The sequence below is a fragment of the Bidens hawaiensis genome, unplaced genomic scaffold, assembly GCF_021521415.1.
Source record: "Bidens hawaiensis isolate Kalapana, Puna unplaced genomic scaffold, B.hawaiensis_p1.1 tig00032736_1, whole genome shotgun sequence".
NCBI classification, from domain to species: domain Eukaryota; kingdom Viridiplantae; phylum Streptophyta; class Magnoliopsida; order Asterales; family Asteraceae; genus Bidens; species Bidens hawaiensis.
The window spans coordinates 148,179-220,267 of NW_027495581.1; the positions used below are offsets into that span (position 1 = coordinate 148,179).

The following is a 72,089-nucleotide window of genomic DNA, read 5'->3' on the forward strand; positions in this document are numbered from 1 at the left end:
GTCACCACCACCGTTCCCCGTCACCATCACCACCGAGCCCGTCAACATCTTTTCCCCCGTCACCGTCACCGGTAACCCTTGCCAGCGATTTCCGGCCACCACCCGTCACCACCTCCGAGCTGTCACCAACACTTAGCCGCACCACCACCACCATGAGTCTGTTAATGCATTTACTTATGATTATTAATAAATACGTGATATAGGTAGTTAGACACCGATGTGTTTGGAAAACGGTTTTTGTTGCGGGGAAAATTATGAAGATATGAGGTTACATGGTGTTTGTTAATTCAAGCCAGAAAACGGTCTGATAATGGGTGTTCATTATCAGATTAGAAAATGAAGTCATTTAGTTTTTGTAAAACCGATTTAATTAACAATATTTTATAAAAATAGATGTCAACTTATATGTGTGCATATAGTCAAATAGATGTCGGCTTTTCATTAGGCGCGGACAAAAATGCCTTTACTTATAACGTTTGCATAGTAAACGGTGTTAGGTTTATGGTACTTGGCCGTGACGCAGAACGAACAACACAAAACTCTGGGGTTCTTGCTGAGGGAGAGAATGGTGAAAAATTCTATGGCCAGGTAGAAGAGATTATTGAGTTGTGTTATCCAAATGGGTATTCAAAAGTCCTATTTCAATGCAAATTGTTTGATACTCGAAGGGGTGTTACATTTAATAATAATATTACCAGTATCAACACAGAACGTGAATGGGACAAAGAAGATAAACTTATATTTGCTTCACAAGTCAAACAAGTGTTCTACATCCAAGAACCTTCTAGAGGAAACCAAAACAAAACCATCGTTGGGTTGTTGAGAATGTTAATCATCAAAAAATTTGGGATATACATGCGGTAAACGACAATGGCGGAGTCGAGAATGTTTAGAAATGTTGACAATGACTTAGTCGAACATCTTGACGTTGTTCACAACAATTCTTCATCTAACTGTGTACTTTTCATTGACTTTAAACAATACTTTCAAAACACATCTTCTCATGTTACTTAGGGCGAGACACCAATTGAAGTTGAACCGCCAACGAGCAGGACCGTGAGCAGGACCGTTAATGACTATTATGACGAGGACGATCCTGATTTTGACACGATGGAGTATGATACAGACACTGACACATCCGATGAAGAGTCTGATTTAAAGAATACTTTGTTTTAATTTATGTTTTGTATCTATTATAACAAACTTTGTCTGTAATTTCGTGTTGTAATAGAAAACTTGATTCATCATATTATATATTTGTATTGCATATCTTATAAATTCTTAGGAAATAGTTTTATTATTGATGTTGTAGTTGTTTGTGATGGCGGACATCATGCCACGAGGTCATGGGGGAGATGGTGCCGAGGATCCGCCACCTATTGGAGGTTTTGGGCGAGGTTGTCATGAGGAGGACGGTAAGTCTTATATAGTTTATTTATTTATTTATTATATATTGCGACTAATAATTTTTATTAATTTTTGTAGCTGTTCCGGCTAGAAAAGTAAGGGGTACAGCGAAAAATATAAAAATGATGCAGGCATTTGCAAAAAAACGGCAGGAGGCCTTTAAGGCTTACTTTTGATAGATTTGCCACATTTACCCCATTGGTGGTTGGAGATATGTTTATTCGGGAGGTTGGGAGTTACATATGGAGAACCATCGCGTTTAATAAAGACTCATGGCATCTGTTTCCGAGGGAGAAAAGAATGCTCTCAACGAAAATATGCGTGTATGTGATTTATAAATTTAATATGTTCGTTAGTTCATTATTATTTTTTTACTAGACTAACTTATTTTAATTAATTCCTAGCAATATTTTGATTTTGATGAGATTTAGCGGGATCCTCAATGCGAATTGTTAAAAGATGGCATTGAAGCGGCAATCATTTAACGATATAGAAACCGGAAATTGAGTGCAAAAACACATTTTAACAAGGTGGGAGCATCTAAGGATATAGAGGAAACAAAGACAAAGAGGCCCGAAGATATGTCGAGTGAAAATTGGAAGAAAGTAGTTGACTTTTTTTGTTCCAAGTCACATAAAAATCGGTCAACGGTTAACATAGACAATCGAAAACATCAAAAACATCCAAACCACGGGGGAGGGGGGGGGGGTGGACATACAGTAGCTATGGTTTAAAAAATGAAAGGTTCTTTTTTATATAATGTTTTTATTGTATAATCTAATTTTTAATGTTATATACAGAATATGAACCAGCTACAAACGTTTAAGAAAGCGCATACTCGTCGTGATGGGACTTTTGACAGCGAGCTAGCCGAGCAACAATATGTAAGTATTTATTTAAAGTGTATTTTTCATACACATGGGAAGCAGCCTCTCTATCCTTATGGGGTAGAGGTAAGGCTGTCTACATCTTACCCTTGTAACATCCCGAAATTTACTCAGGTTATCAGGAAATAAATAAAAGAGTAGGAGTTGGTATGGGTCGGGCTAGTGTCGGGTAATGGACGTTGGTTATGGATTTGGATTAATTGAGATGGGTTAAATGAGAATGGGATTCAGGGATATAAATACCCCCAAAATCCCAAAATATCTTCATTTTCACCAAACTCCCTAACACACACACACACCACACACATACCGCCGCCGGACCGAAGGCAGATCCGGGCAGATCCGGCTGACCCGAGTGAGAGAGAGAGCGATTAGTGGTGATAAGCAGGTAAACGAGATCCAAACAAGCCCAAAAAGGTATGATTCTTGATCTTTGAGGTTTAAAGATCCAAGCTTTTTAGTGTATAAGCGACCAAAAATGGTCGGGAAGCGTAGTGGGTGATATTGAACCATAGCAAGGGTGTTAAAATCGCTCAAAATTCTGAAAAGAAACCGAACAGCGGCTGTCTGGGTAACTTCGCCTTCATCCGGGCAACTTCGCCTTCAACGCGATGAACTTCGCCTGCAAGCTAAGTTCGCCTGATGAACTTCGCCTGCAAGCTAAGTTCGCCTGATGGCAACTTCGCTGTAAAGTTAAGTTCGCCTAACTGGTAACTTCGCCTGAGGCCAAGTTCGCCTGATGACAACTTCGCCTGAAGCCAAATTCGCCTGATGGCAACTTCGCTGTAAAGCTAAGTTCGCCTAGCTGGTAACTTCGCCTACAGCTAAGTTCGCCTAAGGTTAACTTCGCCTAGAGCTAAGTTTGATTAGAAAATAAATTAAAAAGCGATAAGTTAAAGTAAGCTAATACTAGGCCACCAGATTAGATCAGACGAGTATTGATACGTGTAACTTGTACAGTCAGCCAAGCTCAGATAGAGAAGGGATTTACAGCTATCAGAAAAAGAAGCAGAATTCAGGTGAGATTCTAGCCCCATTTATGTGTTACGTTTTCGGGGCTGTGTGCATACTCAATATGTTTGTTAATAGACTTATCCTAAGAGATAAGTGTATGCCTTATATGGATAATGTGAAATATATGAATGATTGCTTGACGGTACGTGAACGATCTTCGGATATTTCACGTACTGTCAGGTTGCAGCGCTAAGAGTAAGGTAAGTTTGTTATGTATGTTTATGTGTATGAACATGATAGAGGTAATAGAAGAAAGAAATGATAACGTATGGTTGTATGGTTACGAAGAGGGTACCGAGCCCTAGTAATGCTCGAGGAATGTAGGGCGTAATGCTCTTTATAACGTAAGATATGAAAGTAAGATAATACAAAAGAAAGTAAGAAAGTATTAACGAAAGGATATAATTTTATGTGTATGCCGTGTATGGTATATGTGATCGATATGAATGATTGCTTGACGGTACGTGAACGATCTTCGGATATTGCACGTATCGTCAAGGGAAGTGACTAGCTCCTTACATGGATATTAAATAATAAAGTATAGTGTTCCTTTTATGGAAGATATAGTGTTCCTTTTATGGAAGGTATAGTGTTCTTTTTATGGATAGTAAAGTGTTCCTTCTATGGATAGTATAGTGTTCCTCCTATGGAAATTATATATGGTAGGGTAATGGTAATAGTTCTTTTAATAAATATTACGTGACGATCCTCCTATGGATAATTATACAAGGTTAAGGTAGTAATATGTGTCTCCGGATACGGGAAGTAATATATGGGAATAAATTGTATGATACCTGATTAACTAGAACTCACTCAGCGTAGCTGACTTTTAGTATGCACGCAGGTGAGCTGATTACAGAGCTAGCAAGAGGATGACGCATGGCATGGATTGAACGGCTGGCATCTGAAGAAAGAAGTAAAGATGTTTTGAATATAAAGTTTTGTGTTATGGTATCAAAGAAAAGATTTAATGTTTTGTAACAAATGATTGATGTTTTATATTCCGCGAAAAGTTTTAATAAACTCTGATTTGAAGGACTGTGTTTATGAGTAAATCCGACGCTAAAGTAGGGCTACCGGGTTTGGGGCCTTACAACCCTCCTCAGACCCTACCATAGCTTTGCTATTGGTGGGATATACTGAGTACGATGATGATGATGATGTATTTTTCATACACAGACACACACACACATTTGGGAAAGAGCATACTCAATTTTTTTTAAATTACAGAATGATTTAAGGCTAGAGTTAGAATCTCAAACTGAGCCCAACAGCGAAGGAGAATATGAAGAAAGTTCCGAGCCACTATCGAATGCGGTCCTCGACACGGTTGTATTAGAGGGATTGGTCTTAAACCTTGAACTTCTTTACCCGGATCGTCGAGTCGTGTTGATCATCTTCAGCCGGAGCAAACACCGCCTCCACCAATGACACGGGTAATCAAAACTGGTTTATGTTATTATTTTCGTTTTAATTGGTAAATGTATTGGATAGGTCAAAATGATCCTAAGACGCTTAATAGATTAAAACTCTATTGTGTTATATTAATTAGTGTATTAAAGTGTTGTATATTGGTAGTATTAAGTTTTTATGTGTTTACTTACAACATATTCATCTTATTTTGTAGGCCCAAATTGCTAGCTTATTTCAAGATCCAAATTTTCTACATTACCTGGACGAATATCACAATCGCCAAAAAGAATCAAGCAAAGATACGAGGATGACATGGATGAGGACAACGAATGATAAGTTTGGATCTTAATTAACTAGCTACTCTATCGGTTTAAATGTTGTTTAATTAGTACTTGTATGTTGACATTTTTGTACTTTTATAAGTTGACATGTATATATATGAATCGTTGTGACAAATGTTTGTATAAAACTAGCGTAAAAATCTGGGAAAAAAAATCTGGAAATAGCCGGAAATACGAAATATATTTCTTTTAAAATTTCCTTGGCCTTTAGGGGTGACGGGGTGCCCCTAATAATTCACCGGAGTACGTGTCGCCGGATTTTAATCGGAAACGTTTTAGCGACGACACCAATAGGGGCGACATATACTTTTAGGGGCGACAAACCACTTTTAGGGGCGACAAATGGGTTATTAGTGACAAGACAATAGGGGCACCTCTTTAGGGGTGACCCATCGCCCCTAAAACACCCTTTTCTTGTATCGTTCTATTATGTTCAATGGAGAGATACCGAGTCACAACGAATTTGTCAAGAACATAGAATCAAATGTTATTATATAATCCCAAAACCACAACTGTTTTATTAAAGAACAATACACGAATAATGAAATACAAAACTTGAGCGGATGAACAATTGAATCCAGATCGTTAACGCAACAAACTAACAAGCAACCATATAAAACACATTCTGAAACACAAAAAAAAATGAATTAACATAACGAAACCCTAATTATCATGAAAAATGAAGACAAAGACTGAGATGAGACGAGATGAGATGAGAGATGGGTTTAGAGATAATTATGAAATCTCTACTCAACCTTCACAACCTCACTCTCTCATATGTTTATACAATAAGACCGGATAACTTGTGAACCAAAGCAGCAAGCAGTAGTAGCGCATATTGCCCAACATCTAGCCCAAGAACTCTCCACTTACCAGCCTAAACACATATATGAACACAAGAGTACAAGAAAAAAAACATTAAACATACTCAAATCAATTCGGATATATATATAAAAATATGTGCTACATTTTCAACACCCCTCTCAAATATCACCAATACGTTTTTAGCATAATGATAGTGGATAGGAGGACAATTCTATAACTAAGCGTGCTCATGTGAAGTATAACTGGGATGAGTGCCTACTTGAGAAGTCTCCACTAGGGCAATCTGTAACCTTATATATAATGGGTAAAACAGACAAGGCTGATGGTATGAGATGCCGGTTGTTACAACGTATCAATGCCTCTTTGCTTTCGTCCTACGTCGTTGTTTCAGTTTTTAATTTGCTCTAATGTTTCTTCTTTTTTTCTCTCACCTGTGGCTCTTTTCTAGATAGCCAAATATATTTTTTCCGATTGGAGAAAAATGTCCTTGAATTGTTTATTTGTTTCGCCTATATATGACCTAGGTTTAAACTATTATAAGCCTTAAATATTTTGTTCCTAAGAGATGATAAACAGTGTTAATTATTAAATAAAGTGTTAAAATAGCAAGGGAATGCCAAGTTAAAGTAGGTCTTGGCAAGAGAGGATTAAATTATTATAATTATAAAAGATATAGAAACATCAAACCATGAACGAATGATTGTTTTTCTTTATATTTAAAATTGCTGTTGACGTGTGTAAAAATAAATTCAAGTTATAACTAATAATCTGATTCAAATAATGCAAATATTCTACCAATGAACTGTTCCATGCTAGCTCTTAGCACTTGATCATATTGCAGCAAGATCTTGTACATCTAAATTACCAAAACGATTGAAGTTGACCGATGCAAGATGTAACAACTATACAATGTCAACATTCATATTTTAATATGTGATATACTAATAATCTGCCTTTGACTTTTGAAGATTGGGATGTGATAATAACAATTTCAAGAAGATCATAACATTGTATTGGAAGATAGAGCTGACCTTTTGTGATTTCAAATATTACTTGAATGCACATATGAAAGCGATTAAATTAATATTTGACTAAGAAATTATGAGCAACAAGTAATACCTACTAGGCATTGACCGAAACATATTTTAATGAGCTCCAGGGAGTATTAACACACATGATTACTCAACATTCATGTAAATCAAGTTTGCACACATGCTTTTATCACAACCGTACTAAGGTGTAGTTTAAAGGTTATGATGTTGAAGGTTTAAGTCTCACAGTGAACAAATATGTAGATTTAAAAGTAGGTTTTGTTACACCCCAACTTTGATAGCTTATTATTATAAGAAAATACAGCGGAAAATGTGTCACATTCTAAGCTTTAACCAAAATTTGTACTTGATGTCATAAAAGGTAACGTTTAAATAAAGGTTACCATGGATTATCCAACTATATATGACACAAGAATTTCTTAGTTAACTTAAACAAAGACTTCTATTCATAATTTATTGTTTAAAGTTGTTACAAGAACGTTTATCACGAACTTATATATTCTTTTATCGCAAGAAATATGATTCTTCTCAAGACTCCGTCTTCGACCTCATCATTGCCCGCATAACCTGAACACGTATAACTAATCACTACAGCAAACAGGGGCTTTAGCGAAGACAATAGTCGTCGAGATAGGCCCTGTTTGTCCTCGATATAGCCTTCCTCGACGACTTGTCGTTGATATATCTGTCATCCTTGCATAATTTTCGTAATAGCTGAAAGTTTTCGTCGATATAGAGTAACCTATCTCGAGGACATGTCATCGAGATAGGGTAATTAACAAAATGATTAATTATTTTTTAATCACCCTATTTCGAGGATAAGTCGTCGAGATAAAGTTTTATTATTTTTCTAGTTAATCCTATATCGAGGACTTGTCGTCGAGATAGCCTTACAATAAAAATATTAAATTAACCCTATCTCGACGACATGTCCTCGAGATAGGGTGACCAAAATTAAAAAAAAAAATTATTTACCGGGTTTTTTCAACCAAATTATCAAAATTGCCAAAACTAATAAATGTACAATAAGTATCAAAATAATAAAGAAACCAAAAGAACATACATCTTATACAAGCGTTCTCAAAATAACCAAAAGTATAGAGTTTTATACATACATGAAGTCGACACAATCCTCTCTTGATCACGAGTATCGACCATCCATCTAATACGATAAAATAAATAAAGTTATATATGTTATGAACAAGCATACATACCTAATCATATATATAAAATGGTTTAGAGGTAAAACACTTACTTGATTTTTGATGGCGAGAAATTTAATGGATTGACCCTAGTTTAGACAAAGAGATGATTAGAACATAAGTCTATATTCAAAGTAAATTATATACGTTAATGTCGCGAACACATACAAAGACATACATATAAATCAATACCAAAATCCAAAAAAATCAAGTACCAACCCTTGTGGTTATCCTCGATGACCAACCGCATAACGCCAACCCCATTTCCTCTTTTTCAGTTGCTTGACACCTCCATAAGCAAATTGTCACCTATAAAAAATGAGTATCAAGCAATTATTAATGGCAATGTTAAGTTGATTAATCTCTCATGTTGTCCTCACTTATAGCCTACGCCAAGTAAAGTGACACTAAAAACTTGTTAAAAACCGGTTGCAATGTAACAAAAAATCAATTTTACCTCAAAAAAATTTTTGCGTCTTCTATGTCTCTATATTAAAATTGTACTAATTTTCTTTCTTCCATTTTTGGTTACGTAGCCTAACTCAAAGATACATACCAATTAATAAACACATCTCTAATTTTTAAGCAAAGGTTTGGCCAAATCACCTCCTAATTCTTGAGTTTTTCAATGATACTAATCAAACCTATTTTCCAAACAAATTTAGAGCAAAATTATATCCTAAATCTCTATTTTCAAACATACTATTCAAAATATAATTAAAACTAAATTGGGTCTATTGTTCAAACAAAGATACACAAAGAAAACAATTGTACGTGTGGTACCAAATTTGTGAATAAGGAACCACAGCGGTAATAGAGTTGGAAAACATCAGAGTAGCTGCGCCGGCAAAGGTGAAACGGGTGGTGGTGAAGGTTATCAACTATGGAGGAGGTGGGGTGAGCAATGAAAGTTATCGTCGGCTGCAGACGCGGGCTTGGTAGTGGCACAAACTAAGTTTGGAAGAGTGGAGGTGAGACTTTGAAACAAATGGGGAATGAAATTGGAATATATAGTTGGACGCTATAGCGAGGACTTTTCGTCGATAGAGGCCATTATTAAAAAATTGAAATTTTCATTGAAGCGGCTAAATTTCCTTCCACTCCACCAAACTTTGTACCGAGCAAAGATGAAAAGAAGAATGTTGAAACGCTCACAATGAATGCATGAAGATATATCCAAACAAAGACAAGAATAAGTCAAAGCAATGTTAACTCTTGTAAATAACTATTAGTCTAGTTAACTCTTGTAACCCGTTTACAAACTCGTTTTTTAAACGAGAGATTTTGTAATGATGAATGGGTATTTAAGTCCCTAATATATAAAGAAAATATTAGCATATAGATCGTGTCTTTACACAAAAATGCTATTATTTATTCAAGTTTAGAAATTTTTTAAGAATAACATCTATCATAAATAGAAAAGTGAATATAAAGAAAATGATTGATTAAATTAGACTTAAAGAGATAGAAACTAAGAAAGAATCGAAAGGATGATGGATGGAAAGATCAAAATCATGAAGGATAGATGAAGAATTCTGCAAAAGAAATTCGATAGATTGAATCCGAGAAATATCTAGTTAATATTAGTAGATATTTAGAATACTGAAAGTAAAGTAAATAATTAAACACAATTGGCTACTGTATTTAGTGATTTACAATTACTTACGACATTCTAAACTATAACCTTACTATATCATCCAAAGATATAGAACAAACAAAAGAGATATACTACACTAGGAAGCATTACTAAAAAGTCAAACAAGATAACTATAAAAGAAGACTATCTAATCATTATCAAATTACAGAAAATGTATGTACAAAGAGGATTGCATAAAGAGTGAATGTAAAACAAGATGGTATAGCAATAGAATATCTACTTAGGATAGTAAATTCAAAGAATGCTAAAGAGAAAACCATCAAGACTGAAGATTTTTATCACCCATAAATAGGAGAATGAGAAGACCTGATGAACTAAGAACATTGGAGCTTTAGAAGTTTAAAACCCTAAACAAAGCAAAACCAAGAAACCTCAAGAGTAAGTAATCAACGAAAATCAAACCTCTGAAGAAGAATGTTATAGCACAATCGATTTGTTAAAGTCAAAAGAGATAATGATATCCTTAGACTCGGAAATCGAAAGTGGATACCAATAGTTGTGAAGCTACGCGAAACAATAATGAACAAAGCTCATAAGTATAGGATACACTCTAAAAGTGATAAAACATACCACAAACCTTAGATCGAATTAGTGATAGAAGAATATGAACAAAGCTATCACTTCGTAAGTAATAAAATATCTAATCCGTTTACAAGTTGAAACCGAGCACAAGAAACCTATGAACTACTTTAAACAATCCGAATTTTCCATATAGAAATGGGTAATGATAATCATTAGAAGTTTCCAAGGCTACACCCCAACAAGATGCAAGATGGGGTATTGTTGATAGACTAACAAAGTTTACCCATCTTTCTCCCAAATAACGATTCGTACTCGATGGATAGATTAGCATGAAATTATGTGAACAAAATCGTGTCCCTACACGGTGTTCCGCTATTCATAATCTCCAATCAAGACAGTCGAATTACATTCCATTTATGAGATACTTTCCAACAAACTTTAAGAACTCGAATGAACTTTAACATTGTCTAACATCCCCAAATAGATGGGCAAAGTGAAAAAGAACAATTCAAACGTTCGAGGTTATGCTCCGCGCAAGTATGATAGATTTAAGTGGAAGTTGGATAATTATTTTTCCCTAATAGAATTTTCATATAATAAATTTAAGCCGAACCATGTAAGACGATATACATGCATCCGTGTATTGGTCTAAAACGAAAGATAACCAAATATCTGGATCAAAAGTAGTCCACGAAACGACGAGTAAAGAATCACAAATCATTGAGTGACTCAAGGAGACATAAGATTGCCAAAAGAGTTATATGTCCATCATAAGCCATTAGAATAAAATATACGTGACAAAGTTTTATAAAAATTTCGCCTTGGAAAGACGTAGTTAGAATCAATAAGAAAAGAAAACTTACTCCACGTTTGTAGGACCATTTGTAAATACTCGAGCAAATTGGGACTGTTGCATACCGTCTGCAACTACCCGAAGAAAACAAAAGGGATACACGATGTATTTCGCGTCTCAAATCTGCGTAAATAGCTAACCAATAAATCTTTGTCGATGTTTTTTTAAAAAGATTTAAAAAATGAAGAAATTAAAGAGAAGAACCTTAAAAAATTGTGAAAGAAAAATGGGACGTACGAAGAGGCCCAGAGTTCACGTGGAAACTAGAAATTGAAATAAAGAAAAAGTACCCCCACTTGTTCTAAGAGCGAATCTCGTGGATGAAATTCATTCCAAGGTGGGGAGGATGTAACATCACGAAAATATCGGGTCAAAATACCAAGTTCAAAAGATAAAGGAACAAAAATGACAAGTTTTTAAACTTAAAAATCAAAAATGAAAAATCTGTCACCAGGCCTAATCGCGATACGCGACGGCCATAGACCAAACGTCATCGCGTATCGCGATGACGAGGTCTGACAGGGTGAAACGTGTCCTGCCATGTGTCACCACATGGCATAAATCCATGATAAGGTGATACGTGTCGACACGTGTCAGCTGGTGGCATTATGTGTTGCCACGTGTCACCATGTGGCATCACGTCCGCCACATGGTAGTCTGGTGGTGACTCACCATGCCTACATCGCGATATGCGATGGCATGATCAAGGGACCATCACGTATCGCGATGGGTTCCGGGAAAAATCTATAAATAGCAAGCCTTAACATCTCATTTTTTCACAACATTTCATACATATTTCTCTCTTTAAAAATACTCTCTCATCACCTCGATAAGCGTGCCGACCTTCCTCATTTTCCGTGCCAAAAACCCGACATTATACCTCGTAATCCGTGACATAAACCGACGATACCCCGAAGTACCGGCGACAAAATCTCGAAGTACGTGCCGACCCGGTACGACCCGACGTTCCGCCTCGAAGTACGTGCTGATCCAAGACGACCCGATGTTTTGCCTCGAAGTACGTGCTTACTCGAAACGATCTTCCTCGAAGTATGTGCCGACCCGAGACGACCCTACGACCCGCCTCGAAGTGAGTGCCGACGAAACTTGAAGACCTGTGTGCCTCGATTTGTGTGCCAAGGAGATGTTGATCAAGATTCTTTATATACGTGCAAGCGTCGAAGTGCTGCCCGTGAGTTTAGAAAATAATAAGTCGAACAAGGTAGGCATAATGCCCAAATAAAATACTAATAAAGTAATAAAAGCATAGACCCTAGTCAAGGGTATAGTCAACACCTCAAAAATAAACAAAAAAAAATGAAACAAAGAAATTATAAAGATAAATGTATAAATTCTTTATTATAAATGAAGTATGATTATGATTTAAATAGATTTTAAATAATAATAATAAAAGAGAAATAATAAAGAAATAAATGAAAGAATCTTTATTAATAAATAAAGATAGAAATATTATTTAAATGTATTTTAAATAATAAAAAGTAAAATATGATATATACATTGTTTATATTATTAATATAAACTAAATGATTATATATATATATATATATATAAGTATATGTTTTAGATTTTAGAAAAGAAAAACATGTCGGAATAAATGTCCGAATATGAGAATAATGAATATATGATTTGAACTATAGGTTCAAACATACTATAAAAGAAAAAGAAAAGATAAATTAGAAGATAGTTATAGTTGATAATATTATTTAAGTTTATTATTCTTAAATAATAAGTAAAAGAAAAATATACGTTTCTTAATGAATAAGAAACGTAGAGTTTAAGAAAAGGAAAACAAGTTAAACTAGATGTTTATCTTGTAAAAGAAAAGAAAAGTAAATAAGTTAAAAGGAAGAGTTTTAACTTGAAAAAGAAAAGAAAGAAATGATATTTTAAACTAAAGGTTTAAAATAAAGAAAAGATGTTTTGAATTAAAGGTTCATAAAGAAAATAAAATCAAGGTAAAGATTTTATAAAAAGTGACTAGGGGGCTTAAGCCGGATTGTATATCCGACTAACAAAAAGTTATACTCGTACTATAGGTGCGAGATAACAAAGAAAAGAGAAAGACCCTCGGACAGTGTATTGAAGCTGATCCAGATCGAAAAAGGTTATACTCGTACTATAGGTGCGAGATAGCAACAGAAAATACCCTCGGATGGTGTATTGAAGTCGATCCAAATCAAAAAGGTGAATACGCCCCAAACTTTACAAACCTGATTTCAAACGAGTCAAATGTGTTAAATGAAAAGGTTACATGAGACTATGTGTCTCTAAAAACATTATAAACAAGAGTATAAGCCTACCCCTCAGGATGTAAGATACGTTTGTCTGGATCCTTACATATGTGGTAAAATGCGCGGGGGGGGGGGGGGGGGGGGGCACATCGCACCACACTTGGTTATAGTCACGCTCGCCTGCGCGGAGTAATGACCTTGTGTATACATACAGGTGCTTAACTAAGTCGAACGTTGCGGTGTTTGCCGAGGTATTTAGTGTAGAGACTTGAGTTTATAATGGTATTTTAGCATGATTATGCCTAAGCCACGATGGGCCGAGCATAACTATGTTCGAGGGGTAATCAAGTAAAAGAAAATATTTTCGCATCAGTGTGTTCACCAGCATATAGCTAACGTATTTTTCTAACATTTCAGGAAAATTACAATATCAAGAATTGGAGCCATTCATGAAGTGGATGTTCGCAAGGTAGAGATGGCTCATTGTTTTAGTAACACTCTAAACTAAACAAAGATGTATAAATACGAATACTTGGGTATTTATTACCCGAGAAGCTTTCCTAACAAAAGAAATTATATTTTAATGGTTTCAAAGTATATAAATATTTTATTTTTAATAATGAAAAGTCTTCCGCTAAAATAAACTCTGATATATTTACAAAACCGATAACAACTGTTGGTCACACTCCTAGCCCTAAGATTGGGGGTGTGACACATACATACATACATACATACATACATATGTGTACACATACATACATGCGTACGAGACACATACATACGTAGATACGTGGACATATATGTACGAGACACATACAATACCAAAAGAAAATAATTAGTACTCCCTCCGTCCCATTAACAGTCTCCACATTTCTTTATTTATTTGTTCTATTACAAATGTCCACTTTCAAAATTTATTAGCCAATTTACAAGTTTACCCTTAAACACACACAAGTAACATTAATAAAGAATATTTGTGGACTCAATTTCCAAGGGCATTATTATCATTTGGTAAGAAAAAAAAATAACAATAATTTAATCTATCTTAAACTTTATGTTTTTCAAACTAAGACACTTTGACCGGGACGGAGGGAGTAATAAATATTAACACACACGTATAATAAAAGTAGAAAGTAAAAATGACTAAGTTTTTTTTAATTACACTATCTCGAGGACATGTCGTCGATATTGATTAACTAAAAAAATTACATTAACCTTATATCAACGACTTGTCCTCGATATAGGGTTGGTAATTTTCTTTTGAAAAAAAACCTATTTTATACTTTTTGTTATTTTTCCATCATCATTAAAAAAATAATACATAAGGTTAATTTAACCTATAGCGAGGAGATGTCGTCGCAATAGTGTGTTTATTTTATTTTATTGATTTCTTTTTATTTTATTTATCTACCCGTGATAAAAATAAATAAAAATAAAATTCAATTTAGGCTATCGCAATGACATGTCGTCGAAATAGGGTTTCAACTTGGCGCTCTTGTTTTGGGAATCCCTCCAAAAGTTTGCTACAACAAATCTCGACGATATGTCGTCGAGATAGGGTCCAAAAGTGAAAAAGTTTGACCAACCCGATATCGACGAAATGTCCTTGAGAAAAAGCTGGTATTACCGACGGCTGTTGTCGTCCATATCACTACGTGAAAATTGACCTTCGGCCACATGAAAAAAGTGTGGTCGTAGGCCTTTAGCCACACACATTTTGTTCAGGTCATATGTGGCCAAAGGTCGCGACACCATGGGTATGATATGGCCACACACAGTTTTTAGTGTCCTTATGTGGTAATAAGTGTGGCTAAAGGGTACAGGCATTAGTTGCTGGCCATCAAGAAGCCTCTCTAATAAGTGTGGCTAAACGGTAGAAAATGGCCACATGACTATTTCCTATGAGTGACCATTGCACGTATATAGCCACATGAATTATTATTTCAGCCACATGAATTTTACAATAATGTGGCCAATAGAGTTGTGTTAAGCTTGCATTGTGACCTATACCGTGTGGATATAGCAAAGAAATGGCCACTTAAATTTAATAATAGAGTGGCTAATTATATGATATAGACACTGGATATTACATTAAAAGTGGCTAAATATGTTTACTTGTCACTCAAACACTCCTTTGTAGATTATAGTGTGGCTATTGTGTTACCGTCAGTCACACATAATGTTTTTCGTAATTTAAAGTGTGGCTATTGTCAAACTTTTCGTCACACATAGTGAGGTACTGTGTGGCTAATCATATCATATAGACACAGGAGGTTATTGTCAATGTGGCTAAAAATGTGAACTTGCCAGTCAAACACTCTTTTGTAGTTTGTGGTGTGGCCATTGTCTTACCGTTTGTCACACATAATGTTTTTCCTAATTTAAAGTGTGGCTATTGTCAAACTTTTCGTCACACATAGTGATGTATTGTGTGGCCAATCATATCATATAGACACTGGAGGTTATTGTCAATGTGGCTAAAAATGTGAACTTGTCACTCAAACACTCTTTTGTAGTTTGTGGTGTGGCCATTGTCTTACCATTTGTCACACATAATGCTTTTGTAATATAAAGTGTGGCTATTATCATACTTTTGGTCACACAAAGATAAATGTGACTATTTCATAAGTTTAACAAACCCAATAACATAAATTCAAAACAAGTTTACATTAACAAACCTTCACTAATAAGTTATGAATTCAAAATATTTGAAGCTAATACTAATTACTACCGACCTCAAACTTTCTCGTAAACTCATCAAATTGTTTTTGTCTCCTTTCTTCATTTTTCTTAAGTTCTTTTTCCATTTATTCCATTCGTTTCACTCGTTCTTCCAACTTGTTTCTTGACTTCCTTTCATCTTTTTCCATTTCGGCTCTAACTTTTTGAACCTAAAATTGTTGAAATATTAGCATCATAACTAGTAAAGGGTTAATGTGAGGCGAAACCTCAAAGCACGATGACTAACATGCACAGTCACATTAGACATAATGTATACACAAACAAAAACTTTAATAGATGACTCGTTGGTGAAAATAATCAATGTCAACTGTACTAAAAAGTCCTAACATGTATTCACACATCGTATCATGGCAAATCAACCAAACATTCATCATACAACTTAACTTATGATCACTTAGTTCACGAGACAGATTATAGCATGTACAAACTGATTTTATTCACTAAGAGAAGATTAAGTATAAATTCTACAAAATTTACCACAGTTGAATATATGAATTAGGTTTCTCAAAAAAAGTTTATTATATTTTTCTCATACATACAAAACTCACAATAATTCAACCATTACAGATATGAACCAACAATTCAGCATATTGCACAAAAAACACTTGTTTAATGGTTCTATCAACTCATTAATCTAAATTGTGAAAGACCAATTGGGTTGTCTTCAAAACTCATAATACTAACTTTCCGAGCTGGAAACATTCCATTTTGTTTTATCATTAGGGAGTTCGGAAAGACAGGCCAAAATATAACTCCCCGAATCAGCTTTGACCAGTGTTTTTGTAAAATCATAAAAAGTATTCAAAACGTGTCCAAAAATTATGAACTTTACCTTTCTGGAAACTAGACTCATAGTTCTATATCCTAGAATCAAAAATTGTTTAGTAATCATCGTTTAACATCATGTTACATACCAATAAATAAACGAAAACGAATCTGTCATCAAACAAGTGAAATACATACATTTTTAACGATGAAAGAAGATGTGCTAAGCTTCAATTACAAGAAATAACACTTAAAATTGAAAATCCCCAAACTTTGTTCTTAGGGTTCTTCACACTCAACGCGAATCTGGAAAAAATAGAGATAGAATTGATGGAAACCGACACCACACGTGAATTCCTCTCGCAAAAATAGTTAGATTAGAGCCTAGAATCAAAGGATTTGGTTAAGAATTGAGTGAGTTAGAGAATTAATAATTGAGGATTATGGTGGGTGTAAAGAGATGAAGAAGAAGAAGTATAATAAGAAGAAATGAAAAGAAAGAAAAAAAGGTAGGTTAAATATGTGGTCAAATTAAATTCAAGAATAGGAAGGTAATTCAAAAATTTTTTAAGAAAAGAGGGGGTTGAATTTAATTTGAAATTTTGAGGGAAGTGAAATTAATATGAACTAAATATGAATTTAATTTATTTTTAATAATAAAAATAAAGAGTTGTTAGTGTAAATATATATATATATATATATATATATATATATATATATATAACAACTAATTAAACTTTAAATAATATAAGAAGTTGTATAATAAATATAAAAACATATAAAATTAATACAAGTGATATTTATAGTTGCTCTAAAAGAGTTGTATAAGAGTGTAGTAATCAGTGTTAGCGCCCAATAAACCATACTTTCATTAGTGGGTCATACTAGTTCTTGATCAGTGTTAGTGTCCCATTATAGCATCTATCATGTCACGGTTGCTCTAAAAGAGTTGTATATGAGTGTCATTAGTCATGGTTAGGTGTTAACGCCTGAAACACACCATACTTTCGTCAATAGGCCTTATTTGGCCTTGATTTGGGTCAATGGCCTAACATGTTATACATTCATCAATGGGCCTTGATTGGTATTAGTGGTCATTATAGCATCTATCATGTCCCCGTTGCTACAAGAGGGTTGTATATGAGTGTAGTGAGCCATAGGCATGTGTCAATGCCCGATAACATGTCATACTTTTATTAATGGGCCATATTGGGCCTTGATTGTTGTTAATGGCCAATATCGTCTCTTTCATGTCATAGTTACGTTAACAGGTTGTATAGGAGTGTAGTGAGTCATAGTTGGTCGTTATACTTTGCATTAATGGGCCGTCTTGGGCTTTGATTGTTGTTAGTGACCCATTGTAGTCTCTATCATATCATAGTTGCTCTAAAAGGGTTGAATATGAGTTTAGTGAGTCATAGTTTGTTACGCCCAATAATATGTCATACTTTCATCAATGGGCCTTATTGGACCTTGATTGTTGTTAATGGCCAGTATGGTTTCTATCATGTCATAGTTACGTTAACAGGTTGTATAGGAGTGTAGTGAGTCATAGTTGGTCTCATCAAATGGCGTTGATTGGTATTAGTGGCCCATTATATCACCTATCATGTCATAGTCGCTACAAGGAGGTTGTATATGAGTGTAGTGAGCCATAGTCATGTCTCAACGCCCTATAACATGTTATACTTTTGTTAATGGAACATATTGGGCCTTGATTGTTATTAATGGTCCAATATATCTATATCATGTCATAGTTAATTTAACAGGTTGTATAGGAGTGTAGTGACTCATAGTTGGTGTTAACGCCCAGCAGCATGTCATACTTTGCATTAATGGGCCGTCTTGGGAATTGATTGTTGTTAGTGACCCATTGTAGTATCTATCATATCATAGTTGCTCTAAAAGGGTTGAATATGAGTTTAGTGAGTCATAGTTTGGTTAACGCCCAATAATATGTCATACTTTCATCATTAGTCATAGTTAGATGTTAATGGCCAATAACATGTGATACTTTCATCAATAGGTCTTATTGGGCCTTGTTGGTGTTAGTGGCCTATTATAGCCTTTTTCATGTCATAGTCGCTCTAATGGGCCATATTAGGGCTTGAAATCTCTTAGTGGCCTATTATGGCATGTGATATGTAACATTAGATATTTAAGGGTTATATTGTGTTATAGGGAGCCATATTAGACCATAATAGATAAAAACAAGTCATACATGTCCTAATGGGCCATATTGGGCCTTGAAATCTCTAATGGCCCATTATGCATATATTTTTAAATTGTGTCTTAAGAGGTACAATTCGCCTAACCCGTCGATATACATTAAACATATGGGTGGCAAATGGGTTGGGTTGGGTCGAAACGGGTTATGGGTCGGACGGGTTAGGGTCGAAACGTGTCAGGGTTGGAACGGGTCAACTAAAAAAAAGGTTGTTATGGTTCGGGTCGGAACGGGTCAAGGTCAAAAGGTTCGGGTCATAACGGGTCCGGTTCAAAATGGGTCAAGGTCGGAACAGGTCAAAACGGGTTTTCGGTCTTTTTTTTTAACAAGGACAATGGTAAAAAATATTTTAGTTTTATCATTAAAGTTCATGTTCCAGTCCAGTTCGTTTCACCAATTAACAACTCATTTTTACAGCAAACAACATGCTAAACAGCTCGTTTCAGCGATATTTCAGTTCGTTTCAGCACTTAACAGCTCGTTTTAACAGCAAACAGCATGTTAAACAGCTCATTTCGGCAAGTTTTCAGTTCGTTTCAGCACGTAACAGCTCATTTTACAGCAAACATCATGTTAAACAGCTCGTTTCAGCGATTTTTCAGTCCGTTTCAGCACTTAACAGCTCGTTTCAGCACTTAACAGCTCGTTTCAGCAATTTTTCACTCTGTTTCAGCACTTAACAGCTCGTTTTAACAGCAAACAGCATGTTAAACAGCTCGTTTCAGCAAGTTTTCAGTTCGTTTCAATACATAACAGCTCGTTTTTACAGCAAACATAATGTTAAACAGCTCGTTTCAGCGATTTTTCAGTCTGTTTCAGCACTTAACAACTCGTTTCAGCACTTAACAGATCGTTTCAACGCGTTTTGACCAGTTTTGCAGCAATTCAGCAATAAAAAATCAACAGTTCAGCTCGTTTTTACCCGTTTCAGCAGGTCACATAACCAATACTTCAAAACGTTTTGTGTTTTCAATCCAGAAAACAAGTATAGGCAAATGTTTAGTGTTTTCAAAACCAGTATGCAAGTATGTCCGTGTTTTCAATCCAAAGCCTGGTGTCGCGTGTAACAGAGTTTTCTCAAAACCAAATGAATGCATTTGACTCGCTAATTGTTACCTAGCACAAGTGTTTTAAGTTATGAGAGTATGTTCAACAACACATGACTCTAAGACCCACGTATGAACTCACACACAAACTCAAACTTGACCCGACGAATCGTTGGTGATAATAAGTAATGTCAACAGTACCGAAAGTCCTAACATGTATCCACACATCATATCATGACAAAGCGACCAAATATTCATCATACAACTTAACTTATGATCATTCAGTTCACGAGACAGATTCTGGCATGTACAAACTGATTTTATTCACAAAGAAACGATTAAGGATAAATTCTACAAAATTTACCACAGTATAACATATGAATCAGGTTTCTAAAACAATTTTTATTATATTTTTTTCAAGCATAGAAAACTCAAAATAATTCAACCATTATAGATAGGTACTAACAGTTCAGCAGATTGCGCAACAAAAACTAATTAATGGTTCTATCAACTCATTAAACCAAATTGTATAAGACCAATTGGGTTATCTTTTAAACTCTTAATACTAAGTTCCAGAAGTGGAACCAACCCGTTTGGGTTTGTCATTTGGGAGTTATGGTGTCCGAAAAATGGTCCAGAATATAACTCCCCGTATCAGCTTTGACATATGTTTTTGTAAAATCATAAAAGGTATTCAACACTCATCCAAAAATTACAAAATTTAACTTTCTGGAAACTAGACTCAGAATACTATATCCGAAAATCAAGAATCTATCAATAATAATTGTTTAACATCGAGTTACAGACCAATCAATAAACGAGAACGAATCTGTCAGCCAACTGTTCTCAACAAAAACTCAAACCCTAACAAGTTTATCACATCTCTAGGGTTCTAATTAATTATGTTTAAAACCCCCGATAGATTTGATCGCATGATGGTTGATGAAGTTTGGAGAAAGAAGAAAAGTGATGAAGAAAAGTATTGAGCTTCAATCGATGTTTATGAATTAGGTTTGTAATTGGGAGGAGGTGAAGATGATGGCCACATGAAGCATAAAGTGTGGCCATTAACTAATAATAGTCACATTTGTTGTTTTGCTGTCACTATTAGCTTCTAGACACACATCAAATATTATAAGTGGTTAACAAACAATGTTATATGGTCACATAAACCTTTAAGTGTGACCATATTTATTAATTTTTAGCAACATATGAAACAATTAAAGTGTGACCATTAACTACTAATAACCACACGCTTTGTCTTATTGTCACCGTTAACTTTTAGCCACACATAAAACTTATAAGTGGCTAACAAACAATACTCTATGGTCACATATACCCGTAAGTGTAGCCATATATATTAGCTTTAGCCACATCATTAACAAATTACTGTAAGCATAGATAATATTTGGCCACAGTTTATTTAGTGTGGCTAATAAATATCACATTTTTTTGTGAAAATGTGACTAACAACTGCGTTTTTTGTCACACAAATTGAATAAGAGTGGCTAAAGGTTCCAGCATGTGTGTTTTTTGTCACACGAATCTAATATATGTGGCTAAAGGTTCTAACATGTGTGTTTTTAGTTCTAACAGGTGCGTTTTTAGTCACACGAATAAAAAATGTGTGACGAAAGCGACCTTTAGCCACACGTTTAGACCGAGGTGTGGCAAACCGCCCAGAGCATATGTGTGGCCAAAAGCCAATATTCACGTAGTGTATAGCCTTGGTCGCTATAAGGTTAATTTCTTGTAGTGAATGTCATATTAATATTCTAATCAAAACATGCAAAAACATGGTACAAAATTTTAATTTAGTGCGGACTGATTGCTAGCACGAAAGGGCTCAAAAGTGGCACAGCCGGGTTGCACTGTTGTTTGTGTTGTGGGGTTAGACACATTAATTGGTCACATGACCGGGTTAAAAAATGGCATGGCCGAGTTAATCTGTCCACGAACTTGGCCACATTCTTCTCGAAACTAACCCGTTAACTTTCATATAACTGGTGACACTACACTAGAAGTGTCGTCCTGACACATGGCGACACTTTATGGATAGTGATTTAAAGATGGTTTCGGAGAAGATACAAGATCTTGATTACATTAGTATAAGGGGGAGATTGTTGGGTTTAATGTTGTAGCCTAACATTATCAATATAATTAAGTCAAAGTCAACATTATCAAGTCAAACACGATTGTTCGGGCTAAGGTTCAATAGTAGAAAAATGCTTTTTAGACGCGGTGAAAATGGTTTTAGACGCGGTTTTAGACCGCGGCAAAAAACAGGGCGTCAAAAGCTAGTTTGGTTTTTAGACGCGGTTTTGAAAACCGTCGCAAAAGCCCACTAAAGCGCATCAAAAAAGGGTGAGACATTTTCTATTAATCATCTTTAGACGCGGTCTAGAAACCGCATCAAAAGCACATACAACATTTAAAAAAAGATAAATTGCAATTTAGCGCCAAATTTAGATTTAACCAGCCAAATCTATTTTAATGCAAAGTTTTTGCAATCCAAATCCACCAAAAAATCATAAAATAAACCAAAATGCATTAAATCTAGAATTTTTACAATACAAGCTCATTCATATACAGTTTTCTACCAAATAAAACCTATTACAAACTGTACTAAATCTATTAAACTATATATAAAACGAACGGCAAATACTCTATTATGTGAATACCTAAGTTTGTAAAAAGTTGCAGCATCATGTTCTTGAGTAAGTTGTCGGGTCTGCTCATGAATGGAGCCATATTTTGTCAAATTGCTGATTCAAAGCCCTATATCTGAAGCGTCGTCCGGGTGAGTGTTTGTTCGCTAGTGAACTAATCTTGCTTTCGCACTTTTTGCCTACAAATATAAATCAACAGACTATATTATGAATAACTGCAATAAGATGACAATAATAATAATAATAATAATAATAATAATAATAATAATAATAATAATAATAATAATATACAATATTTAACAAATACCAAAGCTTCACCAATAGACCTTGACGTAAAGAATTTTTCCCACTTCGTTGCATTGAGATTCTTAAGATAAGGATTTTCACTTGTACGAGTGTAATTTCTATAAAGCTTAATTACTAAAAAACAGAATGTATCTTTTAGCTCTTGTACGTTTCTCTGCATCATCATTTGTATAATGTCAAGTCTTCTAATTATATACAAAACAATAGTTAAACGTGGGAGTTCAAGTTATTAACAACGATTTTGTTGTGACAAAGATAGTTCATATTTTAGACAAGCTTAGGTACTTAAATGTAACCAAACCTAATTATGTATTAGGATATAACTAGGAAGAGTTTTAGGGTTTTACGTAACACACATACTAGAGATTTGAGGGGGGTGATTGTAATTATCTTTTGAAAATTAATCTAGTCGCATTTTATTGAAAGATTGTGTGTTCATCTTGATTTCTTCACTCAGTTGGATTTGTGCTAATATTGGGTCATACCTTACGCTTTCCTATTTCGAAGATTTTCTTTTCTTTCTCTAGACTTAGACTTTAGTAACTCTACAAATTTTTTTCTGTTAAAAGTCTTAATAACTTTTATTATTATTATTTTTACTTAAAAGTATTAATAAGATGCAATATAATCTTTATGGTTTGGTTTAATTATATATTAATATGGTTTAATTATATTTTAATAAACTCTATAATTTGTAATTTTGTTCAACTAATGTTGTTATTATTGTTAAAGTGTTTTTTTAGCTTATCTATTTTTTAGTTTTTACGTGAGTTTTTTTATCGGTTCAACTTAGTTGTCCTTTATTACAATAATGTTTTACGTATGTTTGGGTCTAAATTTTCAAGTTAACATGCTACAATGTGCATGCGTGATTCAACAATTTTAAGTCTTTATTTTTTTTATTTAACGGTCCCACCACAAATCGCAGCTCTAAACACTAGTTGTGATTAGAAAATGTGGTAACAGATTTGATTTCAACTCATCGGTATAAAAAAAAATGCATTTGCCATCATCATCATCGTACTTAGTAAATCTCACCAATAGCAAAGTTATAATAGGGGTCTAAGGAGGGTAAAATATAGACAATCTTACCCCTACCCCGTAGGAATAGAGAGGCTGTTTCCGGTGAGACCCCCAGCTCAATAATAGTTTTGCATCAAGCCTTGGACATAAGACACATAACACTCAACCCTCGGGTTATCGGCCAGTTGATGCATGTATATTGTCTTTCGGCTATCAATGCCACCACATGACGCATAATTAACATTCCGCCACTTATAATGTTATTTTTACGAGATTAGTAAAATGACGTCAAAATTAGTGCAATTTCACTTTAGTCCACCCGAGGGTTCACACACACACACACACACACACACACATATATATATATATATATATATATATATATATATATATATATATATATATAGAGAGAGAGAGAGAGAGAGAGAGAGAAAAAATGGTTCAAATAAGGATAAAGAGTTTCCTAATAATAGTAAGAACCAACAAAATTTTGACATTTTGCATTACAAATGATGGTGAAAAAACCATTCTAGGAAACTATGTCGGTTATAATGATAAAAGAGTAATTCTAGGAATCTATGTCGGTTATTGGTAATTTTGAATCTTAACCATTGATTAACATGATCCAATGGCTATGATTTATTCTTAGTCTTCCTAGAAAACTACTTATTTTTAGGATAACCCTCCTATATATATATATATATATATTATATACGCGCATCGTAAGAAAGGCGTAAAAAAAAATTCATTGGCCACTATATTAAAATGGGTTGACTTCATATTCCGGTATAACATGTTCGGCGAGACGAAATATGGTTTGCTAAACCCTAATTAATTAATAAGCAAGATTTGTATTCCAAACAAGAATAATTAGGTATACTCATTTAAAAAAAATCTTTAAAAATTAAAATACTTGATAAGGAAGTTGATACCGACAACTCAAGGACTTTCATAGTCCCCAAAATAATTCTTGTATCTGTACTAGTATTTCTGCTGTACGTGGTGATGTACATGGGGGCATACTTAGGTTGTATGATTGTATATAATATGAATTATCAATTTGAAATTATATATGTGTTAACAAAGACATATACATTTAGGGGGGTGTTTGAGTGAGCTTTGAAAATTGCTTATTTACTTTTTAAAAAACAAAAAGTTGTTTGGTACTAAAAAGAAATTGATGGGTGTTGAAGTTTTTCCAAACTGCTTTTGCTTTTCAAAAAGCAAATAAGCAGGTTTTAGAAGTTCACCCAAACACCCTCTTATATGAGTGTATTTAGTTGCGAACAAAGACGCACACATTTGAAGGCTTTTTTTTACGTATGATTACTTAAATCTTCCTTCGTTCTTGGACTATAAATTTTCTATTTTATTTAGATTTACACAGGCTACAAAGATCACATAATTATGAATCTTGAATTTTTTGTTATTTGGAATAATGTGATAAAAGAAACCTTAATGATGCAAATGTAGATTAAGGTAATTTGAGGTTAAATGAAAAAAAAAAATATTCAAACACGTATACTTACGTATAGAAAGTACATCTATAAATGGGTTATTAGATTTTAATAATTCCAACTTTGACCTGTTAGTACAAATTAATCTCAACAAAAGAAATGTTTTTTTGGCAGTCTCAACTTTCAGCCCATTTCTCTACAACGTTCTTATATGTGTTTTCCATGTATTCAAAAAGCTAACGGATTACTTTTCAGTTATTACGGGATTACTGGAAGGAAAACAGGTTAAAATTGAGAGTGTTAAAAAACATTGTTTAAGTTGTGATAAATCCCAGCAAATAGGTAAAACTTTATATTATTAAAATTCAATAACTCTATATAGATACATATGAGTAAAATTATTCATATATAATTAGGGGTTGTTTGTTTACTTCTGAATGGAACCATTCAGATGGAAACATTTAAATCATTCAGACTTCAGTCTGTTTGAATCAATCAGACTCATAGGTGTTGTTTGGTTCCAGACAAAAATACATCTAAATAGTTAAAATTATGTTTGAATTAATCAGACTCATATTGCTGCTGAATGAGACAAAGGCTTATTCAATTTGAATGAACCAAACAGCCTTAGCACAAATGTATATATGTACACGTATGTATATATACATGCTTACATAGTATGATTAATGAAGAGGTATGTACCCGCCTCAACACCGAGCAAGGCGGGTCAACCCACAAGATAAAGACATTATGAAGGCACAAAGCCAAAACCTATGCGCATGGCGCATACAAAACATGCTCAGGCATCATATGCCCAGGCACACATATGCTCGCGCATCACATATGCGCGCGGCGCATCAGCGCGCGGCGCATATCACATGCTCGTGCATATCACATCTGCCCAGGCACACATATGCTCGCGCATCACATATGCGCGCGGCGCATCAGCGCGCGGCGCATATCACATGCTCGTGCATATCACATCTGCGCATGAAATATCTGCGCGTGAGAATAAAGAGAAGACCTCGTGCATCCTCAGGATTGGCGCATATCACACATGCACATAATCGACCTCGTCCTTATCCAAATCAGGATTAGGGCAACCTTGATTGTGCACGTCAGACAACCTTCCAGAAGGCATCTTTTTAAGGAGTAAGAATATGCTGATGTTGACAGCTGCCAAATGAAAGGTCGACAACTCAGCATGACACATGTGCTACCACGTGATTACAACCAACGAGAAAGCGCCAGGTGTCCCAGAGGACACGTGGCGCAGTGCGATTGGAGGAGGCCAACGAGGTTGAGCCCAAATTAGTGGAAACCCTAGCACTATAAATACAGCATCAACTCCACTTTGATGGACACATTCATACTCAATCATTGACAGTTACAGGCAGTGATATCACATTCAATCATATTGAATTACATTCACTCACAGTCAGTTACATACAAACACACAGTCACACAATCATACAGTATTCAGCTATTAAGCAATACTCTTGAGATTCCCTTACTCTGACATTATTATCTTCTCCACCATATACTTAATCTCACGCCGGAGGGTTACCCCAAAGAGGACCCCTCTGTCCCTTTCTGAGGGGTAAGTTAACGGCGTTGTTCATTTTGTAGGTGGAAGAACACAGATCCAGAAGAACCATCGGTGAAATAGTACAATCAAAACCCGAGGAAAGTAGATCTGCTACCAGTGAGTAGATTCACGTTTCTTCATTGGCGCCATCCACTGTTACAAACGGCAATCAGATCTCATCAGATCTACATAAAAAAAATCAATCACCATGGTTTCTGGCGTTCGTAACGCTGATCAAGCTCTGGAGGATATTGAACGTGAGGGTGTCAATGAGGGACAGCAGTTTCTGAGGGTGCCGCGTGATTCTACGCGCGCCACCAGTAACCGTCCCTTCATCACAACCCCTCACGGCCAGACAGAAACTCCTCCAGACGATCTCACGTTACAAAATCTTGCCGGCGCGAAACTGAAAGGACCAATGGGTCCAGAAGAAGAAACAAATGATCCGAATGAATGGCTCATAAACGAGCAGCGGCGTCTAATGGAAAAGTACAATGAAATGGTCAAGCAGAAAAAGCTAGCCGACCAAACACAAAGGCAAGCGTTTGATACGCAGACTACAAAAAGGCCGCGCGCAGCCGGAAGAAGGACATTCTGTTCACACTGCACACACTGAGTTCAGTGATGAAGAAGTGCATAGCATGAGGAAGACGCGAGATACTCATGCAGGAGGCTCACAACTCCGCGCGCCTGTGAACATGGCGCCTGGAGCCAGAGCAGATTGGATCTGCACATGCCGTACAGCCCGCCAGTGAGGGGGCAAGTGGACGTAACCACGCCGTACAGGCCGGCCATCTTAGTGAAGCACTCAAAATTTACTGAGCGCATCGCTAAGGCCCCCATCCAGCACAAGACCAAGATGCCAAGTGGTCTGGGCAAATATGATGGCACAACAGATCCAGATGACTTTTTGCAAGGTTTCTATAACACGGGAAACCTAGAGAGCTGGACGATGCCAACATGGTGTCACATGTTTGCCCGCTGCCTTACGGGCGCGGCGCGTGTCTGGTTCGAGAGCTTGCCGACTGGGCAAATTGATGGGTTCGAGAAACTATTGGAAAAGTTCCAAGCCCACTTCGTACAGCAGCGCAGACACACGCGCGATCCTGATGACATCATGCACTGCGTGCGCAGGAATGATGAAACGATTGAGGATTACATCACTCGTTTCAATAGGAGTCTCTGGCAATCGGGGGTATAACTGAGCAACTCCTGCGCGTGGCTTTTATACAAGGCGCGCGCAGTGATTAACTCCGCCGAGCTCTCGTAAGCAGAGATGGTATGCCCACCACTTGGGCAAAACTAATGGAAGCATCGCGAGTCTTCGCGAGAAATGAAAAACAGATTGCCCAAGATAGGGCAAGAGAAAGAGCGCATCAGGCTGAATCACTGCGCAGCAAAGAGAAGAGGGCCAAACAGAACTCTGTATGGTCCAGGTTGCAACCAACAAGTTTTTCTTCCGCAGAAAAGCAAACGCAACCAAGCTCACCCCAGCCCCAAAAAGATATTCGTAATCGCGGGGAGGGTGACAAGAAGGAGGGCGGCAGAGATCCTAGCAGACCTCTGCCAAGAATATGGACTCCCCTCACTAAAACACCTTCACAGGTGTTAAGTACTGAGAATGTCCAATTCAAGCCCCCCAAGCAACTACACTACAAGGGACCGCAAAACAGTGGCAAATATTGTGAATTTCACAGGTCCCCGGGCCACAACACCGACGCATGCCATCATTTAAAGGATGCGATCGAGAAGGATGTAAAATCAGGCAGGCTGGCTCACTTGGTGAAAAACCAAAGAATAGAAGATGAGCAACCGGAAGGAGCCTCTGCCAGCAAGAAATACAAAAGAATCTGTGTGGCTGAGGGGGGACGACAAGGGCAGACGTCAAAAAAGAGAAGCGCGTAAATCAGCGGAGATTGGCGCGAGCAGCAAGTTATCTTCCCAAGAATCAGGGGAGGCCCTTCAATCAGCAGCCCTCTCGTCATCACCACACACATTGCTCATTACGAAGTGTCAAAGGTCCTGGTGGACACTGGAAGCGAATCTGACATTATGTATGAGTAATGTTTCAGAAAGTTAGACCCGGCAGACCAAGCGCGGCTCGAGATGGTAAACGCACCAATCTGTGGTGTTTCAAATGAAATCATCCATCCCCTAGGTCAAATTCAGTTTGAACTAACTATGGGGGATGATGAGCACAAGCGAGCCGAATTTGTCAACTTCTTGGTCTTGCCCACCACGTCATGCCACAATATGATCCTGGGTAGGGGAACGATTGCCCAATTTAGTGCTATACCGTCGCCAGCGCACGGCGCATTGGGGTTCCCTACACCAACAGGCGTAACATTTGTTTACCGCGATCATTTGTGCGCAGTGACAAGTACGCCGCGGGAAGGGAGAATGAAACTTCCAATGGCGGACAATGCGCCAGAGAAGTGGATTTTAAACCCAAAATTCCCAGAGCAAACGGTCACAATTGGCGCTACCATTTCAGACGAAACGAGATTGAGAATGAAAAGGTTGCTCACAAAATACACGTCGGTCTTCGCGTGGCAACACTCCGATATGACTGGGGTCCCGCGAGACTTGGCGCAACATTCTCTTAACACGTTCAAGTCGGTGGAGCCAATTGCTCAGAAAAAGAGAATCATGGGGGATGAAAAGGCGAAGGCCATGAATGAGCAAGTTGAGGACCTGTTGCGCGCAAACATCATACGCCCGATCCGATACCAGACGTGGGTAGCCAATCCTGTGATGGTAAAGAAAAACAACGGGTCATGGAGGATGTGTATTGACTTCAAGGACCTCAACAAAGCATGTCCGAAAGACTGTTACCCCCTCCCAAACATCGACGCAAAGGTGGACTCCGTGGCGCCATTCAAGCTCAAATGTTTCCTGGATGCCTACAAAGGCTATCACCAGATTCAAATGGCACCACAAGACGAAGACAAGACTGCCTTCAGAACCGACAAGGGTGTTTTTTGTTACACAAAAATGCCCTTTGGTTTAAAGAATGCGGGCGCCACTTATCAGAGACTTATGGATTCGGTTTTCAGTGAACAAATCGGAAGAAATCTAGAAGTCTACGTTGATGATTTGGTGATCAAGAGCAGGGAGGAGAGACAAATGCTCAAAGACATCGAGGAAACTCTTCAGCGCTTAACGGAAGTCAACATGAAGCTCAACCCGAGCAAATGTACTTTCGGCGCGGAAGAGGGGAAATTTCTTGGTGTAATGGTCACTAAGGATGGTTTCAAGGTGAACCCTGAAAAAGGTGGAAGCCATCCTTGACATGCCTTCACCATCCACCATGAAAGAGGTTCAGAAGCTGAATGGTAGATTGGTGTCAATCAACAGGTTCCTAGCGAACCACGCCAGCAAATCTACTCCATTCGTTAACACTTTGAGGAACTGCTTGAAGAAGAGCCAATTCAAGTGGACGCCTGAGGCTGAGCAAGCTTTCAGTGAGATAAAAGAATGTCTCATAAAGCTGCCCGCGCTCACAGCTCCACTTCCTGGCGAAACCCTTACATTGTACTTGTCAGCTGGAGACCGCGCCATCGGCGCAGTATTATTGGTGGATCGCAAGGGGATTCAAACGCCAATATACTATGTGAGTCGGGTGCTGACAGACCCTGAGACGCGCTATTCCATCATGGAAAAGTTAGTTTTGTCACTAACACACGCGTCGCGCAAGCTTCATAGATACTTCAATGGTCATCCTATTGAAGTTCTGACAGGTTACAACATCCAGCAAGTCTTGCGACGCCCCGCGCTCTCCGGAAGGCTGACAAAGTAGGCGCTGGAATTAGGTGAACACACGATCACCTATAAGCCCCGTCCAGCAATAAAGGGTCAAGTTTTAGCGGATTTCATCACGGAAATCCCAGAGGGAAAGATTGAAGAAGCTCAGCGCGAGGTAGACCCTCCGCGAGCAAATGATGAAGAAGATGTTTGGAGGCTATTCACTGATGGAGCCTCCAACAGCGAAGGGTCCGGCACAGGCCTCAAACTGGTGGACCCTGATAATCATGAATATACTTATGCTATTAGGTTGGACTTCAAGAGTACCAACAATGAGGCTGAGTATGAAGCCCTGCTGGCTGGTCTGCGCATTGCGCGCAAGTTTGGAGTTAAAAGGCTAGAGGCCCATGTTGATTCTTACTTGGTGGCTGCACAGGTCAATGGCCTTTATGATGCCAAGGAGAACACCATGCCTCTATATCTAGAGCAGACAAAAAAGCTCGTTGAGCAGTTTGACTTCTTCAAAATCATACACATCTCGCGCAGCGAAAACAAGTCCGCTGACGCGTTGAGTAAGATGGCATCAACTAATTTTGATCACTTTGGCAAAGATGTCAGGGTGGAAGTGATGAGCAACCCGTCAGTGCAAACGCAATCTGTCCTTGTAATTCATACAACCCCTTCATCCTGGATAACTCTAATAATGGAATTCCTGAAGGAGGGGAAGTTACCGGACGATCGCGCACAGGCGAGAAAGATAAGACATAATAAGTTATTTAAAGAGAATACTACGTGTCCTTAGATTGATTAACAACCACATAGCTAGTATTGGTAGTTGAGATACGTGTATTTTATATTGGATTGGGGGTTTGGTGACTTAGAGACAAAATTAGCTGTCTCCTCTAACTCTTGCCTTCGGCAAACTATCTGTAACTTAGGAAAATTAATTGTAAAATATTTAAGTGAAACAACGTTAAAATATAAAATAATGATATTGAACTCTAGAGAGAGGGTTTTATGCCTCACGACATCATACTTTTCTTCAAATTTTATAAGGGTTTCACCAAATGTTTGTGGTTAAAAAAATATACAATATAATAATGATGAATACATACATTTATAAACACTGTTTCCTTGGATAACAACAGGATATAAAAGTATTTAATTATAAACTTATATTCATGAATGTTTCTTTATTGATAATAAAATAACACTTTGAAGTATTAAACATTATAAATAAGGAATAGTGGACGTAGGAAGTAGTATATAAAAAAACTGCCGACATGAAGACAGAGTAAAAAAGAGATCGTGCGGTGCAGGTTGCAAAAGCTTGGAGGGAATGTGAAAACAGAAAACATGTTTTTTAATAATATTGTAAGCCGTAGAATTCGGCAGAATGAATGGGGTCAATTCAGGTCTAGGTACTCATAACCTTAAAAAGTTGGTTTGAAAATGAAGTGATTAAAATCTGATACATATTATCATATCTCAGTTTGGAAATATAAGATGATTGTCAATGGGATTATATTTAGGTTTGTTTTTTTGTTTATAAGATATCACAGCTACTTGTTGTCGATCTATGCCGAGTGCCTTGGATCTTCACCACCTAGGCCTGTTAACTGTTTCTGGGAATATAATAAATTGTCAAACTAATATTCATCATTACATTTTTCAATTTTTAAGATAATAAGATCACCATCGGATCCTTTAAAAATTTTCAAAACTTTTCTTGTCGGATTGAAAATTGTTTTATATATGTTGTTCATTTCGTTAAAGTGAACAAGTGGCGGCCGGGTTCATATAAATTGTGTTGAGTTTTACCAGAATTAACTCTTTAACAATTTAATCCGTTAGAAATCATATAGGTTGTTATAATTAGTACTAATCTAAGATTGTTCTCAATGGAATTTTATCTTTTGAAACGACTTATTATGCATTAATGTTTGAAATATTATTGTTAAGTAGTTCTCCGATCTATGCATCAATCCTTTAATTGATTGGTCAACGAATACAAAGGAGCTTACATTTACATAATCTATGTGTGTTACACGATGAGATATGCTAGTCAAGTTGGAACTGCTTTTAACCAGCTTTCACTCCATTATCAATGTAGTAACAAAGATGATACACAAGTTGTTTTTATCCTCGTAATCAAAATCATTTGATAATGTGTTAATGAGTTATCGTTCAGTGTTCAAATATATAGGACGTCAAGCTCCGTGTAGATCATAAGTGTCCTTATAATTTGTGAGTAGATCAGACCACAGCACGTCAAGCTCCGTGTATGTGTAAATTTACAACATGAAACTTTAAGTGTTCGAAAATCTAATTTATAGGAACGTAAACGACCAACTATTTAGGCAACAACTTGTAATGTCATGCCTAGGAGTTATGTACGTAAAATGACATCAATTTCATGGAGCATTTTCTTATGGGAAAATGACCAAAATACCCATTTAACTAGCCACATTCTTTGACTACCCCATCAATTCTATAAATACTCAAAATGGTCATTCCAAGAACGATCAGACTGACTGTTTAAAAACTCCCATCTGGCGGGTTATGAAACCAACAGGAACTTGACACGTTTCCTCGTCGGCCACTTCCGTCGGGTAGTTTAGAAAATGATTAATTTTAAAACAAATGGTGCACTGAACATATCAATCGGACGACGGAATATATCAGTTAGCCAACATAATTGATTAGTCGGATGACAGATTTAGTTGTTTCGAGGACACGTATCTAAATATTATTTGTTGTTGGAAGTTTTTAATGTGTGAATGAAGTCTTAAGAAGGAAGTGATAAAAGGTTGTCTCACATCGGATTGAGAACAATATAATGGTATTTAAGGTAGCGCCATTACCACTCATTTGAATCTTTATGACATGTTTTATCACAAGTCATACGCTCGCGCAGGGGGGGGGGGTTGCAAATTTGGGTTTCTGGACTAGAAATTCATCGAACTCGTGTGTGCTCGCACGTCCCGCGAACACCCGAGCCGGCGTGAGACGATTTTTTTAAATTTGTTTTGAAATTCAAAAAAGCTTGTCTAGTCAATAAAATTAATAATCATTATGAGAATGATTATGATTTTCAGTTTTATAATCTGCACTAATGGCCATTATTTGATATTATTATTATTTAATGGTCATTAACAACAATATTGATTATTGAGTGTAATTGTATGGCTATATAAACAGGACCAGTCTTCAGTTTAAGACACACCAACACACTTCATCTTCTTCCTCTCTACTGCAACAATATTATTTTCGCTTTCGTTTTCAGGCAAGTGATCAGTCCGGCAGAGCACTGATTCTGTTTTGAACCGGAGTACCCTGGGAACAGACCGTGAATCTGTTTAAGGGAATTGTGTTAAGCACAAGCCCGGTTTACTGTTTCGTTTATATTCGTTTCTTTTTCGGGATTTTATAATACGAGATTTCCAACAAACTTAAACAGATTACTTATTATTATTCTTGTACTTTCGTTTTCAGAATGGAATCCCAAGCCATGAGTAATGTCGTTTCTGCCATCGTGACTACCGTTGTTGCTGTCACAACCGGTTTGGTCGCTCCGCTACCTGCTGCTGTCACGTCTCATGCTGAGAAACCTGAAAAGTTCATCGGTGTGAATTTCAAACAGTGGCAACAAAAGATGTTCTTTTATTTGACCACTTTGAACCTTGCGAGGTTCTTGACTAAAACGGACCGTTCCCCAAGTTTATGAAGGGGCAACGGATGTGCAGTTGGTGAGCGCGGTTCAGGCTTGGAATCATTCGGATTTCTTGTGCCGGAACTATGTATTGAATGGCATGGTTGATGCACTTTATAACGTGTATTGTAAGGCCAAGACTGCCAAAGAATTATAGGAGTCGTTGGACCGCAAATACAAAACCGAAGATGCTGGTACTAAGAAATTCGTGATGGCTAAGTTCTTGGACTTTAAAATGATAGACTCAAAAACTGTTATTATTCAAGTCCAATATTTGCAAGGTATTCTTCATGATATTCATGCGGAAGGGATGTCGCTTAGTGAGACATTCCAAGTTGCTTGTATTATTGAAAAGCTACCACCAAGTTGGGTCGATTTCAAGAACTATCTCAAGCATAAGCGAAAGGAGATGACCATTGAAGATCTTGTTGTTCGTCTTCGTATTGAAGAAGATAACAAAATTTCACTAAAAAGAATTGACGGTCCCGGAACAACAAAGGCCAATGTTGTTGAACATGGTCTATCTTCAAAGGGTAAAAATGGTGGAAAGAAAAATCATGGGAAAGGCTTCAACCTTGGTCCTAAGGGGGGACCTCTCGATTATGGTCACCGAATTTAACTTGGTTGGGAAAAATAATAAAGATTGGTGGGTCGATACGGGGGCTACCCGTCATGTGTGCTTTGACAAAAATCTCTTTAGCACTTTCAAAGAGGTGACTAATGGAGAAAAGGTGTTTATGGGAAACTCCGCTACGGGCGAAGTCAAAGATGAGGGGAATGTGGTTTTGAAGATGACTTCGGGAAAGGAACTCACTTTGTCAATTGTGTTGTATCTTCCCGAAATTCGTAAGAATCTTGTGTCGGGGTGGCGGTTGAACAAGTTTGGGTTCAAAATGGTGATTGAGTCTGATAAGGTCATGTTGACCAAAAATGGTGTGTATGTTGGTAAGAGCTATGCCCTTAACGGTATGTTCAAGTTGAATGTAACCGTGTTTAATAAAATGAATGAGAATGCTACTAGTTATGCTTATATGCTTGAGTCTTCTAATGTTTGGCATGGTAGACTAGGTCATGTTAATTTTAATTCCATTCGACGTTTGATTAAACTTAATTGCATACCAACATTCGATATCGACTCAAATAATAAATGTGAAACTTGCGTCGAAGCAAAACAAACGAGATCGTCATTCAAAAAGATTGAACGATTTACCGAACCCCTCGAGATGATTCACACCAATGTGTGTAATCTAAAAGCAATTCCTACTTGTGGTGGGAACAAGTACTTCATCACGTTCATTGATGATAGTACAAGGTATTGCTATGTTTACTTACTTAAGAGTAAGGACGAGACTATTGATAAGTTTATATTATTTAAAGCCGAAGTTGAGAATCAACTAAATCGAAAAATCAAAAGAGTGAGGAGTGACCGAGGAGGTGAATATGTTTCACCTTTTATTGACTTGTGTGAAAAAGAAGGAATCATACATGAAGTCACGCCTCCTTATGTGACATTTGTCAAATTCGGGCCTCGAGTTGTATTAGTTTTGTAAACTTTTATTTTCTTTTCAAACCGACTCAACATTTTAGAACTTTATTTAATTATTTTATAATAATACTTTAGACCTCGATCATAAATAAAACGATGTTTGTCACATTATAGTGTCGTTAAGAAAAACATAAAGGGGTTCAAACTGATTTTCGTGAAGTCGTTATAAGCTTTTGAAACCTTTAAACTCGTATTAAACCACGAATGAAACTTGGAGGGCCTTTTATGTAAATATGTAATACATATATACCCAACCCAAAACCTAACCCTACCCACATTAACATACAGCCTCCATCTTCTTCCTCTCTTTTTCCGGCCGCCGCCGCCACTCTTGCCGGCGCCATCTCCGGCGAGCCCTAACACACACACATATAACCACAGGCGCCTCTCCTTCCCTCCCTCGTGTTCCGGCAGCCCCTTCCCCCTGGCTCGTTTTTCTTGTGACCGGAAGGCTGGCCACCGGTGTATCTGCTCTCTCTCCGTCTCTCGGATCTCTCCCCGTCTCTCGGCTCTCTCCCTCTCGGTCTCTCTCTCTCTCTCTCTCTCTCTCTCTCTTTCTCGTCATCTCTCTCCATCTCTCTTCTCTCACTTCTCTTTTTCTCTGCTGTCGTTTTCCGACGCACCTCAGGTGGCCGGAATCGGCCTCAGCGGCTTCTATTTCTTCGTCTCCGGCAGTTTCGGCTCAGGTTTTCCCGGTGTAGAGTCACGAGCTTATGCACAATTTAATAGGTAAATTAATTTTGAGTTTTAGTGTTATTAGTTTTCGTATATCGAATTTCAGATTTAATTTGTTAGTAATCGGTTTACTTATCGGTCATTTTCTTGGAAACGGGTTGGATGAGTGTGGAACTGTTTTGTATTGGGGAAAATTTTGGTTATAATTTGTTATATAAATTATAGAATTAGATTGTGTCTCGGGTTTGGGAGGTCACAAGTTCGATTCCCTTCGTGACCAACTTCGGTTTGTTTTTGTTAACAAGTTATTCAAGTTAATATTACTATTTTTACTAACACTATGTTTATTATCTAGAATATTATTATTATCCTTTAACAAAACAATTATTATTATCATTATTTTCATAATTAATGGATTATTATTATTATTATTATTATTATTATCATTATCATTAACATTATGATTATTAAGGAATATTATTAAATTCTATTACTGTTAAATATTATCCACTTGTTTTATTGAACCAAAACCCATGCCGGGCCTAGTTTTCGTTTAACGTCATTGATACTCGAGTTATATCTTTATCACAAAACTATTAGTATTACAATGTTATAAGTATTAATTTTTATCTTTAATATGGAACATATAATTATCATAATAATGATTATTATTAGTAAAATTCTTAAATCTGTTAATAATGTATTTAACAACAAAAGTAATATTTATTACATTTATTACTATTATTAGTCTTAACAACAAATCCTCGATGAGTAGTATATTTATATATTATTATCACCATTATCTTATATATCTATATATATATATATAACATATTTTAAAATCATTATTATCATTACAAGCATTCTCATTAATAATATTATTATAAACTTTATTATCTATTCGTTTTCATAAAACCGAACTCTTGATTTAAACCTGTCTTATTTATTTTAATATTGGTTTAGCTATTTAAAATCTCAATCAAATAATATTATTTTATTTTAAATTATCAATTAAGTACGAGTCCCTAATCATAAACAAATTAACCGGTAATCCGATTAACAACCGAACCTTCTTGTCCAATGTTTCAAGCGTAGTTTCAACTAAAGTTCAAGTTCATTAATATATTTTATTTATTCGTTTTCAATTAGCTTTCAAGTCGGATTCGTTTGTTTCGTTCACAAGCTTTCTATATGTCGATCACTTAATAGTTCTCAGTTCGTCAATCGAGGTAAGTACATTTCATCCCCCGTTTTCACTTTTATATTTTGGGGGTAACATGCATACTTATTCCAAACAAGGATGATTTATTATACTCATTTCTCAACCACAAACTTTAGGGTGTATGATACTTAGAATACTTGCTCCATTGTGTGTTATATGTCTCATATGCTTTACGTGCACGAGTGTTTATTTTTATGTTGTTGTTGAGTCTCATTAAGTATGATCATACGCTCCCCTAACTACTTAGCCTTATGCTAGTAGAATAGGGCCTCATTATCCGAGTATGTCGGTTGTTACCGATTAGAAAGGATCCTCATTTACATATGTTTTATATGCTACAATTGATGCTTTTATTTATGGTCTCATATACGTTTGTGGATTTCGCTCATATTATATATACTCAAACTATGAAATTTCTCACCAACATACGGGTTGACAAATATTATTTTATGCATTGTTACAGGTTTGACTTTTATTGACTTGAGGACTTGACAAAAAACTTTACCAAGACTATTAGGATATTAGCAAAACGAACAACATATATGTTTACTTGTATTAAATTTGTTTGTATTAACAAGATGTGTTGTTTATTGATTTTATGAAATAAAATGAGTTAATTAAATATTGTCGCTTTAATAGTGTCTTGTGTTTTGGGCAATCGGTTGCGCCCCGACATGTTCCGCCGCCTTTGGTCGGGGTGTTACACCTTACTCCCCTCAATCAAATGGCATAGCGGAACGTAAGAACCGAACCTTGAAAGAAATGATGAATGCCATGATGATAAGTTATGGGGTAAGCCCGGACATGTAGGGGGAAGCAATCTTATCGACTAATTAAGTCTTAAACATGATACCTAATAAGAAGAAATATCTAACTCCATATGAGTTATGGACGAGAATTAAACCACCATATAAATACTTGCGAGTGTGGGGGTGCCTAGCCAAGTTAGTGGTGACTCCACCAAAACGCCTACTAATAGGAACCAAAACCGTTGATTATGTATTTATAGGATATACCCTTCCCGGTTGTAAGGCCCCGTTACCGGTAGCCCTACTTTCGTGTTGGATTTACTCATAATCGCTGTTCTAAATATCAGAGTTAATTAAAACATTCGCGGAATATAAAAGCTTTCATAAAACATTTCATAACAAAACACGTCTTGTCTTAAAACATCATTTTGTCTTTCAAAATAAATGAAACATTAAACTTAAACGTCTTGAGTCTTCCGATGCCAGCCTCTTATTCAGTGCCACGTGTCTCCTCAAGCGAGCTGCCTCATCCTACTCACCTGCGTGCATACTAAAAGTCAGCTACGCTGAGTGAGTTCTAGTTAATCATACATTATACAATACACATAAACTTATTTTCTTTCATTCATACTTTCATACTTTCATACTTTCCTTTTTTTTTGTATTAACTTGTTTTCATATCTTATGTTATAAAGAGCATTACGCCCTACATTCCTCGAGTATTATTAGGGCTCGGTACACTCCTTCCTCGAGTATTATTAGGGCTCGGTACCCTCTTTCCTCGAGTATTATTAGGGCTCGGTACCCTCTTTCCTCGAATATTAGTAGGGTTCGGTTCCCTAGTTCTCGAATATTAGTAGGGTTCGATTCCCTCTTCGTTACCATACAACCATACATCATACCTCGAGTATTATTAGGGCTCGGTACCCTTTTCGTAACCATACAACCATCATTTCCTTCTTTTATTAACTTTTTACGTTCATACACATAAGCATACATATCATACTTACCTTATACATAGCGTTACAACCTGACAGTACGTGCAATATCCGAAGATCGTTCACGTACCGTCAAGCCATCATTCATACATATCACATTATTCACATAAGGCATACACTTATCTCTTAGGATAAGCGTATTAACAAACATATCGAGTATGCACACAGCCCCGAAAACATAACACATAAATGGGGCTAGAAACTCACCTGAATCCTGTTACGCTCTCCGTTAATAGTTATTCCCTTCTTAAGCTGTGCACGGCTAACTGTATAATATTTACACGTATCAATTAACTACTACTACTCATGTTGTATTTCTATCTTTATACAACCCACAACGAACGGGGGTCCGGGGGCAGCGCCCCTGGCAGCGGGGTCTAGGGGTGGCAGCCCCTAGCAGGGTCCAAAGGGCAGAGCCCCTGGCTGGGGTCGAGCTGCCAGGTCAGCTTGGAAAAATTTTATTTACATTAACTGTCTTAACATATTTTCCATTAGGTTTTTAATTTATTTTCTAAGCGAACTTAACTTTAGGCGAAGTTAAACCTTAAGCGAACTTAGCTTTAGGCGAAGTTATCAGTTAGGAGAACTTAGCTTTAGGCGAAGTTAAACCTTAGGCGAACTTAGCTTTAGGCGAAGTTAAACCTTAGGCGAACTTAGCTTTAGGCGAAGTTATCAGTTAGGCGAACTTAGCTTTAGGCGAAGTTAAACCTTAGGCGAACTTAGCTTTGCAGGCGAAGTTGTCATCAGGCGAACTTAGCTTTGCAGGCGAAGTTCATCAGGCGAACTTAGCTTTGCAGGCGAAGTTGTCATCAGGCGAACTTAGCTTTGCAGCGAAGTTGTCATCAGGCGAACTTAGCTTTGCAGGCGAAGTTATCAGGCGAACTTAGCTTGCAGGCGAAGTTGTCCAGCTGCCGGTACTGTTCGTCCTTAAATCCCTTAATCATCTTCGTTTCTTAACCAAATAACTCGATTTAGGTATCCACGGAATCGTCTGACCAGCGCCTATAAACCCCAACCATCAAATCGACCTAACATCGATGTTTAAAGGATGCGATTTAGGCATATAGGTTACGGGTTCTTTTATCAATCGATTAACCCATCAAATCATAACCATTTTCAGTAAGTTTAGCTTTGTTGGATTCGTTTTTACCATACAAACATAGATCTATCATTTCTATACTAATCCAAACCTAAACGAACAAGTTCTCGATATAAACGTACCGTAAATGAGTCGAACTACGAACACGAGCTGGTCTTGTTGCTTTGGTTCGTCACGACGATCTAGCACCAACGAGCTCGGGTCCTCTCCTTTGGATCTTGGTTCGGGTTGTGTGTGTTTTGGAGTGTGCAGAGATTAGGATGGATAAATGGATGGAATAGAAAGGATTGGGGTTTAAGGGGGTATTTATACTTCCTTAAGCCCATGGACCGAAGGCCCATATTTCCTTTTGGTCCATATCTAATCTCTTCTAATTATCCTACTAAGTCTTCATATTTTGCTATTATTATTATCGTTCCACTAACTCGTTTATTTCACCCGACAAAATAATATAATAAATATTACTTTAGAAATTTCGGGATGTTACACCGGTGGTGTATATCGATTTCTTATGTATGATTCCAAGAATCCCGGAATAAACAATGGCACCATAATAGAATCAAAGGATGAATCATGGTTTGAATATATGTTCCCATGTTTGGATAAAGGAAAACCAAACTATTTTAGACCGGTTGAGGAAAGTACTCAAAACGAGAGTACTGGAGATGAACCTCGGGAACAATCTGAGGAGGTTGAAATCAGAAAAAGTAAACGGCAAAGGACTAAAAATCCTTCGGCCCTGATTTCCTTACCTACATGGTAGAAGAGGAACCTCAAACGTATCAACAAGCGGTGAATTCCGCTGAAGGACCCCAGTGGAGGGAGGCCATCAAATGTGAGATAGATTCTATCTTACAAAATCATACGTGGGAACTAGTGGATCTTCCTCAAGGGTGTAAACCACTAGGATATCGATGGATCTTCAAGAAGAAGATTAAACCTGATGGCACCATCGATAAGTATAAGGCAATGTTGGTGATTAAAGGATATAAACAACGTGAAGGTTTAGATTACTTTGATACATATTCGCCGGTTACGCGAATAACATCTATAAGGTTGGTGCTTGCCATTGCCGCCATTAGAAACTTGGAAGTTCACCAAATGGATGTAAAAACGGCTTTCTTGAATGAAAATCTAGAGGAAGAGATTTACATGGAACAACCTGAAGGCTTCATAGCCGTTGGGCAAGAAAAGAAAGTATGTACACTTGTGAAATCATTGTATGGATTGAAACAAGCTCCTAAACAATGGCACCAAAAGTTTGATCATGTCATGCTTGATGTTGGGTTCAAAATCAATTAATGTGACAAATGTGTACACGTGAAGAACACATTGTTGGGTTTCTATGGATATTTTATGTGACATCTGCCCGATCCGACCCGACCCAGGTACCCGTTTCCCTTATCCGATCTCTTTCTTTTATGATTTAATATTTATTTATACTTATACTTTATTTTTAATAATAATAATATATTTTCCTTCCCGCCTCTTTCTCTCTCTTTCTTTCCGCCGTCCCGTCCCTCTCCTTCTCTCTTTCCGCCTTCTTTTCCCTCTTGTCGCTGTCCCGCCTTTACGCCTTGTTTCCCTCTTTTTCTTCTAACTCTTTGCTTGTCCTTTGTTCCTTCCCGCCTAAGGTTGTCTGCGCAGCTCCACGCACCAGACTCCTTACAAGGAAGCCTGCGTGAAGACCACCTGTTACTGCGATACGCGAGACGAACTGTCCCCGCAGCGCGCTAAGGATTTTAGTTCTTCCCGCGGCGCACTATGGATACCGTTCTTCCCGCGACGCGCTAAGGAATATAGTTCTTCTCGCGACGCGCCTAGAAATGTAGTTCTTCCCGCGGCGCGCCTAGAAATGTAGTTCTTTCCGCGACGCGTTAAGGTTGGTTCTGTCTGCCTTCGCGCTCGCGCGACCTTCTGTGTCTGCCTGTGCGCTCGAGCTTTCTCGCGCTAAACCCTTTGAGTTTTCTTCTGTTTAATCTAGCCGTTTGCTTTTGTGTTGTCTTATCTTTTGAGCTGTTGACCTAATCTGCTTTATGTCTGAAAAGTTACTTTCGGCGCAGCATGCGCACCAACCCCATTGGTTGACAGATAAAGTGACTGACATAATCTTTTGAGATCTGCTTTTGCCATGCTTGACCTGTACCTTTATCTGACCCGCCCATGCTTTTTACTGTTCCCTGTCAGCTTTATCTTGCCTCTGCAGCTGCCATATCTTTTGATATCTTTTGCTTTTGGAATCTTTTACTTTTTGAGATCTTTTCCCCTTTTTCTAGGGATTGTGTTCCCTAGGGTTTCTCTATAAATAATAGTATTATTTTCCTAACACTACACACACAAAACACTTAATCTCTCCTGTCCTCCTCCTTGCTCTCTCTGCCGCCTCCCTCTCTGCCTCCGTCTTCCTCCCTGTTCTGCCCTGTTTTCCGGTAATATATTATATATAATAACTTACTTATTAATTATGCTAACTTATAAGCAAGACTTAAAACCAATCATTAAAACAATAATCTTATTTATAGGTTAACTTGTGCTTGTTTAAAGTTGGTTCTTGCTTTATCTTACACCGCATCGTTTATCAAGTGAGTAATCTCGTACCTAATCCCTTTTTGCTTTTAAATGTTTTGGGATGTTCATGTGTTCATACAAACTTAGAGTCTTAAACTTGTTTATGAACTTTAGTCGCGCAGTATCCCATGTGTTGAGGACGTTTACTTGGCTGTTTATTTGTATGTGTGTATCATTAACCGCTTTGTTCGGCCTATTCCGAAGTTTTCATGGATCCATTAGATGAACACGGGAGACCTATCGTTTACGGTTTTCTTTGTTTACACTTGCACAGATGTTTTCTCGTTTTTGTGCTCAATTGGGAGCACGGATTGAACTATGAACTATGAGCTATGATCTATCTAGGCTTGATCACAATCTGATTGCACCCTTGTTAAACACCAGACATACACGTGTTGCGCGCAGATTTATTGTTATCTATGTACTGTATTAAACTTGATTTCTTACCAACACGCAAGTGTTTGACGTTTATTTTAACACATGTTCAGGTTTGCAGTAGCTGTTTTGGAGCTTGTGGACACATAGGAAGTTTCTTTATTTTGGACCTAGATTAAAATGTATCAAGACAAGTTTTTGCTGTTCGAATATTATAATTTATAATATATTGGTTTATGATGTTTTATGTTATCTTGTGTTTACCCTGCGCGTGCGCGAATGAATGTATTTATTAAATATTGACACCCAATAGTGTCACGAGTAATGAAACAATATGTGGCGCCCCGATGTATAATCCGCCTTTGGTCGGGGTGTTACAGATTGGTATCAGAGCTCGTTGACTTTAGGATAGGTGGTTAGACGTAACGGCCTAGAATACCTAAGAGTCCCTTCTCGCGCATGAGAGAAATCTCATGTTCGCGCGCTTATTGTTAATTACTCGTTGTTTATAAATATGCTCGCGCTTGCGCAGTATATGATTTTATGTTTTATTTCGCGATATTTCGATTTTTGTTGAATTTCGATTTTTATTGATTTTACTTACATATTCGTTTGTTGGGATTGAAAATCCGAAAAGTCATGGTGATACATGAATAGTTGATTTTCAATTTCCATTTACGATTATGTTCTGAGGTTGGAGACTTGAAAAGTCATGGTGATACATGAATTGTCACTCTCCAATACTCATTTTCTTGTATATTTTATATTGAAGATTGAAAAGTCATGGTGATACATGAATCGTCAATCTCCAATACTCGTTTGCTCGTATATTTTAAATTGGGAATTCGGAAAGTCATGGTGCTACATGAATTGTCGATTCTTGATTCGAATTTGTTACCTTTATTAAGTCTGCATTTAGGGTCATTTATTTTACTTTAACTTTTGACAGTAACTGACTCCGTGAAACCAAGCTTTATAAAGTTATACTTTGCGATAAAACCAAGATATTAACTAAAATTAAAACTTTTATAGAATGCCTCCGCTATCTCGCCGATTTCAGAGAAGAGAAGCCTCGCGCATGCGTAGACAGCAACGTTCCCAGGAAATGGCCGCCGTGATAGCCCAAGCCTTGAGCCAAAACAATACCTCCAGTTACAACATTAAGTCCTTTAACGCGGGTAACCCTCCAAAGTTCACAGGTCTTGAAGGAGCCACCGTGATGCTCCAGTGGCTTGAGAAAATAGAAAACACTTTCCTCCACACCCAATGCCCCTCAGACAGACGAACCCTATATGCTTCCAGTGTCCTGGAATCCAGAGCGCTTACATGGTGGAATGGAGTAACTCATGCGCGTGGCGCAGAGGCTGCTTCTAGCATGACATGGGAGGAATTCAAGGAAATTCTTACGCGAGAATTCTGCCCTCCCAACGAAGTTAAGCGCCTGGAGGAAGAATTCTGGAACTTGAAGCAATACAGCGGAGAAGCGCGCGAGTACGCGACGCGCTTCCACGAGCTAAGCTTACTGGTCCCTCACCTTGCTACCCCTTCCCGCCGAGCCATAGAGAAATTCCTTGGGGGTCTCCCCATGGAAATTCAAGATTCTGTATGGGCCAGAAACCCAGTTACCCTCTCTGACGCCATTGAGTTGGCCGCTGTGCTCAGCGACAACCATGTCAGAGCAGGAACCCTGTTCCTGCGGGGAGCCGAGAAAACCAAACCCACCAAGACTGTCCCTGAACCAACAGAAACCAAACCAGAACCCTCAAACAGTAACAACCTCAAGCGCAGGCGCAAGGCCTATGCGCTTACCAACCCGCCCATTGTCCAGCAACCCATCTACCAACCCCCAGTTTATGCGCCTAACCCTCTGTCAGCCTACCCAACACCTCCTGTAGTCCATAACTATGCCTTAACCAATCCAGCACTCCCTGCCCCGCCTCCTAAGAAACCTTACACAGGAAATCAACCCTTTTGCCCAACCTGTAGACTTCACCACCCAACCCAAACCCCGTGTCGACAATGTAACCGATGTGGCCGCGTTGGTCACTCTGCTGAATACTGTAGAGTCCCTCTCGCCAACCCAATTGCGCCAACACCACCAGTCTACCCGCAGAATCCACAACCAACCTACCAAAACCCACGACCCAGATCGTGCTTTAACTGCGGTGATCCCAGTCATTTCCGGAACGCGTGCCCAAGGCTACAAGTTCAGATTACGCAAGCGAATCCGGTGAACCAGATTTCAAACCAAGTGACGCGTGGACGAGCTTTTAACATAACCGCGCACCAAGCGCAAGCGAATAATGACGTAGTTAATGGTACATTTTTGCTTAACGGATTTTATGCTTCTGTACTTTTTGATACTGGCGCCGATCGAAGTTTTATCTCTCGCGCCTTCGAGCAGAAGCTTGCGCGACCACGCAACGATTTAAAAGAAGATTTTTCAGTTGAATTGGCTAATGGTGAAACTGTTTTAATAAACTCAGTGATTAAAGATTGCACGCTTAACCTTAACGAAAACGATTTTCTGATTGACCTCATCCCCATGCCTCTTGGAAGCTTTGATGTTATCATTGGTATGGACTGGCTCTCGAAGAATCGCGCCGAAGTTATTTGCGCCAAGAAGTTGATTCGCATTCCTCGAGAAAATGGTGATCTTCATATCTACGGCGAGAAACCCTCCCGCGGTCTTAAACTTATGTCTTGCGCCGAAGCCCGAAGGCTCATGCGGAAGAAGTGTATTGCATTTCTAGCCCATGTGGTTAAACCTGCTGAAGAAAAGAAGCTTCGCGATATCCCTGTTGTGCGTGATTTCCCTGAAGTTTTTCCTGATGATCTTCCTGGTATCCCTCCCGCTCGTGAAGTCGAGTTTCGTGTTGATCTTGTCCCTGGTGCTTCCCCCGTAGCTAAATCTCTTTACCGTCTTGCACCCGCTGAGATGCAAGAATTGGCCAGCCAACTTCAAGAGTTAACTGCTAAAGGATTCATTCGCCCTAGCTCTTCGCCCTGGGGTGCTCCGGTGTTGTTCGTTAAAAAGAAAGATGGATCGTTTCGCACGTGTATTGATTACCGCGAGTTGAACAAACTCACCATTAAAAACCGGTATCCTTTACCGCGTATTGACGATCTCTTTGATCAACTCCAAGGTGCCTCTTGTTTCTCCAAGATTGATCTCCGCTCTGGCTATCACCAGTTGCGCATCCGCGATGAAGATGTTCCGAAGACTGCTTTTCGAACTCGTTATGGCCATTTTGAATTCTTGGTCATGTCCTTCGGTTTAACCAACGCACCCGCCGTTTTCATGGATCTAATGAATCGGGTGTGTAGGCCCTTCCTGGATAAATTCGTGATCGTGTTTATCGATGATGTTCTGGTGTATTCTAAGACCAAGGCCGAGCATGAGCAACATCTCCGATTGGTGTTGCAAAAGCTTAGAGCCGAGCAGCTCTTTGCCAAGCTTTCCAAGTGTGAATTCTGGTCTGATGAAGTACAGTTTCTTGGTCATGTTGTAAACAAGATGGGTATTCATGTCGACCCATCCAAAATTGAAGCAATCAAGAACTGGATTACGCCATCCTCTCCTTCCGAGATCCGTTCCTTTCTGGGCTTAGCTGGTTACTACCGGCGATTTATTTCGAACTTCTCGAAGATCGCTTTGCCTTTAACAGCTCTAACGCACAAAGGTAAACCGTATATTTGGGGCTCGAAGCAAGAAGAAGCCTTTCTAACGCTCAAGCGTTTGTTGTGTGAAGCTCCTGTTCTTGCGCTACCTGAGGGTAATGATGATTTTGTCGTGTATTGCGATGCATCCAACCAAGGTCTCGGTTGTGTTCTTATGCAACGAGGCAAGGTTATCGCTTACGCATCAAGGCAACTTAAGGTTCATGAAAAGAATTATACAACTCACGATCTCGAACTTGGTGCAGTTGTATTTGCCTTGAAGATCTGGAGACACTACCTTTATGGTACTAAGTGTATCCTCTACACTGACCATAAAAGCCTTCAGCATATCTTTGATCAAAAGGAACTTAACATGAGGCAACGCCGATGGAACGAACTCATCAGCGATTACGATTGTGAGATCCGGTATCATCCTGGTAAGGCTAATGTGGTAGCCGATGCGCTCAGCCGAAAACCCTGCCAGCTTAACTGTATCTTGCCGCGCACCCAGCTTCACTTCGCGCCGATTCAAAGCAACCTTGAATCGCGTATTCGTGACGCGCAGCGCGCATCCATCAGTAATGGTAACCTTCGCGCCGAGTTAGCGTGTGGCGCGGAAGCGCATTTTGTCCCTAATCTGAGTGGAATTCTCTGCTATCTCAATCGCATCTGGATTCCCTTTGATGAGAATCTTCGCGCTGATATCCTGAGTGAAGCGCACAAATCTCGGTATTCTATTCATCCTGGCGCTGATAAGATGTACAAGGATTTGCGCATAACTTATTGGTGGCCCGGTATGAAGAAGGATATTGCTGTGTTCGTAGCTAAATGTCTGACTTGTTCTAAAGTGAAAGCTGAACACCAACGCCCATCTGGTTTGCTCGAACAACCAGAAATTCCTACGTGGAAATGGGAATGTGTAGCGATGGACTTTATTACCAAGTTACCTTTGACAGCAAGCAAACATGATAGCATTTGGGTAATAGTGGATCGATTGACTAAGTCTGCTCACTTCCTGCCCATTCGTGAAAACTACCGTGTTGAGCAACTCGCGCAGCTTTATGTCAAGGAAATTGTCTGCCGCCATGGTACTCCTTTGAGCATCATATCCGATCGCGATGGCCGTTTTATATCTCGCTTTTGGAAATCTCTCCAATCTGCACTAGGAACTCGCTTGGACATGAGTACGGCATATCATCCTCAGACTGACGGTCAGTCTGAGCGAACTATTCAAACTCTTGAGGATATGCTCCGATCTTGTGTTCTTGATTTTGGAGGTAATTGGGATTCGCACCTGCCTTTGATCGAGTTCTCTTATAATAACAGCTATCATTCCAGTATCGGTATGGCCCCATTTGAAGCACTTTACGGTCGTAAGTGCCGCTCCCCGATTTGTTGGAGCGAAGTGGGTGAAACTCAAATCACAGGACCCGAACTTGTTCAAGAGACAACCGATAAAATCGCCAAGATCCGTGATCATCTGCTGACTGCCAGAAGCCGACAGAAGAGTTACGCAGATCGTAGGCGGAAGCCTCTCGAATTTCAAGTTGGTGATCTTGTTCTCCTCAAAGTGTCGCCTTGGAAAGGTGTTGTCCGCTTTGGGAAGAAAGGTAAGCTTGCTCCTCGATATGTTGGACCATTCAAGATTCTCGCGCGTGTGGGAAAAGTTGCCTACAGACTTGACCTGCCGCCCGCGCTCAGTAATGTGCATCCAACGTTCCATGTATCCAATCTCAAGAAGTGTTTAGCCGACGAGAACCTTCACATTCCACTTGATGAAGTTCAAGTTGATGAAACTATGCATTTCGTTGAGAAGCCTGTTGAGATTATGGATCGCGAGGTAAAGCAAACCAAGCGCAGTCGTATCCCTATCGTGAAAGTTCGCTGGGAGTCCAAGCGCGGAGCCGAGTTTACATGGGAAAGGGAAGATCAAATGAAGATCAAGTACCCGCACCTGTTCTCTGCGCAACCTACTTCGAGATAAATTTCGGGACGAAATTTCTTAAAGTAGGGGAGACTGTGACATCTGCCCGATCCGACCCGACCCAGGTACCCGTTTCCCTTATCCGATCTCTTTCTTTTATGATTTAATATTTATTTATACTTATACTTTATTTTTAATAATAATAATATATTTTCCTTCCCGCCTCTTTCTCTCTCTTTCTTTCCGCCGTCCCGTCCCTCTCCTTCTCTCTTTCCGCCTTCTTTTCCCTCTTGTCGCCGTCCCGCCTTTACGCCTTGTTTCCCTCTTTTTCTTCTAACTCTTTGCTTGTCCTTTGTTCCTTCCCGCCTAAGGTTGTCTGCGCAGCTCCACGCACCAGACTCCTTACAAGGAAGCCTGCGTGAAGACCACCTGTTACTGCGATACGCGAGACGAACTGTCCCCGCAGCGCGCTAAGGATTTTAGTTCTTCCCGCGGCGCGCTATGGATACCGTTCTTCCCGCGACGCGCCTAGAAATGTAGTTCTTCCCGCGGCGCGCCTAGAAATGTAGTTCTTTCCGCGACGCGTTAAGGTTGGTTCTGTCTGCCTTCGCGCTCGCGCGACCTTCTGTGTCTGCCTGTGCGCTCGAGCTTTCTCGCGCTAAACCCTTTGAGTTTTCTTCTGTTTAATCTAGCCGTTTGCTTTTGTGTTGTCTTATCTTTTGAGCTGTTGACCTAATCTGCTTTATGTCTGAAAAGTTACTTTCGGCGCAGCATGCGCACCAACCCCATTGGTTGACAGATAAAGTGACTGACATAATCTTTTGAGATCTGCTTTTGCCATGCTTGACCTGTACCTTTATCTGACCCGCCCATGCTTTTTACTGTTCCCTGTCAGCTTTATCTTGCCTCTGCAGCTGCCATATCTTTTGATATCTTTTGCTTTTGGAATCTTTTACTTTTTGAGATCTTTTCCCCTTTTTCTAGGGATTGTGTTCCCTAGGGTTTCTCTATAAATAATAGTATTATTTTCCTAACACTACACACACAAAACACTTAATCTCTCCTGTCCTCCTCCTTGCTCTCTCTGCCGCCTCCCTCTCTGCCTCCGTCTTCCTCCCTGTTCTGCCCTGTTTTCCGGTAATATATTATATATAATAACTTACTTATTAATTATGCTAACTTATAATCAAGACTTAAAACCAATCATTAAAACAATAATCTTATTTATAGGTTAACTTGTGCTTGTTTAAAGTTGGTTCTTGCTTTATCTTACACCGCATCGTTTATCAAGTGAGTAATCTCGTACCTAATCCCTTTTTGCTTTTAAATGTTTTGGGATGTTCATGTGTTCATACAAACTTAGAGTCTTAAACTTGTTTATGAACTTTAGTCGCGCAGTATCCCATGTGTTGAGGACGTTTACTTGGCTGTTTATTTGTATGTGTGTATCATTAACCGCTTTGTTCGGCCTATTCCGAAGTTTTCATGGATCCATTAGATGAACACGGGAGACCTATCGTTTACGGTTTTCTTTGTTTACACTTGCACAGATGTTTTCTCGTTTTTGTGCTCAATTGGGAGCACGGATTGAACTATGAACTATGAGCTATGATCTATCTAGGCTTGATCACAATCTGATTGCACCCTTGTTAAACACCAGACATACACGTGTTGCGCGCAGATTTATTGTTATCTATGTACTGTATTAAACTTGATTTCTCACCAACACGCAAGTGTTTGACGTTTATTTTAACACATGTTCAGGTTTGCAGTAGCTGTTTTGGAGCTTGTGGACACATAGGAAGTTTCTTTATTTTGGACCTAGATTAAAATGTATCAAGACAAGTTTTTGCTGTTCGAATATTATAATTTATAATATATTGGTTTATGATGTTTTATGTTATCTTGTGTTTACCCTGCGCGTGCGCGAATGAATGTATTTATTAAATATTGACACCCAATAGTGTCACGAGTAATGAAACAATATGTGGCGCCCCGATGTATAATCCGTCTTTGGTCGGGGTGTTACATTTTAGACTTAGTTAATCATTTAACTAGTCATTAAAAGGCGGAAGCGTGATTATCTATAAACTTTATGTACATATATCCATATATATATTACAAGTTCATATGTGTGTTAATCTATGAATAACCCTTTATTCTTGTTTCAAGATTACCATTAATCTTAAGATTAGAAACCTGAGACTAACGATCAAATAATACGGAAAAACTAAACTATCAAAGCTTGTAAAACTTACATTCTTAACTCCTTAAGAGATGTAGTTGATGGTTGAAGAAGATGATGATGTTGATGCTAGACTTTCAAAGGGAAAATCCTCAAACGGAAGATACCCCGAGCCTCCAACACACACCGAGCTATGTTAGGAAGCTTGAACACGAGAAACCAAGATTCGAACCTCTTTTGTTTCTTGACTTCGGCCGAACCAAAAACAAGAAGGAAAGAGAGTGGTATATCTTTTAAAGTGTGTTGAACCATTCTTATATATATGAGATCATATCTCAATCAAATCTATGGTTAGGTTCATTTTTGGTCAAGTAAACTTTACTCAATCTCCAACAAAACTTTACCAACTTTGACCAAGTGTATGGAGTGTGTGTGTGACTCATGTTTAAATGATATATTTTATACTTTATAAAATATATAAACACCCCATATTTTATAAACCATTTTATAAAAGAACACATGTCTAAATAATCATTCCAATAATAATTATTTGAATAAATAAATTAACCAATTAATTTATTTAACACTTTCAAGTAATTATTCAGAAACCCGATTTCTGAATGTGTCGTGTTCTGTATTTGTTTTATAGATTATATCTCAACAAATACATAATTGGTGTGTGTCTAACTCGTTATTGGGTATGACCCGACTTGGATCAAACACGGCTAGCCACATTAACCTAATTATGTGTCTCGGGCATACGGTATTCCAACAATCTCCCACTTGCACGAGACTCATGGGAAGTTAATGCTAATGGTGAATACCGCCTAACAACAGGTCACCATCCCTAGTGTGTTTGACTAAGTGCCATTCAATAACATCATCCCCTTCAAGTCCATACTTGATATGATATAGGTAAGTCTTATCATTACATCCCTTTGTTACTAGATGTCCTGTCAAATCGAAGAGACACAGAGTGATCATTCTCTCAATGATTTAACTTAACAGGCCTTAGACATCTAAACTCTCAACACATAAGAGGAACAAATCCCATCTTGACTGCATACACCCTTGTTGACATCTCGTATGATATCTGAGCTCTTTCTTACACGTTATCGTGTTACCGAAATAACAAAGAAGAGAGTCAAGTTATCAGACTTGATGAAAAACCAGATCCAATATGCATCTTAGGTCAAAGGACACAATGATACTCGCCTTTACTCAAGGATTACTTATGATCAGTTACACTAACTCTATGCAGTGATCCTTGAGAGCGGGTCAGTCCAATATTTGTATCCCACAAATATCTATGAACTTTGGTGGCAAATCTATGCCCTATATTCATCACATGAATATCAACCAATCCGGGTTCATAATAGTCTTACCTTCATACTTGTTCCCACAAGTATGATCGACTACGGACGTTTAGAACAACATAAGTCATTCATGGATTAAACATGCAAATATAGAACATAACTCATTGAATAATTAAAACATAATTAATTTTCATGAGATACCCATTACATTCGTTCTTATACAAACACTAAACACATATTAAATCCACTCACTAGAATACCGAAGTCCTAATGCACAAACATGACCCTCATGCTTTGGCCTATCGAGGAGCTTCGTGAGTGGGTCCGCAATATTTTGATCGGTATGAACTTTATGAATACATATCTTTCCCTTTTCAACTTCATCCCTTATGTAGTTGAATCTGCGCTCAATGTGCCTCGTTTCTGATGAGCACGAGGCTCCTTGATCTGTGCAATAGCACCCTCATTGTCACAGAATATCTCTAGGGGCTCCTGAATGGTAGAGATAATCCCTAGATCCATGATGAACTTTTTCATCCATGCAGCCTCTTGGGCTGCCATTGAAGCGGCGATGTACTCAGATTCTATAGTGGATAACGCGACAACATCCTGCTTCGAACTCTTCCAAGAGACAGCGCCTCCATTCAAAATGAAGACATATCCCGACTGTGACCGAGAATCATCTCGGTCATTTTGGAAACTCGCATCCACGTAACCCTTTACGACGAGTTCCTCCTCACCAGACCCATATATTAAAAACATATCCTTAGTCCTTCTAAGGTATTTTAATATATTCTTGACAGCCATCCAATGACTGTCACCTGGGTTGTGCTGGTATCTACTCGTTATGCTTAAAGCATACGAGACGTCCGGTCTAGTGCACATCATTGCATACATAATAGATCCTATTGCCGAAGCATAAGGAACATGCTTCATCCTATCCTGCTCTTCCTTAGAGCTAGGACTTTGAGATGAGCTTAACACGGTTCCTCTAGGAATATGTACCAAACCTTTCTTAGAGTTTTCCATCCTGAACCTTTTCAGGATTTTATCAATGTATGCACTTTGATTGAGTCCGATCAATTTCCTTTGTCTATCCCTATAGACCTTTATTCCCAAGATATATGTCGCTTCTCCAAGATCCTTAATTGAGAAATGACTACTTAACCACGCTTTAACGCTTTCCATACTTGGTATATCATTTCCAAATAAAAGTATATCATCGACATACAAAATAAGGAACATGACTATACTCCCACTAGCCCATTTATACACACACGCCTCATCACCGTTTTGGACGAAACCAAACGCTTTGATTTCTTCATTAAAACGATGATTCCACATCCGTGATGCTTGTTTCAACCCGTAGATTGATTTCCTTAACTTACATACTTTGTCAGGATTAGATGGATCGACAAAACCTTCAGGCTGAACCATATAGACATCTTCCTCAAGATATCCATTAAGAAAAGCGATCTTGACATCCATCTGCCATATCTCATAATCAAAATGAGCTGCAATGGCAAATAATATCCTGATCGACTTAAGCATCGCGACCGGCGAGAAGGTTTCATCATAATCAATCCCTTGAGTTTGTGTGAAACCTTTTGCTACAAGTCGTGCTTTGTAAGTATCTAGATTTCCATGCATATCGGTCTTCTTCTTGAAGACCCACTTACATCCAACCAGTTTGGAGTTAAGTGACGATCAACCAATTCCCAAACTTGGTTATCGTGCATGTATTGCATCTCGGCGCTCATGGCTTCAAGCCATTTTTCACAATCAGGTTGTGACATAGCATCTTTGTAGGAGATCGGTTCATCCGAATCGACCAAGTAGCAACCATCCACGAGAAATCCATATCTCTCGGGAGGTTGACTAACCCTACTAGATCTGCGAGCAACGTGTGTATGATCAACCATTTGATCACCTTCAACATCCTCGTGTTGAAAGCTAGTATCGACCAACTGTGTATCATCCAGTGATTCTTGAACCTCTTCAAGTTCCACTCTCTTTTCACTAGGTCCTTCCATAAGGAACTTAGTTTCTAAGAAGCATCCTTTGCGTGAAACAAACACTCTTTGTTCACTAGGATCATAGAATATATATCCTATATCATCCTTTGGGTATCCTATGAAGATACACTTGATGGATCGAGCCTCAAGCTTATTTGGGGTGTCACGTTTAACAACCCTTAAATATGAAAGGGATTGAACCTTTCCATGCCACACTTCATAGGGTGTTCGATCCACCTTTTTGGTCGGGGCCATATTCAAAATACGAGCTGCTGTAAGTAGTGCATATCCCCAAAATGATGGTGGTAGTGAGCTTCGTGCCATCATTGATCGAACCATGTCCAACAGTGTTCGATTCCTCCTCTCGGATACTTCGTTATGTTGAGGAGTACCAGGAGGAGTGAGCTGTGAAACAATTCCACAATCTCTAAGATGACTTTGAAAAGCATCACTTAGGTATTCGCCTCCTCTATCGGAGCGGAGTACCTTGATTGTTCGGTCGAGCTGATTTTGTACTTCATTTTGAAATTCCTTGAACATTTCAAAGGCTTCATGTTTGTGTTTCATTAGATACACATACCCATATCGACTAAAATCGTCGATAAAGGTAATGAAGTAGCTTTCACTATTCCTACTAGTGGGCTTGAGAGGTCCGCATACATCCGTATGTATGATACCTAACAAGTCCTTAGCCCTTTCATTTGTACCTTTGAAAGGCTCTTTGGTTATCTTGCCTTGAAAACAAGATTCACACTCATCAAACGAACCTAACTCGTTTGTTTTCAAAAGACCATTCTTTTGGAGAGTATTTACACGATTCTTGTTTATGTGTCCAAGGCGACAATGCCAAATGTAGGAATCACTCAAATCCTTTTTGAGTCTTTTGGTGGAAGTTTGATATAATGAGCTATTTGAGGTATTATCATGAACCAATTCATAAATACCGTTGTTTGGTACAGCTTTAAAATAAAAGATACCATTAGATGATACATGCATTTCTGATTTTACAAATTTAAAGTCAAAATTACATTGTCTAAGAAGGTGCACGGAAATAATGTTCCTAGTCAAACTAGGAGCATACAAAACATTCCTCAAAACAACTTCCAAACCACTTGGAAGCGATAAAGTGAAGTCTCCTCTAGCGGCCACGTGCACCCTTGCACCGTTGCCCATGAAAAGACTCACTTCGCCCTTCTTTAAGTCTTCATTCCTTTTGAACCCCTGCAACCAATTGCAAATGTGAGTTCCACATCCGGTATCCAATACCCATGTGTTAGAAGAAATAAGATTTAGCTCAATATTAATCATAAAGACATTACCCGAGGCATGCCCCGCATTCCTCTTGTCTCTTAGCTCCTTTAGGTAGACCGGGCAATTGCGTTTCCAATGTCCGGTCTCCCCACAACCAAAACAAGGATCATCCTTATGACCCCTCGGTTCCACAACCTTTTGTTTCTTTGCCATAACCGGTGCCTTGCCCTTACCCTTAAGATGCACAGGAGGACCCTTTCTTTTTGCTACCTTAGCCTTAGGACTGGGCTGAGATCGATTCTTGGATCCACCTTCATTGATCGCAAACACGGGTAAAACCCTTTTACCCATGCTCGCCTCGGCTGTTTTAAGCATTGAGTGAAGTTCTCCAATGTTTTTGTCCCACCCGTTCATGTTATAATTTAACACGAAAGTGTCGAACCTTTTCGACAAAGAGTTAAGGATCAAATCCGTTGCTAACTCTTTTGAGATGGGACAATTGAGCTTGGCGAGGCGATCAATGTAACTTTTCATCTTAAGTACATAAGTTGAAACTGGTTGATTATCATCCATTCTACATGCATGCAAGGCTCGAACCGTTTCGAACCTTTCAACCCTCGATTGCTTAAGGAACAATTCCTTAAGTTGAGTAATCATGTCGTACGCATTATGGTTTTCGAAATCCTTTTGGATTTCGGGAACCATAGTCGCCAACATGAGGCATGACACTTGAATGGAATCTTCCGTGTGTTGGACCCAATTCATGTATTCGACCTCACTTCCCTCTTCCGGTTCGTTGGGGATAGGTGTTTCCAAAACATGATATAATTTTTCTTGTTTCAGAACAATCCTTAAATTTCGGAACCAATCCGAAAAGTTATTGTGGTTAAGACGGTCTTTAGCGAGAATAGATCGGAGAGATACATTTTGGACGTTAGGGATTATGTTGTCGTCGACGTGTGCGGCCATCTGCAGAATTTTAATTAAGTTCATTTTAGTGTTTTACTTATTTTAATTATTAATACCCTTTTATATATACCAAATATAATTAATAATTAAAATCTAGAATCCAACGATAAACCCGACTCCGGTTAGGTAACCTTTTTCCCATTGTCGGTTTATCAAGGTAGTTATTCATAACAATTGCAAACCCTTTTGCAACTTCTAGAGTTTATGGGACCGGTTCGAAATCATATTTCGTGTCGGCATGTTTATCCCATCAACACCTATTATACCCCATGCTTGGGTGACCCTCTTCACATGGTTCTAATTTAAGTCGTCCTACTTGTATCAACTTGTAATATCAACATACAAATGGTTAGGTGACCTTTTTCCCATTTATATGCCAATATTACCCTAACATATTAATTTACTCTATGCGGCTAGGTGACCTTTTTCCCACTAAGAGCTTACTAAAATGTTAAGCGTTATACAAAAGGATGGTGTTTAACTTGTTATCCTTAATTTTAAAAGGGATTTTTAGTTTTAATAATTCTAGTTGTAAAACTTTAAATCATGTTCTAACATGCATTTAGTAACATGATTATTTTGAAACCATTTTCAAAATTCTAATTTATAATAAAACCATTTTATTATGGGCGTGAGACGGCTAGTTAATAAATCCATTTTATTAAACTACGTGTCACGTGATTACCGATAATTGTTAGAACCCGTTTTATGCTTTGTTAATTAATTCTATGTGACGAAGTTGATATCCTAATATCTAATAACCACATAATCAAACAATCAATTAACAAGCATACACAATTATACTAGACACGAGCCACTAAGTTAGACCACACTTGTTAGCCGAAACAAGTGTGTGTCTTAGGTCCGATCCTAAGGGACACACGACACATGGATGTTGTAGCTCCCACTTGATCCCGCATCCAAATGCGTCAAACATCTTCTTCAACCCCGTTGTAATCCATTGGGCTTGAACTTGGGCCTTAGCTTCCATAAGCTTCCATTTGGGCTCAATTGGTGGGCTTAGGTCCTTTTGGGCTTGAATCCCCTTAATGGGCTTGTGAGGCCCATTATCACCATACCCGGCCCAATAAGGCCCAAACTTCCAATTTTGCAATCTTCTTTAATTTTACAAAACCAAATGTCCTAATACATTTTTAATTCTATAAAATAAAGATATTACAAATAATCTATTTATTACATACCCATATGAATAAATAATTACAAAATTACAAAACTGCCCCTAATTAATTATTACAAACCGAAACTTGAATAATTAATTACAATTACAATCATCAACCACAAACAAACATCCATTTTGGTCTACGGCTCGGTCTAGTTTTAATAAATAACAAACATAACCCGTTATGTTTTAGGATCCCGTTCCAAAACCCCTTGACCTTATCGGGCCTAGCCCAACCCATTTGGGCTTGACCCAATAACTTGTTCTTGGGCTTCGGCCCATAAGAAAGTCCATGGGCTTCGGCCCATTTAACTTTCTTCCCCTTTTTTGGTTAACCCATTAACCAAAAGAAGTGGGCTTCGGCCCAATAGCTCGGTTTTATTTATTTATTTATTTTTTTTTTTTTTGAACAAAGCCAAAAATATAACAAGATTAAATACAAAAAAAAATCATGCATGTTAATTTTTTGTATAAATCTTTCAAGGGGAAAATATAAAACCGACAACCCAAAGCTTAGTTTCCCGTATCCCGGCTCTTGATGCCATTTGTTGGGTTTCTATGGATATTTTAGACTTAGTTAATCATTTAACTAGTCATTAAAAGGCGGAAGCGTGATTATCTATAAACTTTATGTACATATATCCATATATATATTACAAGTTCATATGTGTGTTAATCTATGAATAACCCTTTATTCTTGTTTCAAGATTACCATTAATCTTAAGATTAGAAACCCGAGACTAAGGATCAAATAATACGGAAAAACTAAACTATCAAAGCTTGTAAAACTTACATTCTTAACTCCTTAAGAGATGTAGTTGATGGTTGAAGAAGATGATGATGTTGATGCTAGACTTTCAAAGGGAAAATCCTCAAACGGAAGATACCCCGAGCCTCCAACACACACCGAGCTATGTTAGGAAGCTTGAACACGAGAAACCAAGACTCGAACCTCTTTTGTTTCTTGACTTCGGCCGAACCAAAAACAAGAAGGAAAGAGAGTGGTATATCTTTTAAAGTGTGTTGAACCATTCTTATATATATGAGATCATATCTCAATCAAATCTATGGTTAGGTTCATTTTTGGTCAAGTAAACTTTACTCAATCTCCAACAAAACTTTACCAACTTTGACCAAGTGTATGGAGTGTGTGTGTGACTCATGTTTAAATGATATATTTTATACTTTATAAAATATATAAACACCCCATCTTTTATAAACCATTTTATAAAAGAACACATGTCTAAATAATCATTCCAATAATAATTATTTGAATAAATAAATTAACCAATTAATTTATTTAACACTTTCAAGTAATTATTCAGAAACCCGATTTCTGAATGTGTCGTGTTCTGTATTTGTTTTATAGATTATATCTCAACAAATACATAATTGGTGTGTGTCTAACTCGTTATTGGGTATGACCCGACTTGGATCAAACACGGCTAGCCACATTAACCTAATTATGTGTCTCGGGCATACGGTATTCCAACACACATCCGATGGATATGTCATTTTGTGTCTATACGTAGATGATATGCTCATTGCTGGAAGTGATGAAAAAATCATAACGTCCACAAAGAACATGCTAAAAGCAAGATTTGACATGAAGGACATGGGTTTTGCGGATGTGATTTTGGGAGTTAAAATCACACGAACCCAAAATGGACTTGTTTTAAGTCAATCTCATTACGTGGGCAAAATTCTTGAGAAGTTTAATGCGAATGACTCTAATGTAGCTAGAACACCCATTGACACAATTCAACATCTAGCTAAGAATAGAGGTGAACCCGTTAATCAGTTGGAATACTCAAGAATTATTGGCAACTTGATGTATCTTATGAGTTGCACTAGACCGACTTAGCATATGTTGTAAGCAAGCTAAGTAGATACACAAGCAACCCAAGTTCAAGTCATTGGAACTATGTGATTCGGTTGCTTCGGTACCTAAGATACACTAGAGAATACGGGTAACATTATAACAAATATCCAGCAGTTGTCGAAGGACACTGTGATGCAAACTGGATATCTGACACGAATGATTCCAGACAACAAGTGGGTATGTATTCACACTTGGATGTGCTGCTATATCATGGAAATCATCTAAACAAACGGTTATAGCTAGATCCACGATGGAATCAGAATTAATCGCCCTAGATAAAGCGGGCGAAGAGGCAGAATGGTTACGTCAATTTGTTGAGGATATACCAAGATGGCCTAAGCCGGTATCGGCCATCTGTATACATTGTGATAACCAATCGGCAATTGGCAGAGCTCATAGCACAATGTATAATGGTAAGAATAGACATATTAGACGTAGACAAAATACGGTACGACAACTAATATCTACTGGAATTATCACTGTTGACTACGTGAAGTCAAAGGATAATATTGCGGATCCGCTAACAAAAGGCCTAAGTAGAGAGTTAGTTCAGAAGTCGTCCATGGGAATGGGACTGAAGCCCTTGAAAAATTAAAGTTCATATGAAAGAAACCTTACTCAACAGACTGGAGATCCCAGGAATTGAGTTCAATAGGAAAACCTAATTGTATGAATTAGTGCGGTCACTGTGGGGAGGAATTTTTAAGAGGGAGTGTACCACATAACTAGGTAACCTTCCTAGTTCATTCCTAAAGTGACTAGTGTGAGGCTAAGCATATGGCTTTTAATGATTCGACCAAAGTAGTCATACATGATGAATCCTATGTGAGAGAGAAGTGGGGGTCGCTTCGAAGGGTGTAGTTGGGCAAAATACTTAATAGCTCTTGCAGAACCAGGCGCATGTTCATGACCATAACGAACATAACTATGAGGACTTGAATTTGTCAAGGAGAGTCTTGTGTGAAATGTATTGTCGTCTATACAAACGGCAGACGAGTTCAAAGACATCACCGTCTACTCAGAGCCAGTGGGCTAAGTATGCTTCATAAGCAAATGTTCAAAAGATAACACCTACCTATTGTATGCAAGATTCAACTGCTGAAATCTAATCGGAATAATGTTGTTTCGGTCTCCATTCATGTGGGGGATTGTTGGAAGTTTTTAATGTGTGAATGAAGTCTTAAGAAGGAAGTGATAAAAGGTTGTCCCACATCGGTTTGGGAACAAAATAATGAGTGGTATTTAAGGTAGAGCCCTTACCACTCATTTGAATCTTATGACATGTTTTACCACAAGTCCTACACGCGCGCAGAGGGGTGCAAATTTGGGTTTCTGGACTAGATATTCATCGAACTCGTGCGTGCCCGCACGTCCCGCGGACACGAATGCAACTCCGAAAACCCAAGCCCACGTGAGACGATTTTTTGAAATTCAAAAAAGCTGGTCTGGTCAATACAATTAATAATCATTATGAGAATGATTATGATTTTCAGTTTTATAATCTGCACTAATGGCCATTAATTGATATTATTATTATTTAATGGTCATTAACAATACTGATTATTGAGTGTAATTGTATGGCTATATAAACAGGACCAGTCTTCAGTTTAAGACACACCAACACACTTCATCTTCTTCCTCTCTACTGCAACAATATTATTTTCGCTTTCGTTTTCAGGCAAGTGATCAGTCCGGTAGAGCACCGATTCTATTTCGACCCGGAGTACCATGGGAACAGATGTAACATCATGTTTTATAGTGCATATATATATGAAACTTATATTTTTATTATAAATTAAACGGGTAATTGACGAGTAAAAAGGACTATTTGAGACATGGGGTATTAAGACAAATGATTAGTATTATAAGATATCGTTTAATAATAATAAATATATTACATTTGGTCATGCTCTGTATTTAATGAAACTTAGGTCGAAGCGTAGAGAAAAATAAGCTCGTCCTAACGGTATATTAGCAATTTTATTAAATGTTGTATTTTGGAAGTTTTAAAAGAAAATCGAGATTTATGCTAAATTAATTATACTAGTAATATAATAATAATAATAATAATAATAATAATAATAATAATGATAAATTAGAAAAATATTTGCGAAGTGCTCGTGTGAAACTGTGAAAGTGTAATGTAGTAATAATAATAATATTATTATTAATAATAAATTTGTAACTCAAACTTCTTGTGTACGTTTCAGAAAATAATAAAAATATTATAATATATCATGATGAAATTGTGAATGCTTATCTAGTATTCATAAGATTCAAACTGACACCAAAGTCGGTTAATGGTAATATAAATAGCGCCAACTTATGATCACATATATTATTTCCAAACTTCGTTAACTAGCGCCCTTTAGGTACTTTTTTTATGTTCTTTTATTTTTCTTTAGTATTTTAATTAATAATTAATTAGTTAAGTTGATATAACTAATAAATATTTAAATATTATTTTATTAGTCTTAATTTAGAAACACCGCAAAGGAGTCGCAAGGTAGAAATTGCACTCTTTTAATATTTTAATAATAAATTACCCGGAGACTTAATGGCAATCAACTAGAGTGGGCGTATGGTCTAAACACAACATGTCTAGTACGTGCACAACTAGCTTTGTCATGTGATATGACCACTTTGGTCATGAATGGTTAATATGAACCATAAATTATAAATTAGTGGGTATTGTTGTGATAATCATAACATTGTCTAGACTTGAATAGTTGTGCACGATAATGACAGTTGTTGTGTGAAGAGCCTGTGAGTATTAGAATATTACTTCACATATATAAATAAGTAATCTAGTATATTAAATAATAGATTCCAGCTAAAGTGGGAGGAGCCAAAATAACTAAAGAAAGTTTGTTCAGGTGAGTTACTTAAACTATTTTCAAAACCCTGATACATGCTCATAAAAGTATTTGGACTGTGAATGATCTTGTATTTGCATGGCGCATATGGTGTGGCACCCCAGGTGTTATATATATTATAATGATCGTTATATTTTCCCGAGGGGACATGCACTTTATACAACAGCAGACGTGCGTAAAGTCTGTATGTGCGAATATATGATGCTGACCCGGCTTTAACGTGAAGCGGGCGGGTTATAATTATGGCATGACATGCAATGAGCTCATACTTGATCAATAAAATTGTTTTAGTACCATTTTATTAAATATGTCGGTTTATGTGACTCATCAGCTTTGTGCTGACGTATTTTTACCCGAGCATGTATTACTGGTTGATAAACAAGGACATGAAGATTAGCTGCTATGAGTTGGAAGAGTTTAGATGTTTTATTATGTTACCATTAAATTTTCTAGTAAGTGTAATAGTTAGACACGTAACTAATATTTTAGTTTTTATATAAGATTACGGTTCCGCTGTGAGTGTGTACCGACCGGTCACTGTAAGTACCCCATCCTGGGAGGGGTGTGACAAGTTGGTATCAGAGCTTGCGGTTTTAGCGAATTAGGTATCTAGTGGGAATACCTAGGCTTTAACTAGTATACTTTAGGTATAAGGATGTTTAAATCTCTAATATAAAAAAAAGGTGAGCATACCTAAGTATAAAAAAAGTGAAACCCATACGGATTAAGGTTATCCACAGAAAGAATGTGAAAGGTGTGTCGAACTTTGTATGATAGAGGCACAATATGGTAATTGGGAGTATCATGGTGTTTATCATAGGTTGCTTTCATGCCTGGCCAGTATGAAGGTTAATAAATGACACCGCTATGATCTCACAAATATTGTATTGTACTGAAATCAGCAGATAGTAGGTAGGAAAAAGAAAATGCATAGATGAATATGCATATATAATTGGCTTAGTTGAAGTCGTAGAGTACTTTAATTGGTAGAATGGTGTAAGTTCTAAATTGAATATCTTAGGCATGTGATTCGGGTAACTGAGGGAAATAATAAACGTATCTTATACTCAAGAAAGGATCCTGGCAGGGAAGCAAAGTTCGAAAATTCGATGTAAAGGCAACCTTCTAAGGTGGGCCTCCGCATAACCACGAGAACAATATAAAACAAGTCCCGGAGACAAATTGTAGTAGAAGTAGGTAAGACATTCGAAGCCAACATTCCCTTTCTAGCTGGGTTATATAACTCTCTTAGGAATTTGGAGTTTATCGAGAGGCACAAAGGTGTATCAGTAAAGAAACCTTTGGGAAAGGACAATGATACATCAAGATTTGACACTAGATCAACCAAGTACACATATGAGAATTTTATGTCAAGCAAACCATTGCATTGTAAATGAGAAATGGATCCCGTAGAAGGTCAATGGTAGATTAACGCAATGGAGACTATCTTTGATATGTGCCTTTGCGATAAAATGATGAAGTGGTATTTGCAACCAATAAGCTTTGTGATAGAACTAAAGAATGATGGAAGGTCTTGGAACAACTCCAACCTAAGGAAAGAATTTAGGGAATGTAATTCCTATGAGAAAATACATTTTGGAGAATGTTCATATTAGACTCTAATATGTGTTAAGTAGGAAAGAGTGGACATATACCACAATATGCAAGTTTAGTTAGATATTGCTACAACTATTAAAGACCGAGATACGTGCATAAGGAATGTTCCTAGTTGAGAAAGAAAGGTGAGAAAGATGTTTAACGATTCAAGGACACGAGGAAGTGAAGTGTATCTAGGCTAAAAAACCAATAGCCACAAATTTTCCAACCCTTAATTCTTCGTCAAAAGTAAATTGGCATGGCTAATAGAAGCCGAGGTTGCTAGTGTTAGAAATTTAATAGTAACTGAGATATGTCGAAATTATCAACTGCTTATTGAACAGGAAATTAAATTCGTTTATTCAGTCCCAATTGTGATGTGAGTATCCGATGTAATGCTTTGAATGGACCGGTTGCTCTCCTATCACACGAAAATCATCTTTAACAGGGAGACTGTTAAAAAAATCATTATCCGCAAGAAAGAAGATTTGCGGTTATCAAGTGAGGAAGAACTAGATCATTAGTTGCTCAATGGCAAAGGCAAGGAATCGTGTTTCAGTGGTGATATACTTCTTCGATTTAGTCTCTATAAGATATCCTAAGCATTCCAACCGAGAGAGAGAGAGAGAGAGATCTAGTTTAAGATCGACTAAATTCCTAGAGCTTAACCGATGGCTAAGACTCAATATATTTGGCACCAATGGATAAGAAGGAAATAATATTATAACTTCAAGAGTTGTTAGGTATGGGATTTTTATGCCCAAGTGTGTCCTCAAAAGGCTCACACATCATATTTATTAAGAATAAAGACAATAGTATGCAAATGTGGACAACTACCAAGAGTTCAACAAGATGACCATCAATAATAAGTATAAATCACTAAAACTGATTATCTATTCGACCAACTGCAAGGATCTAGTTGATTTTTTAAAATCAACTTGAGATCAAAACGCCATCAAATAAGGTGCAAGAAGAGAATTCACCTAAGACTTCTTTTCGAACTCGCTAGAGACATTACGAGTTTATGATAGTGCATTTTGGCATGACCAATGCCTTAGTTGTCTTCATGGACCTCATGAATCAAGCGTGTTGACCAACACTGAATAGATTTTTCATTAAGACTATTAATGAATTCTGGTATATTTACCAACACAGAGGAGCATGTTTAACGTCTTTAGGAAATTCTTATTGCATTGCAAAAAGGAGAAGTTATATATGTTATTTTTTCAAATGCGCGTTTGTATTCGGGAAACATAAAATTTAGGCCATGTTGTAAAAGTAAAAGGCATTCCAAACATTGAAGGGAAGATTGACAAAGACTAATTCTAGCATCACCTGAAGGAGCATAAGAATATGTGGTATATTTTGATGCCTTAAAACTTGGGTTAGGAAGTCTCTTAAAACAAAAGGGAATGGTGGTAGCCTATACCGCGTGTCATCTAAGGACATATGAGATGAACTGTTAGCCTATGACCTAAAGCTAGTCACGACATCTTCACGCTAAAGAATCTAAAACACTTAATGATAATGAAACATGTTAAACTATTAAATGAGAGTGACTATAGAATTAAGAATTACGCTCGATGAACATGTATTTTAAGGATTTGTGAAGTCAAGAAACGGTTCTTGATGAGACACCCAAGTCAAGTTCGTTTATTTGAGTGCTACGACGAAAATGTGTGACATGATCTATAGAATAATTATTGGTGGTGTGGCGTGAAGAGAGTCATCACGAAGTATGTGGAAGATGTCACGCATGCCTACAAGTAAAGATTGAACATCAAGTACCCTATACTAAGTTACAACAATTTAGTATAACCGTATGAAAATAGGAACCACTTAACCATGGACTTAGTAACAAAATTAGCAAAGATCATCAGAAACAAAAATACTAGATTGGTAATAATTAAGAAAGAAAAATACTAGATGGGTAATAATTAATACGCTGAAAAATAGTGTAAATTTATAGCCATTGAGGAAATGTGTTCCTTAAAGAAGATGGGTGAACTATTTATGAAAGAGGTGGTTTCAAAACACATGTTGCATGTGTCTATAATATCGAGATACTAAATTTACCTCCGGATTCAATAGGAAGTTTCAAAAAAAAATAATAAAAATAAAAATTAGGCATTAAGTTGTTTGGCGGTACAACTTATCATCCATAACTTGATGATCAAAATAAGAGAACGATTCAAAGTCTCGCACATGCTAAGGGTATGTAATATTGACTTAGTAAGTAGCGTTCCTATCTACCACTGGTAAAATATTAATACAACAATGCCAACATTAGGATACCTCCATATGAATTGCTATATGGACGGAAATATAATGTACCCACATGTTGGGATAGGATTGGTCCGAATGAACTCGACGGTAACCAGATTGTTAAAGTTACTATAGAAAAGATCAAGCAGATAAGGACACTAGTAGAACAAATCGCATGGGACAAACGAAAGTGTACACTAATAAAATAAGACAACAACAAATATCATGTAAGAGATTATGTGTTGTAAAGGTGTCTCCCTGAAATGGCATTATAAATTTAGTAAACGAGATCATTTAAACTCAAGATTCACTGACCCATGTTAAGAACATTACATGAGTATTAATGGAACATATTGCTAGACGAATTAAAGTTCCCTGAGCCAAAAATGGTTTGGAAGGACCAAATAGGAGAATTAGAACTTGGTGACGTCTAATATTGCAGTAAAGAAGAAATTTCGAGAACGAAATTCTAATAAGGTGGAGAGATTTGTAACATCATGTTTTATAGTGCATATATATATATAATAAAAATATATATGAAACTTATATTTTTATTATATATTAAACGGGTAACTGACGAGTAAAAAGGACTATTTGAGACATGGGGTATTGAGACAAATGATTAGTATTATAAGATACCGTTTAATAACAATAACATATATTACATTCTGTATTTAATGAAACTTAGGTCGAAGCGTAGAGAAAAATAAGCTCGTCCTAACGGTATATTAGCAATTTTATTAAATGTTGTATTTTGGAAGTTTTAAAAGAAATTCGAGATTTATGCTAAATTAATTATACTAGTAATATAATAATAATAATAATAATAATGATAAATTAGAAAAATATTTGCTAAGTGCTCGTGTGAAACTGTGAAAGTGCAATGTAGTAATAATAATATTATTATTATTAATAATAATTTTGTAACTCAAACTTCTTGTGTACGTTTCAGAAAATAATAAAAATATTATAATATATCATGATGAAATTGTAATGCTTATCTAGTATTCATAAGATTCAAACTGACACCAAAGTCGGTTAATGGTAAGGCTGAGGGGTGTGGGGGCTTTAATGGGGGCGCGAGTGGGGGCTCCAGCCAATAATATTGTGACGTGTGGCAGAGAGAGAAACTGGATAAGGGGGTGTTGGAGCCCCCGGCCCTGGTGTGGAGGGGCTCCAGCGGATTTTTTTTTATTTTTTTATAAATATATTCAAAAAACGTATTATTAAAAAAACCTATAAATTATTAAAAAAAACACACATTTTTTTTAAAATTCAAATTACAAAAAAAAACATACTAAAAATTAAACAAACAATAATACTTAATAATAACACTAATCTAATACAAGATCATCGGGTCGCCTCGCCCACAAATGTTCAACCAACTCATGTCGAAGATCCCCGTGTATCTCACGGCTCTTGATATTTGCTATGTTATGAAGTCTTTGTTGATCACTGATTGTGGACGGTTGTGGCGGAATGTCACCTTGGTAGTTTTGGCAGATAGCTTTGCCCTCGTCTTCTAACGTCATGTTGTGTAGGATCAGACACGTGTAGACGACGTCCGTTATCCTCTCCCGAGTCCAATAACGTATCGGGTTCGCCAGAACATAATATTGTTTTTTTATAGCTCCAAAAGCTCTTTCAATATCTTTTCTAGCAGACTCTTGCTTCTTCGTAAAATACTTCCGTTTGTCGGCGATTGGATCTGTAAAAGCTTGAACTAACAAAGCCATTCGTTGTAAATACCATCGACCAGATAGTACCCGTACTTGAAGAGTTCTCCATTTGCAACAAAAGATTGAGGTGGTTCAACCCCGTCGATAAGGTCGTTGATCAAATGTGACTGATCGATAACATTAAGGTCGTTATTTGACCCAGCAACACCAAAAAAAAGCATGCCAAAACCAAAGATCCTGTGACACCGCCGTCTCAAGTATAAGGGTCGGCCCTTCACGATCACCACGGTGGAACTGACCTCACCAGGCCGTTGGACACATAGCCCATCCAACATGCGTACAATCGATACTACCTAGCATCCCAGGAAAACCATGTTTTTCTGCGTGCACCTCATATATGCGTTGGATGTCATACATAGTAGGTTTACGCAGATATCTCCGAGCGTAAGTCGATATGACTCCTACGTATAATATATATTACAAAATGTAATAAATATTTAATAAAAAGTAAAATTAATGTTTTTTACCTTGGCAGAAAAAATGAAGGGATTCACGTGCAACCCTTTTCGAATCTGTAAATACTCATCCAAAGCGTCCGACGAGATGCCGTACGCTAATTGACGGATAGCAGCCGTGCATTTTTGAAGAGGGGTAAAACCGGGGAGACCCCTAGCATCCTCCCTTTGTTGAAAAAAGGGATACCGTGCCTCTAAATCACTTGCTATACGCATGAACAATTGTCTGCTCATTCGGAAACGAGTTCGAAAATCCGACTCCTCATATACCGGTTGAGGGCTAAAATAATGCCTAATCAAAGTATCGTTAGCACCCGATCGATCACGATCACGAGGTGGTGCTCTAACCCTCGGGAGTCGAGGTTGATGGGCTTGATTTTGCAAGAGATTGACCACGGTTGCGGTCAAAACTCCCCCTACATGAAGAAGCAAATCATCCTCTTCGGAGGAGTCGGAATCAGACGAGTACGACGACATTATTTTAAAAAAAAAATTGGGAAGATGGGTTGATTTGGGGTTTTTTTTTGAAGTTGTGGTAATTGTTTTATATGAAATGGGTTATATATAGGAAGAAAAAACTTTTTTTTTATTAAATAAGAGCCCAACGGCTCAATTTAAATGTCCAACGGCTCTTTCACGTTTTCCCATGCCCCTTTACGCCATATTCGTCCCGCGAAGGTGCTTGCGCCTGCTTTGTTTTTCGTGCTCGCGTCCCTCTCGCGCCCCTCTCGCGCCCCGGGGGTGTGGTGCTAGCGCCTGGGGGCGCGAGCGGAGGGGCTCTAGCGCCCCCGTTGAAGCCCCACACCCCTCAGCCTAATATAAATAGCGCCAACTTATGATCACATATATTATTTCCAAACTTCGTTAACTGGCGCCCTTAAGGTACTTTTTTATGTTCTTTTATTTTTCTTTAGTATTTTAATTAATAATTAATTAGTTAAGTTGATATAACTAATAAATATTTAAATTTTATTTTGTTAGTCTTAATTTAGAAACACCGGGTAGGAGTCGCAAGGTAGAAATTGCACTCTTTTAATATTTTAATAATAAATTACCCGGAGACTTAATGGCAATCAACTAGAGTGGGCGTATGGTCTAAACACAACATGTCTAGTACGTGCACAACTAGCTTTGTCATGTGATATGACCACTTTGGTCATGAATGGTTAAGATGAACCATAAATTGTAAATTAGTGGGTATAATTGTTATAACCATAACATTGTCTAGACTTGAATAGTTATGCACGATAATGACAGTTGTTGTGTGAAGAGCCTGTGAGTATTAGAATATTACTTCAAATATATAAATAAGTAATCTAGTATATTAAATAATAGATTCCAGCTAAAGTGGGAGGAGCCAAAATAACTAAAGAAAGTTTGTTCAGGTGAGTTACTTAAACTATTTTCAAAACCCTGATACATGCTCATAAAAGTATTTGGACTGTGAATGATCTTGTATTTGCATGGCGCATATGTGTGGCACCCAAGTTGTTATATATATTATAATGGTCATTATATTTTCCCGAGGGGACATTCACTTTATACAGCAGCAGACGTGCGTAAAGTCTGTATGTGCGAATATATGATGCTGACCCGGCTTTAACGTGAAGCGGACGGGTTATAATTATGGCATGACATGCAATGAGCTCATACTTGATCAATAACATTGTTTTAGTACCATTTTATTAAATATGTCGGTTTATGTGACTCACCAGCTTTGTGCTGACGTATTTTTACCTGAGCATGTATTACAGGTTGATAAACAAGGACATGGAGATTAGCTGCTATGAGTTGGAAGAGTTTAGATGTTTTATCATGTTACCATTAAATTTTCTAGTAAGTGTAATAGTTAGACACGTAACTAATATTTTAGTTTTTATATAAGATTACGGTTCCGCTGTAAGTGTGTACCGACTGGTCACTGTAAGTACCCCATCCTGGGAGGGGTGTGACAACAGATCGCGAATCTGCTTAAGGGAATTCTGTTAAACACAAGCCCGGTTTACTGTTTCGTTTATATTCGTTTCTTTTCGGGATTTTATAATACAAGATTTCCAACATTTGTTTCATAACCCGTCGAATGACATATTTTAAACGGTTGGTCCGACCGTTATTGAAATGGTCATTCTGGGTATTTGTAGAATTGAAGGGCTAGTAAAGAAATTTGATTGGCCAAATGGTTATTCCCTTTTCTCATTTCAATGGTTTACTCCTTTTAATGCCATGTACATATATAAAGGTGGCAATTTCACATGTCAAAGTAGGCCTTCTGTTAACTATGAACAACAATATAGAAGACATGTCCTGTAAAACATTTCGCATCTCTCCAAGAGGATTGGACTAGGTTTAAGGGTATTAGGTATATGAGGGGACAAAGACCACTCTTTTCGGTTATAATGTTCCACTTTTTGGAATAAAGCCGTCCTTGGGTTTTAATCTTTTGTTTATGTGATGAAACTCATAAAAAGTCGGCCACTATGCAAAAGTACAACACTAACATTAATAATTATTCATTTATTTTTCAAATATACGACAACCATAATTCGAATGTACACATCCAGTTAACCTATGAAGCCAAACAAGGCAGAAATTAGCCTCAATTAATACAAAAAGCGGTCACAAAAACACACCATAGCGTCTTAGAGGTTATATGTTGTGGGCTAACTAGAAGCCTCTAGTTAAAGTGTCACGTTAAAGCCACTTAGGCAAGAATTTATTAACTAACTCTTTAATTATGTGGTGTGGCCGAACTAGAGATTATATAATAAAAAATAAAAAAAACCGACCGGTTTGATTTGATATTGTTTTAATGCCCCATGTGAGCCCACAACGCATGATAG

General features: G+C 37.6%; 1 protein-coding gene across 1 annotated transcript; it reads left to right on the top strand.

Moving 5' to 3' along the window:
• Positions 1-34,915: 34,915 nt before the first annotated feature.
• On the top strand, positions 34,916-35,670 carry LOC143583951 (uncharacterized; the record flags this gene model as incomplete). Its single annotated transcript, XM_077066119.1, has 2 exons — positions 34,916-35,237; positions 35,347-35,670. Coding segments are annotated over exons 1-2 (646 nt in total), but the record flags the coding sequence as incomplete, so codon positions are not given.
• Between the last annotated feature and the right edge of the window lie 36,419 nt (positions 35,671-72,089).